The following is a 71,542-nucleotide window of genomic DNA, read 5'->3' as shown; positions in this document are numbered from 1 at the left end:
TTTGAAAGATTGTTGCTACGTTGTCCATGTCTCACCTTTTTTTGGTTTCAGGCACTTGTTCTTTCCACATTTTGTGCTGCAGCAGTTCCAACCTTTTGGACAGGGGCAACGCTTGTGGCAAGACCGAAGACGACTGCAAGACAGAGGATGGTTGTTGGGGCATCTCTCCCATCTTCGAACTGTAGGGAAAGAAATGTTATTGAATGTGTAGTCATGGATGAAAACGTTCAAATCTACACATGAATCTTTGACCTCCAGCAGTAACAGAAGAGACTTTTATCATCCGGGAAAGGGTGGTGGTAGAAGGGAGGTCATCATTCATGTTTTTGCTTGACAGAATTTGTATCTCACCGATTTTTGGCACCTTGCACACACGTCCACATTTGCTGGAACAGCATATCAGATGTTTGGGGCAGGGCTTCTGAGCAGAGCACCGATCACGGCAGCCTCCACCATGGCTTGGTGGTTTTGGTGGGCCCACTGAGCAGGAAGACAGGTTAGAAACTGATTGACAATCTTGTTCTAGAGCTGCAAAGTCATGTTTATTTTCCTCTGACAGAGAATTCAGGCATGGGAGGAACTCTGTTCACATCTTACCTGGGACCGGCTTCACACATTTTTTTCCACATCCGGAGCTGCAGCACTTGAGTTCAGGAGAACAGTCTTCGTCCGTCAAGCAAGACTCTCCGGGAATGAAGACACAAATGCCGACAAGTCCAGGCTCCTCACGAGGACAAACTCCAGGATTTTGAACTTCAAATAGAAATCAACAATGTTAAAAGACATTGTACGTTGTTAAATAAAAGACATAACGAACAGTAAACTAACAGGTCAAATGTTGAAATCATACCTCCTGGATTGAGAACTTTAAGAGTAGAAACTGGGCCAAAGTGCACAAAGGCAAAAACCAGGAGAGAAACAGTCAAGTCGATCCTCTCCATGCCGGTGTTGCACTCCAACTCTTCACTTCTCTCCGGACAGATATCCTGCTACATTTATACTTAAGGCCGAGCAAGTCATTTGAGTCAGGCTGAGTCATTGCGTCTCTCGATTTAAGTGTCTTTTGTTGCCAAGCTTTTTCTAATCGGAGCTCAATTAAAACTTGTTTTGGACTAAAGCTTGAGGAATGTTTGCTTTGTTCCTCCTCATTTAATGTTTCGTCACACCAACTGACATTTAATTCACTTCCTTGCACGTACAGAGTCAACCTTTTCCCAATAATCAAATGCAATCAGGTGGAAAGCCAAAAGCATTGTGTTACATAATAATAATGCATTGGTTTCATATAGCGCTTTTCTGGACACTCAAAGACGCTTTACATTGCGTTCACACCATACTGGGTGGTGGTAAGCTACTATTGTAGCCACCGCTACCCTGGGGCAGACTGACAGAAGCGAGGCTGCCAGTCTGCACCATCAGCCCCTCCGACCACCACCAACCATTCAGTCTCACAACTTTCATACTAGGCAAGGTGGGTGAAGTGTCTTGCCCAAGTACACAATGACAGTTTTTCACGTGCGGGAGCGGGGATCAAACCGCCAACCTTCAGGTTATAAGACGACCCGCTCTACCATCTGAGCTACTGTCGCCCCAAGGTCCATTTATTCACATGTCTCCATGATGGAGAATCAGATCAACAAAAACAATCATAGCTTTTCTGAGACTGCGGTTTCCATCATTTTCATGCCAACTCGGTAACACTGTGAAGACATGCTCACTGTGAAGAAGCTGCTTCCCCAAAACAGATTACAAAAAGTATCATCAGAAAAAGCTGTCAAGGACTTTCATGACGTGTCTGCACTCACTGCCTCCACACCACAGCGCACGGTCACTTCTACCCCACTTGTTGCCACACTAGTGGCAGACTACCCCACTAGTGGCAGAGGCAGACGGTGGCCAGGGGTGGTGTGACCACCCCGCACTGATTCTTGGCAACCCCACTCGGCATGCTGCTACAGCATCAGTGCCAGACACTTGACCTGCATCTATCTCAGGGGTCGGCAACCCTTGGCACGCCACTGGGCACGTTTACATGCCACCCATATAATGGCTTATAAGGCAGAGCGGATGTGTCATGTAGACGTCCGAGTGGATCTGCTTCACTCTGAGCGGATTGTATTTCGGAGCCGATTGTAAGAGGTGGTGTAGACCGATCGACAACCCGCTCCGTGTCTCATATAAAAGCTGCCTGACAGCGGAGCGGGAAAAATCGGGGGATTATTTGTTCCGCGCCCCCGTACGTAGTGACGTGACGACGTGCGCAGTAAACGAAACAGGACTGTCAAAAACAAGCAGAAAAACATTTTTTTTAATAAAAACCCCCGAGAGAAAAAACACTGGAGAGAAGAAATGGAAGCAAATCGCGCTACAACGAGTTGTTTAAAGAGCTCCATAGCAAAAAACGAGCGATCGCCCCGCCGGTGTTATGGATTAACTGGTTCCCGTGTTAACGAGTGACGGCGGACTTCTGTGTAAACACCTGCTGATAACAGCAGCTGTTAAAGTAAGACTCATAAAAGACTTTAAACTTATACATTCACTGTAACTGTAGAAAACCGACGTTCGCTAGATCGACTTCAAGTCTCATTCATCTATTGGTCACAAGTTAACACGGGCACCAGTTAATTCGAAACATGAGCATGCAGAGCACAAAACACAAAGTTTATGAAAGCACTTTTTGGAGTAACAGAAAAAATATCTTTAAAGATATGTTTGTATCTGCTTTATCTGAAAGGAATACATTTCCAGGTATGTTGGAAATCTTTTTGTATTTTGTGTTAACTTGCGTTTTAGTTGACAATGGCACACACATTGATGAGAAAATTTTAAACTGGCACTCCATGACAAAAAGGTTGCCGACCCCTGATCTATCTCAACTGTCACCTTCAGCACCAAGTTCATGTTCATGAAGTTAAAACAAAATAGTACTGCTGCAGGAAAACAGTTACTGGTGAGACATATCAGAGCACTTCCATAATTGTAATGATAAATATCCCATTGCTGTTTATATTTTTTTATGACTGATATTATATCACTACTTATATTACCAAATAGTGCATCTAACTTTTTCAGCAAACATTTTCTAAAGTGCCCTTGACGTTCTCAAACTATAAAATTGTAAATGTGTTAGTTCAAAAATGTAAATTGAATTCTTTATCCACTCATTCTGCTGCACTACAAACACATTTATACATGTTTGTATATATTGTAGTAATCCAGGAAACGGAGGCTCAGACGAATATCCAGTTTGTGGCTCGTTTATTGGCACAGTCGGTTCAGTTCAAGGCGTTTCAGAACACTCGCATCTCTCGCGCCCAAAAAGAGCTCCAGGGACAAACTTTTACCCCGGAACCCCCCCCCCCCCCCCCCCCCCCACTCCAGAGTCCCTCCACAAAATCCACAAAAGTTCCAGGGGAATCCGCCTCTCAGGCAGGCCCACTATATAAGTCCGCTGCAGCAGCCGCTACAATATTATAGTTCTTCTTACATTTTAAGATTTACGTTTTACATAAAGTTAGATCTTTTCTTTTTTTTAGATTTCTGTTATTTTTATTACAATTTGCACGATACTTATTCTTATTCTTTATTTGCACATTTCCTCAATTTTTGCACTTTCCTCTGTTTCCTATCAGCCTCCGTAACTGTAAATTTCTCCGCGTGAAATTAACAAAGTCTATTCTATTCATTCTTTTATTTTTAACAGATGTGTTCTAACAGAAACAAGGAAGGTTTTAAGATCCATAGACTGGTAATCAACCTCAAAGTTGCTGTTGTACCAATCAGAAACATCATAACTTAGGAAGCATGTTTGATGGTATCCAAGCGGCGGCAGAGGGATTCACAGAACCGGTCAAATCCAGTGGTTTCGAGCACACATTGTGCACGAGAGAGGCCTACCAGCTCCAACTCTTTATCAGTGCAAACTTGAACTTACATGCGTCCAGATAAGACAAAACATCAGCTTGGATTTTTTTTTTTTTTTTACATATCAAATCAGAATACACAAACACAAACATCTTTCTAGCATGTCATTATTCAAGAAAGCATTTTTGTTAGAGTCTGTTATTGATTCATTTGGTTTAAAGCAGTGGTTGCATTTCATATGTTGCACATGTTGACATGTGTTGTGTTGTGTTGTGTTGTGTTGTGTTGTGTTGTGTTGTGTTGTGTCGTGTTGTGTTGTGTTGTGTTGTGTCAGACATGAGGACAAACAGAGCACTGCACGGGTTCAGTACAGTGTGTACTGATGGGTAACCTGCAAAACAGCTTTGGAACCATGCAGTGAAAAATATCAAAGAATAAATTCACAATTACTGGCAAGGGTAAAAATAAAAAAAATACCAGTGGGTAACAGATGAGAGGAAGAAAAATTAAATCATTGCTAGTTTTAAAACATTAATGACCCAGCAATTTGAAGGTGATGAACTCTGATGTTGGACCCACACACACACACACACACACACACACACACACACACACACACACACACACACACACACACACACACACACACACACACACACACATACTGATCCCTGGGATTGTACTTTAACTTTGCAAAATACGATTCGGTGGAAAGACAGAACAGGCAGTCTGATAATTCATGAATATTTGTTTGTTTTCACACCACTTATCAGCTCAGACATCAGTGGTTTGAGGTCATTTGCCAACATTTGCATCTCCGTCCCAGGAGAGGCACAAATTTCATCCTGGCCACCCCGATTACTTTTTTCTGGCCCTGCCACTGTTCATCCTCAAACACAGTAGATACACACTGTCCCTTGTCTAAATGCGATTACGGATGAGGCATCTGATCTCACAAATTCTTGGCAGAGTTTCTCTCTGCTATTTCCTCATTTTTTTTAAAGTGACCTGATGTCAACACATTCAACTGTCTTAAAAGTTACACCTATTAATTACCTCCATTCATAAATAATCTTTTGAAGCACCACCCTATTATTTTTTTAAAAATTTCATTGTACTTGGATAAAAAGGCAGCTAGTTTGGGACCAGTGAGCTCATCATGAAGTGTTCCTGTTCCTGAGTCTTTTTGCGTCACCTTTGTGTTTGCCTTTTTGCTCCCTCCCCTCCCTGCAGATTACACTTGATTATAGTCTGGTGCGTCTCGTCCAGCCCTTCTGCCCAGCATTTGGGTTTCAGCCCTCAGTATTTCTGTGTCTTGTTGAGCCATCTTTAAATATTCCATATCACTTGGCAAAGTATGGGGGGGGGGGGGTTATTTTTTTATCCTTCATTTATTTTAAACAATAGGATGAGAGTAACTATGCTAAAATAGATGGCGTTATTACTTTTATTAATGAGTAATACAGAAAGAAAGAACATACATATCTACAGTTACAAATCAAATTTGATTGGTGTCTCATCTCATATTATCACAGCAGCATTTCCTCTTGGTATTTTATTCAATCAAGTCAATTTATTTCATTAATCATACGTTCAGTTGAATTATAAATAATTGAACATGCCTCTTAAAATTCCATGAAGAGGGGATCCAGATTCTTTGACCAACAGCAGACTCAGCAGGCTTGTCCACAGGTTGTTTCATCGTAAATGTGCTCTTAGTTCTCAGTAACCTGAGGGAAGCATCCAGACAATCAAGATACAGAAAACACACACACACACACACACACACACACACACACACACACACACACACACACACACAAAAGACAATTACAACTGTGGAGAAGTTTTGGCAAATGTTTTGATTTAGTCAAAATCTCACCTATGATGGGCACAATGCATTCAGATAAACATCCGTTATGGCAGCACTTCGTATTCCGTGGACAGTCACTGGCATTTTTGCCAGTTGTCATTTTTTGGACCAATGAACAGGAGACACCTTCCGACTTTTACGAATGTGAGAAAGAAAACAAAATGTATCAAACAATCTGGGAAATCCGTTTGTTTGTTTGTTTGTTTGTTTGTTTGTTTGTTTGTTTGCTTTTGGTTGTTTTTCCTGAAAAACCTGGGTCCTGACCAGGGTGGGGCAAATCATTCCGGCTCCAGTCCAGCAGTCCAGCTTGTAGGACAATTTCCTGACTTTTCTGCTGTAAAAACACAAATCAACATGAAAAGCTGAATCAGATCAAACAGGGCTGGCTTTTTCAAAGTTGTCAACTGTCTGGTAAAACACACAAATACACACATTTTCAAAAAGAAACACTTAATAAACAAGTCCATAAAGCACAACTGAGAGTTTACTTTACCATCATACTGAGAAGAAACTGGGTTGGAGTGCACAATGGCAAAAAAAAGAAATAAGCACTGCACAAACAGTCCAGTGGACTTTCTCCATGTTGACTGATTGTACATAAAATCTTCACTCCTGCCTGCAGAAAAATGCTGCTGTATCTGTACTGAAAGCAAGCGACAGGCCAGTCGGAGGAGTCTATGTCCTTGTGCCTGAAAAGACAAAGACAAGATAGATTAGAACCACAATGAATATTCTCAAAAGCCTCAGTGGAAAGCACAGTGCATGACTTCTGTCATTTATGAAATTTAATCTTTGTAAGGTTAACAAAATAATGCAATAGGTCAATGTTGAATAATTTTTAATATTCTTTACATCATGCTTATTATATTATGTTATTTACTATTATTCATATCATGCATGTCTCTGTTAGTTATAGTGTGCTGGTGGACACAGGCGTGGAAAAGACATGTATCCTTTTTCTGTTCTCCTGCCTGCCATTTTTCATTTTTACGGCAGCCTCTTGGCAGCTGGACAGTCTGTTTTTTTCTAAAGCTAAGACTACAGGTCAATTGCCTCTCTGTCTCCCTCTTGCGCAAATGAGGCTCATTGGACAAGGAATGTCACACTATGTGAACTGTTGCACAACATCTGGCATTTGGGAAGGATGGATGGAGACTTGGTGGAGAGTTGATGGAGGCTGATAAGGCCTCCGAAGGGGTCACGGACATTCACCTTTGTAGGGAGAGGGGAAGAGAGGCAATTGAGAGGCAAATGACAGGTTCACAATTGTGCCTCAATTGAGGGTTACGGAATGGTTTAGAGCAATTGTGTCTTGACAAAAAGTCATATGAGATGCAACGTACTCCCAGAAAATAGTTTTTTTGGTCTACTTGACTGCCGGGGGTTTTGGAAATAAAGTCCTCTTTTTGCATCCTGACTTCGACTCTGCCTGATTGTTCCGAGGAGAACTACGATTGAAGACTTCAAGAACCAAAAGTGGACATACTTAAAGATTTTGAGATTTTTCCGGAAAATATGTTTGGGGGTTTTTTTGCACCGTGACTGGCCTAGGATACTTTTTAAATAAAAGTCCACAACATCAAACAAACAGAAGCAATACCGAGCTGTATGTTATGGTTATTTATGTGTGACAACTATGGCCTGTTTATTGGCTCTATATGTGTTTTTGTTTTGGGACATGGTTTATGGTTATCTGTGTTTTAACTCTTAACAACTTGATCAGCATGGATAATATCGGTGCATTTATGTTTTTTATTCACTTAACAATGACTTTGGTTTACTTTTCTTTCTGTTGTGCCAAATATCAAAGTCAATTCAGGGAATTTTACAGTGAAACAAATCAACAATTCCACAAGAGTAAACATCAGAGACAGTGGAAAGGAAAACCCCTTTTTAATTAATAGGAAGAGACCTTTGCAGGACCAGAGTCAGATGGTGGACTTTTGCTGCTCTCTTCGTGGTGAGGGGTTAGAAGGAGAGAAGAGGATTGGACTGAGGCAGAGAGCAACAAGCAAACAGATTTAAATCTACTTGCTGCAGGTGTGATGGAGGCAGGAGACTCAGACCACGAACTTCCAGCTCCACTGTCAGAGATCCTGCAGGAATGTAGAGCGAGAGAGAGAGAGAGAGAGAGAGAGCGAGAGAGCGAGAGCACAGACGACAGTACAGAGGCAACCCACATAGCAGAGATACTTGGCCAACATTTGGCATTTTTTCATCGCAGCACCATTCAAACCTTTTTACTGTCCATCCCACTTGTCACATCACAGCACATCACACCACCTCTGCAACCATAGCACTTATTTATCGCCCCCCCCAAAAACCACATCCATCATTCCTCTCTGAAGTTCATGATTTTTCTATCTCACTTTGCACCTCACGCTCCAACATTCTAATTTTCGGGGATTTCACTATCCATATGGACTCACCCTCCTGCCGATTGGCTGTCGTTTTTAAATCAGGTCCTGGACCACCTCAATCTCCACCAATCTGTTGTTGGTTCCACCCACTCCAAAGGCCACACATTGGCTCTGGTCATCTCTGACTGCATCCACATCTCAGACCTTCAAATCCAGAACATCGACATTTTAGACCACCAAGCAGTCACCCTCAGGATCCCTCTCCCCTCCCCCCTCGCCAAACCACAAGGCCTCATCTCCTTCAGGAACCTCAGGAAAATTGACTCCACCTCCCTCAATCAACATCTGCAGCTCCTTTCTCCTCCTGCGAACACGTCAGTCACTGAACTACTACAATAATAACCTTCAGGCTTTACTTGACTTTCATGCACCACTAAAAACCAGGACAGTTACCTTCACCCGCTCTACCCTCTGGCTCACAGAGGAGCTGAAAAATTTAAAAATGACTGGCCGTGTCCGGGAGCGGGTCTGGGTCTCATCTGGGCTGACGGTGCATAGGTTGACCTACAGGGAACCAGGGATGTGCACGGCTAATCGTTTAATCGTTTAACCGCCGACTCATTTATTAAACGTTTAGTATTTTACTAGTCGGCTGAACGCTGCATGGCCCGTCCATGCTTCACATGTCCGCGCGGGTGTGCGTTACGCGTTGGTCACCACGCTGCACCGCTCCACAACTCTCCCCCCGTCCAACATCGCATGCAGGCACCACACGCTCTGCGCCGCTCCGTGCTGCTCTTATCCACCCCCCCCCCCCCCCTTCCCCCAGTCTGACACTGTGCCTGCGCAGCTCCGCTCACATTTTTAATTAAATATGGGTATTAAGTTGGAGGTTTTCTTGCTTATAGACGAGTTGATAGGTCCATTTCCAATCTCCCCTTCATCTCCAAAATCCTTGAAAGAATTGTCTCCATCTAACTCCACATTCATCTTAAATCTAACAATATATATGAGAAATTCCAATCCAGTTTCCGCCCTTCTCACAGCAGAGACAGCTCTCATCAGAGTCACAAATCACTCCGGCTCCACCTCCCTCCTCATCCGTCTCGACCTCTTTGCTGCATTTCATACTGTTGATCGCCACTTCCTCCTTCACCGCCCCCAGCACGACATTGGCGTCACACTGTTCTCCAATGGTTTCACTCATACTTCACAGGAAGGACTGAGTTCGTAGCCCTGGGGGACGTTAAATCCCGCCCCCACCTTGTCACCTGCGGGGTCCCCCAGGGCTCTGCCCTCGGTCCAACCCTCTTCAACATATACATGCTCCCCCTTGGTCGTGTCTTCAGCAGGCATAGAATACAATTCCACAGCTATGCTGATGACACTCAACTCTACATCTCCCCCTCCTCCACTCCACCACCTGGAGGAGAAAAAGGCTTGGATGAGTGAAAATTTCTTACAGCTGAACAGCTCCAAAATGGAAGCCATTCATATTGGTACTCCTCACAAGCTCCGTTCCTCTGTCATTTCCTCTGTTTCCTCTCTCGGTCACAACGTTCCCCTTTCTCCCTCCGTTACTAATTAAGGTGTCAGGTTTGACCCCCATCTTAGCTTTGATCATCATATGTCTCACATCTGCAAAACCTCCTTCTTTCACCTCCATAATATTGCCAAACTCCAGCCATCTCTCTCCGGTCCTGCTGCAGAGAGGCTCATTCCATGCCTTAGTCTCTAACAGACTGGACTACTGTAATACACTCCTCATCAGGATCCCTGGAAAAAGCCTCCAAAGGCTTCAGTATGTTCAGAACAGCGCTGCCCGGGTCCTGATGAGGGTGTGTAAACATGACCACATCACCCCCACCCTTCGCTCTCTGCACTGGCTTCCTGTTCACCTTCACATTCACTTCAAAATCCTTCTTCACACCCATCACTGTCTGCACGGTGCAGCCCCTACCTGCTGTATCTCACTGAACTCCTCCACCCACATACTTCAGCCAGAACCCGGTCAGGCCAACTGCACCGTCTGCACCCGCCCAGGACTCGGCTCAGGACCATGGGCGACAGGGCCTTTGAGGCTGCTGCTCCCCGTCTGTGGACCACCTCAGGGCTCCACAGACGGTGGACCCCTGCCACCACTGCAGGATGATATGGAGTATGTTGGACTGAGAGAGCAACAGGTTAGTTGCATTCACTCCGTTTGTTGACACACGAGAATGTGACAAAACTGCTTGATTGAATGACTATTAAATGAATTTAATATGCATGTAAAAAGTAGATTCGCACAAGAGATTTCTGAGGTTTTGAATCAAGTAACCCAATGGGGTACATATAAATAAACTACATCAGCCAGTTGAAGAGGACCCAGATGTGATCTGTTCAAGGATAAAGAATGACATAATGGTGGAACAATCAGAAATTTAACAGCAGAAATAAACTGAATACAATAACATATTTTTTTTATTGCGAAAAGCCTTGACATCACATGGCCACATTAATTTACAAAATGATATGCAAATAAAACTTGAGACACATTTCCAGGTAGTGGATATGATTTATTGCCCCTTAATCTGAAAACAGCAACCAGCACACAGACCATCTCTGCTTCTAATCAAGATAAAGAAAGTAATTCATGTGATGGAGAACAACGAATTTCCAGAAGATCTCTGAACCTCAAAAATCTATGGAACTGAATGATAAGCTTGATAATGTTTCCCTTTAAATTATTTTCTGGCCAAGCCAGTGCTCCGATGCAGCAGTGCTGATAAACAATGAACAGTTTCCCCAATATGAAGACAAAATGTAAGATAAAGAAATAAAGCAAGCAGTCACAATGTTTTGTGATTCAATGTAGATGGGGATTTTTTATCATTAGTCAGGATTTTCTGCAGGCTTGTACTATGGTATCTTCTTGTACCAGTCTTGTGATTTGTGCTCGTCCGATGGCAACAGGACCTAAATCAAAAACAAAAACTCAGAAACCTTACTGAGAAACTTTTTGTATGTAAAATCCTAAACTGTATTTATTTTTTATTTTTTATTTTTTTCATATATATGTTTTTTTGCATCGTGGCCTACCTCAAAAGGGGGCCCGGATCTGGATGGACACACTTTTTTCACCACTGAAGGGAAAGACAAGTTATAAATCAGCATATACTAATTACAGTGATTAAAAATATCACTTTTCACCTGAAGAGCCACATTTATTTCTCTTTAATTGAACAAACAGGCTTCATCTATGAAAGATTGTGTTCAACAGAGAAAAATGACTCAAACTTCACCAGCTTATTGTTTAATCACGACTTAAACATCGTGTTAAAAGAAACGCATCATGTTCAAAAAGAAACTATCCTGAAATCAGAGGAGATAATTTGAAAGATTTTTGCTACGTCGTCCATGTCTCACCTTTTTTTGGTTTCAGACACTTGTTCTTTCCACATTTTGTGCTGCAGCAGTTCCAACCTTTTGGACAGGGGCAATTCTTGTGGCAAGACCGAAGACGACTGCAAGACAGAGGATGGTTGTTGGGGCATCTCTCCCATCTTCGAACTGTAGGGAAAGAAATGTTATTGAATGTGTAGTCATGGATGAAAACGTTCAAATCTACACATGAATCTTTGACCTCCAGCAGTAACAGAAGAGAGGTTTATCCTCCTGGAAAGGGTGGTGGTAGAAGGGAGGTCATCATTCATGTTTTTGCTTGACAGAATTTGTATCTCACCGATTTTTGGCACCTTGCACACACGTCCACATTTGCTGGAACAGCATATCAGATGTTTGGGGCAGGGCTTCTGAGCAGAGCACCGATCACGGCATCCTCCACCATGGCTTGGTGGTTTTGGTGGGCCCACTGAGCAGGAAGACAGGTTAGAAACTGATTGACAATCTTGTTCTAGAGCTGCAAAGTCATGTTTATTTTCCACTGACAGAGAATTCAGGCATGGGAGGAACTCTGTTCATATCTTACCTGGGACTGGCTTCACACATTTTTTTCCACATCCAGAGCTGCAGCACTTGAGTTCACGAGAACAGTCTTCGTCTGTCAAGCAAGACTCTCCGGGAATGAAGACACAAATGCCGACAAGTCCAGGCTCCTCACGAGGACAAACTCCAGGATTTTGAACTTCAAATAGAAATCAACAATGTTAAAAGACATTGTACGTTATTCAATAAAAGACATAAGAAACAGTAAACTAACAGGTCAAATGTTGAAATCATACCTCCTGGATTGAGAACTGAAAGAGTAGAAACTGGGCCAAAGTGCACAAAGGCAAAAACCAGGAGAGAAACAGTCAAGTAGATCTTCTCCATGTCGGTGTTGCACTCCAACTCTTCACTTCTCTCCGGACAGATATCCTGCTACATTTATAATTAAGGCCGAGCAAGTCATTTGAATCAGGCTGAGTCATTGCGTCTCTAGATTAATGTGTCTTTTGTTGCTAAGTTTTTTCATAATCGGAGCTCAATTAGAACTTGTTTTAGACTAAAGCTTGAGGAATGTTTGCTTTGTTCCTCCTCATTTAATGTTTTTTCACACCAACTGACATTTAATTCACCTACTTACAAGCACAGAGGCAAGAATTTCCCAATAATCAAATACAGTCAAGTTGAAAGCAAAAAGCATTGTGTTACATAAGTTCCAGTGTATTTATTCACATGTCCCCATGATGGAGAGTAGAACAACAAAAACAATCATCACAAGGAACAGCTTCTTTTCTGTGGTTTCCATCATTTTCATGGCAACTCACTGACAAGGTGAAGACATTCTCACTGCTAAAACAGATTACAAAAACTATCAGCAGAAAAAGCTGTCAAGGACTTTCATGACGTGTCTGCACTCACTGCCTCCACACCACAGTACACGGTCACTTCTACCCCACTTGTTGCCACACAGAGGTGGAGCCACAGGGTGGCCAGGGGTGGTGTGACCACCCCACGCTGATTCTGGGCAACCTTATATTCTTATTACATAGAAAACCCCTGAGAAATGGTTTCCATTACATTTGACTTCTTGAGGTGGGGCCTCTTTATCGTTGACGTTATAGTATGTATTTGGTAGTCTTGACCTGTCGCTGTAAAGTTTTATGGTATCCAAGCCGCGGCAGAGCGATTCACAGAACTGGTCAAATCCTTTGGTTTGGAGCACACATCGCGCAAGAGAGAGGGCTTCCAGCTCCAACTCTTTTATCAGTGCAAACTTGAACTTACATGCATCCAGAAAAGACAAAATATCAGCTTCGATTGATTTTTTCCATATCAAACCAGAATGCACAAACACAAACATCTTTCCAGCATGTTGTGATTCAAGAAAGCATTTCTATTATTGTCTGCCTCGAAAACGCGTCTGAGGCGTCGCGTTACGTCGCCGGTTCAACGCGCGTTCCCCATTGTTTTCACTTGTATTTGGACGCAAAAACGCTGAAATCATTTGGCGGTGTGAACGCCGCTTTATGTGTATTTGTGACAGCCATATAAAACGAAGGACTCTTTACAGTATAAAAACAATCTTTTTTACAACCGTTTCTCACCTTTTTTTAATTCTTGTCTTCATCAAATCTGCATATTCTAAATCAACATTTGCTTTGCAGTCAGACAGTCCTTGTTTTCTTGATTTGTGGGCCATCCCAGGAGAGGCACATATTTCTTCCTGGCCTCCCCAATTACTTTTTTCTTCCTCTGCCACTGCTCATCCTCAAACACAGTAGATACACACTGTCGTTTTTCTAAATGTGATCAGACATGAGGCGTCTAGTCTCATGAATTCATGAATTCTATGTCCTCATTTTTTTAATCGACTTGATGTCAACACATTGAACTTCTGTCTTAAAAGCTACACCTATTAATTATCTCCAATTATAAATAACCTTTTGGTTAACCTTTGTATTTATTTTTTTAATTGTACCGTATTTTACGCACTGTAAGGCGCACGTAAAAGCCTGTAATTTTCTGTAATTCGATGCGCCTTTTTTGCGGCAATTACGGTAATCACCCTGATCACATGAGCAAACAACCCCTGCTTGCTAAGCTGATAAACTGGCTAGTTTAAACAGAGCAGCACACATGAAGCTTCAGGCACATTCTCCACCCTCCCAACCGCGGAGCACGGCACGCGGCTGCACAGCCGGCCGACGTGGGAAGTGGCTGGACACCCGGCGGCAGCCTGCATACTGCGACTCCGAGAACGGCCGGCCCCCGCCCGGCAGCCCACCCGCCGGGACGCCGGGCGCGGCTGGCCGGCTGCGGCTGAGCTGTCAGTGGGGCACTTCACTCAGAAGACCGCAGCTGGCTGAACCCTGGTGACCAAGCGAGTCAGACCAGTCTTGGCCGCGCTCTGAGCTGCATATCCGTGAAGAGGAGCGATCCTCAGTCAAACTCGCTCTGATATGTCGCTTTACTCACACATTTCAACTGAGAATGTAACCACCTGGACTGCCTATATGTATTTCGCTCATACTATTCTATACATCCTATTCGCCTTAAAATGTGGTGAAATTTTTTTTAATAAAAGCCATTCATTGACTGTGCGCCTATTAATCCAGTGAGCCTTATAGTGCTGAAAATACGGTATCTGGATCATGATGTTCCTGTTCCCTGAGTCTTTTTACTTGTGTTCTCCTTTTTGCGCCCTCCCCTCCCTGCAGATTACGCTGGATTATAGTCTGGTGTGTCTCGTCCAGTCCTGCCCAGCGTTTGGTTTTCAGCCCTCAGCATTTCTTTGTGTCTTGTTGACCCACCTGTAAATATTCCATATCACTTGGCAACCAGTGACGTGCAGTCAGGGTAGGCAGGGTAAGCACTGCCTACCCTGGGCTGATAGGAAAAAATGAAATCATTCCATTTTAATAATTAGTTTATCTAATTTTTTTTCAGTTGCTTTATTGTTATTATTTTATATATAATTTTTCAAATTTTAATTTCCGATATAATACTATATATAGTACCTTTCAGTTTGAAAGTGACGGCATTTAGTGCTTTTCACAGCCTAGTAAAAATGACTCAACACAGACTCCTCCTGGCCAAGCAGAGAAGCTGCACAAGTAACTTCCCCTTGCACTGTGTTACAGTGAAGGCCACACCCTCTCCTGAAGGCACAGTGCTGCTCTGCCTTTATCTGTCATATCGTCGCAATGATTTGTGTTCGCGCAGGCGCAGTCGGTTTCACCATCGTGTAACCGGCTGGTTAGTGGTGATGCCTCACAGCTGTGGCAGGAACCAACGACCAGCTGGGTTGTGTTGGGGGAGGGAATAAATTCGGTGAGCGCACGCTTCCTCCCCCTTGGCACTTCTTTGTGGGAGCAGGTATGTGGCACAGGCGTGTCCTCTGGCTCGGCGTTGGCATATATTAATATTTTTTATTTTGTTTCTTTTTAGGTTCCAGTGTGCGGGTCGGGGCAGCCGAGTTGCCTCTGTTGCCTTGTTTTGTCTTGTTTTATTTTGTTTTTCTTTTTGTTTATTGCCCTTTTTTCCTTTCTTCTGTTTTTTTCGACTCTGCCCCAGCTGGGTCAGTGTGTTAGCTGGTTGGATTGTTAGGTTGATTTAATTTGGTCTTGGTTGTCTTCTTTGTGTGATTTCTTGTAGGAAACACCAGGCAAGGCTCAGGAACAGACCTGGGGGGTGTGCGTTGCTCAGCCGCGTTTTAATCAAGTTGTGTGTCATTGCTTCTCACCGTATTTATCTTTAAGGTGGCAAATGTTGTCTGGTTCTGTGTCCACTGGAGTAAAAATAAAGTATGTACTTTTTACCCTCTACATAACTGCCTCGACTTCCATTTCTGAGCTGTTCTACATTTCTCTCGGTTACACTTTTGGCGTTGTCGGCAGGATCAGCTCAAAATTAGAGGCGTGTGGAGTTTTATTTAGTGTTTGTGGACGTGTGGTATTTTACGGTTGCACTGTTTGTGGTTACGAGCAGGCAGTTGCTGTAAGCAGAGCATAGTATAGGTAGTTTTTTTTTTTCTTTTCTCGTGTTTTTTTCTCTTTCTCTCTTTTTTTTCTTCATTTTTTTTTTTTTTTTTTTCAAACAAGGCAACAGTTGGCGCAGTGTGGGACTTGCTGCTGGTCCTGGGTGGCTGCTGACTGAAAACCTGGGTGGCTGCTGCTGAGTTGTTCCACGACCATGGCGGAGGAGCTGCAGGACCTCAGAGAGCAAGTGCGACAGCTGCGAGAGGATAAGAGGCGACTCCAGGAGGAGGTCGCGGCGCGGGCAGGAGCACAGCCGGGTCCGAGTGCCCCCAGGACAATGATGAACACTGCCCCCCCGAACGCATCATCTACCTCCCACGAGAGAGGAAGTGCCCTATGTTTCGGGGTACTCATGGTATTGGGGTAGATGAGTGGGTGGATGAGGTACAGGCCAGTATAAGGGCAAGACACCTGGGTCCTGATGATCAGGCCAGTTTCATTTTTGATCATTTGGAGAGTGAAGCCAGGGATGAAATCAAGTACAGGCCACGTGCAGACCGTGATGACCCAGAGCGAGTTTTAACTATTTTGAAGGATCTTTATGGGTGCCCGAAGTCTTACGTGTCTCTGCAGGAGGATTTCTTTTCCAGGAGGCAGTTGGAGGGGGAATCACTGCAAGAATTTTCTCATGCCTTACACTGCTTAATGGAGAAAGTTGTCGCTAGCGCCCCAAATAGAATGACTAACTCCGACATTCTGCTGCGTGATCAGTTTGTGGAGAATGTCAAAAATTCTGATCTTTGCAGGGAACTGAAGAGGTTGGTACGCAGCGATTCTTCATTGTCCCTACTGGATGTACGCGCTGAGGCCATTAGATGGGAACGTGAGGGCAGCCCAGTGAATAGTAAAAGTAGCTCTGTTTCCCCTTTTTGTGGTGTCCAAAGCTCTAGTGTTCAGCGTAACCGAGATGGCCCACCGAGCAGCTCCACTGCTGAACAACTTGCAGCTTTGACCATCTTGGTGCATAAGCAGCAGGAGCAACTTAACCAGCTCACCGAGGCCATTAAGGCAATGCAGGCACCCCTGGGCCCCAGGCAGAGTCGCTCGAGTAACATTATTTGTAGACGGTGTCAGCAAGCAGGCCATTATGCCCGTGAGTGTGATAATGCCCGTGTTTCATCTGGCCCTGCTAATCCCCTTCACATTGCCAGAACTCAAGCTGTTGCTGTGGCTTCTCAGTCAACGGAAAACTAGAGCCGCCTAGTGTGCAGAGCCAAACACTAGGTGGGGAATTGGCAGGCTCTGCAGACCCTAGCCAAGCAGATGAGGCGCTGGTGGCCCGGTTAATTGCCCCTTGCCCCCAAGTGGACATTAAATTGGCAGGGGTTGAGGTTAGGTGTGTGTTAGACACAGGGTCTATGGTATCCACCATTAGAGAGAGCTTCTTCCGAAAACACTTCAGGGATAAGTTGAAGTCTTGCCACTGGTTACAACTTCGAGCTGCTAATGGTTTGGGGATACCTTATGTAGGCTACATGGAACCTGATGTTGAGGTGTTCAGCAACTTGATTCCTAGACGAGGTGTATTAGTGGTGAGGGACCCCCCAGAGCAGGCCACCCCATCTGAGGCTCCAGGGATTTTGGGAATGAACATTATTAAAGCCTGTTATGATGTTCTCTTCGCGGAGCATGGTCCTGCATTGTTTAACGTTCCTGGTGCATCCGGCGTCCCAGAGGCATGGTTGAGAGCCCTCCAGTTCTGCCAGCAGGCAGATACCAAGACCCCTAGTCCCCAGGCAGGGTTAGCAAGGCTTAGAGGAAGGAGGTCAGTGTGGGTACCTGGGGGTACTACCAAGGTGGTTGCCGTTACTTGTTCAGCACAGTTGGGGTCTTCTGGGTCGGTCTTGGTGGAGCCCCTCACCTCGGAACATGGGCTCCCAGAGGGGCTGTTGGTTTCCCCGGCACTGGTCAAGGTTATCAGGGGCACTGTTTACATCCCGGTGGTTAATGTTGGTGTTACATCAGCGGTGCTTCACCCTCGTCAACCCGTAGGGCTTCTGTCGCAAACAGAGGTTGCAGGTCTGCCACAGGGGGTTAGTGAAGTCAGGCCTAGACTGCCACGGGGAGTTGCCACAGTGAACTCTCAGGTTCAGGGGAGTAGCTCAGTGCAGGAACAAATCAGGGCTCTGGATTTGTCTGTTCTTTCAGAGGTGGAGCAGCATAAAGTGAGGGCTCTGTTGCTGAGTCATGAGCCGGTGTTTTCTGCATACGATGGTGACCTCGGCTGTACCGACCTAATCACGCATGACATTCCGCTCCTTGATGATGTCCCGGTGCGGCAGAGTTATAGGCGTATTCCTCCGTCCGAGTATGACACCGTTAAAGCCCACATTCACCAGCTGTTAGAAACCCAGGTGATAAGGGAGAGCTGTAGTCCGTATGCTTCCCCTATTGTGCTGGTGAAGAAAAAGGATGGGACTCTGCGTCTTTGTGTGGACTATCGGCAGTTAAACCGGAAGACCAGGAAGGATGCCTTTCCACTCCCTCGCATTGAGGAGTCCTTGGATGCACTATCGGGGGCAAAATGGTTTTCTACAATGGACTTGGCCAGCGGCTACAACCAGGTACCAGTGACAGAGGGTGACAAAGCAAAGACTGCTTTTTGCACCCCATTTGGCTTGTTTGAATTTAACCGAATGCCATTTGGGTTGTGCAATGCACCAGGAACCTTTCAACGGCTGATGGAGAGGATGTTCGGGGTGCAGCACTGTCAGTCGTTACTGTTATACCTGGACGACATCATTGTCTTCTCCTCCTGTGTTGATGAGCACTTAAGCCGCTTGGACTCTGTTTTGAATCGCCTGCAGCAGGAAGGACTGAAAGTTAAGCTGCAGAAGTGTTTTTTCTTTCAGAAGCAGGTTCGGTACTTGGGCCATTTTATCTCCCAGGAGGGAGTTTGCACAGATCCAAGCAAGATCTCTGCTGTTGCTGACTGGCCGCATCCAACCAACGTTTCGGAGCTCAGATCTTTCCTTGGTTTCGCCAGCTACTACCGACGTCTTGTGGAGGGTTTTGCAACGCTGGCTGCTCCCCTGTATCGGTTGGTTTCTGAATCAGCTGGAACAAAGAAACGGAGGGGACAAGGCCAGGGTTTGGAGGCTGGCTGGACCAAGGGTTGTGAGGAAAGTTTCCAGAAGTTGAAGTCCTGCCTGGTAAGCGCCCCCACCTTGGCATTTGCTGACTTTTCTCTCCCCTTCATCCTTGAGGTCGATGCCAGCCATATGGGTCTAGGTGCGGTGCTGTCACAGGAGCAGGATGGCAAAGTGAGACCTGTCGCCTATGCCAGCCGAAGTTTGCACCCAGCCGAGAGGAACTATAGCTCCATGAAATTGGAATTCCTGGCCATGAAGTGGGCGATTACAGAGAAGTTCAGGGAATATCTGTGGGGCCAGACATGTGTAGTTTGGACAGATAACAATCCCTTGAGCCACCTAGAGACCGCCAAGTTGGGTGCCACGGAGCAGCGATGGGTTGCTGAGTTGTCTGCTTTCAACTACAGTGTCCGCTATCGTCCAGGCCGCATCAACAAGAATGCAGATGCCCTTTCCAGGCAGGCCATGGTTGACACCCCCGACAGGCTCGGGTGGGTCCTCCCGGGTACAGCGGTGCCTGACGTCCTGCGGAAGTGGACAAAGCGGGGGAAGCAGCAGGTTGCAGTGCAGTCTGAAGTGACCGTCCTTCCCTCTCGTACCCCAGCAGATCTGCAGGTTCTTCAGCAGTCAGACCCCACCATTGGAGCCTTCCTCCACTTCTGGCGCCAGCGGAGGGAGCCCAGCCAGTCCGAGAAGCAGGAACTGAGCCCTCAGGTGCGGGGGCTGGCCCGTCAGTGGGGTCGAATTGTGGAGGCTGGAGGTCTCCTGTATCGTCGGCTGTTTCGTCCGGATGGTGGGGAGGAGGTTCATCAGCTTCTTCTGCCGGAGAGCCTCAAAGAGGAAGTGTTGATGCAGCTTCATCAGAACCACGGGCATCAAGGCATTGAGTGGACCACCGAGTTGGTGAGGCAGAGGTGCTACTGGCCGGGGATGGGCCACGAGGTGAAGGAGTGGTGTCAGCGTTGTGAGCGGTGTGCCCTTGCTAAATGCACACAGCCGAGGGTCAGAGCACCCATGGGTCATCTACTAGCTGCTAAACCCAACCAAGTGCTGGCCATTGACTTCACTCTACTGGAGCCATCCCGAGATGGAAAAGAGCTTGTGCTGGTGATGACCGATGTCTTTTCCAAGTTCACTCAGGCGATACCAACTCGAGACCAGAGGGCAGCGACGGTGGGGGACGTTCTGGTGAAGGAATGGTTTTACCGTTACGGAGTTCCAGCCCGCATTCACTCTGACCAGGGGAGGAATTTTGAGAGTGCCTTGGTTGAGCAGCTGTGTGCGTTGTACGGAGTGAAGAAGACCCGAACTACACCCTATCATCCACAGGGAAATGGTCAGTGCGAAAAGTTTAACCGAACGTTGCATAACCTTTTGCGCACCCTCCCTCCAGATCAGAAGTGCCACTGGCCCAAGCATCTCCCCCAGCTGGTCTTCAACTACAACTGTACTGCTCACCAGTCGACGGGTGAGTCCCCACATTCCCTCATGTTTGGCCAGGAGCCTAACTTACCGGTGGACTTCTGCTTGGTCATCTTCCTGAGCCCTCTGAGGGAAGAGTGTGTGACTGGGTGGCGGAGCATCGCCAGCGGTTGGACGTGGCATTCAGGACTGCCAAGGACCAGATGCGGGCAGCAGCCAAGCGGCGAAAGGAGAGACACGACCAAAGGGTGTTGGATCAGCCATTGGCAGCAGGCCAAAGGGTGTATCTGCGGGACCATACAGCTCGTGACCGTAGCAAGATCCATGATGCTTGGGGGTCCACCGTCTTTGAGGTGGTGAAGCCGCCGGAGCCAGGCGGGGTGGTGTATTCGGTCGCCCCAGTTCAGGACCGGTCTCGGGTGAAGCAGGTGCACCGGACAATGTTGAAGCCGGCCCTGCCTTGTTCACCTGTGCAGATGCGGTCCAAGTTCCTGCAGTCACCGGAAGTGGCATCAAGGTCGCAAAGTGAGGAGGAGGATGATGTGGACGATGGAGTATGGGTGGTGTTACCGGCACCCACAGGTGATCAGTCCACCCCAGCTCACTCAGCACCCGCACGACAAGCGCTCCTGGAGCAGCAGCCTGAGGTGGGGACAGCCACATCCCGCCCTCACACCCTGAGGGACCCTTGTGCTAACCCAGTTGTGCCACGCAGAACGACCAGGACAACAGCAGGGCAGCATTCAAATGTGCATCGTCTTCCACGGACAGTGCTGGGGGAAGCATGTCGGGCTACGGCCTCCCAGGTAATGGGTTCTGGCAGTTTAGATGCAGGCATTTTTCGCCCCTGGACTTAGTGTTATTTTATCAGCGGGCCGCTGATAAAACTTGGGGGGGGTGAGTGTAACCGGCTGGTTAGTGGTGATGCCTCACAGCTGTGGCAGGAACCAACGACCAGCTGGGTTGTGTTGGGGGAGGGAATAAATTCGGTGAGCGCACGCTTCCTCCCCCTTGGCACTTCTCTGTGGGAGCAGGTATGTGGCACAGGCGTGTCCTCTGGCTCGGCATTGGCATATATTAATATTTTCTATTTTGTTTCTTTTTAGGTTCCAGTGTGCGGGTCGGGGCAGCCGAGTTGCCTCTGTTGCCTTGTTTTGTCTTGTTTTATTTTGTTTTTCTTTTTGTTTATTGCCCTTTTTTCCTTTCTTCTGTTTTTTTCGACTCTGCCCCAGCTGGGTCAGTGTGTTAGCTGGTTGGATTGTTAGGTTGATTTAATTTGGTCTTGGTTGTCTTCTTTGTGTGATTCCTTGTAGGAAACACCAGGCAAGGCTCAGGAACAGACCTGGGGGGTGTGCGTTGCTCAGCCGCGTTTTAATCAAGTTGTGTGTTGTTGCTTCTCACCGTATTTATCTTTAAGGTGGCAAATGTTGTCTGGTTCTGTGTCCACTGGAGTAACAATAAAGTATGTACTTTTTACCCTCTACATAACTGCCTCGACTTCCATTTCTGAGCTGTTCTACATTTCTCTCAGTTACAATCGAAAAATCATGTACGCAAAAAGGCAGATCTCTACGCTGCCTTTTTTACTTTGTTACTCTGCTATGCCAATGCAACGTATGGGTTCCTGCGTTCATTCGTGTTTAAACTTAAAATATGTATATTAAAGTGAGTAATCTGTTCAGGTCTAATGAGACTTAAATATAGTACTACACCCTGATGCTCTGACAGCTGATTTTGAATAATCTGGTATTTTGTCCACCAACCACTTTTTTTTTTTTTTTTTTTTTTGGTGGGGGGGATGTGCAGGTTATTATTTTTTTTATTCTTGGTTTATTTTAAAAAGTAGGATTGGTGTTAGAATAGTGACCAGCGACAAGAGTTACTATATAAAAATAGATGCGTTACAACTTTTATTAATGAGTAATGTCACTACAGAAAAAACAACCATATTGCAAAGTGTGTCATGTGATATGACAGAGATGCAGCCATAGAGACCTGATCATTCAAAGGCAGATTTTAAATGGAAGTATAGACATCAATTGACGTACATCTACCGTCTTTTATTATTCTTTTACAAATTCTATCTGCAGTTACAAATCAAATTTGATTGGTGTCTCATCTCTTAGTACCACCCAGCAGCATTTCCTGTATTTTGTTCAGTAAAGTGACCATTTATCTCATTCATCATAATTTAACATGCATTGCAAAATTCCATGAAGAGGGGATCCAAATTCTTTGACCAACAGTGGCCTCGGGAGGCTTGTCCACAGGTTGTTGCTTAGTTCTCAGTAACCTGAGGGAAGCATACAGACAGTCAAGATACATAACACACACACACACACACCAAAAAAACAAAAAACAATCACAACAGCGGATGTGAAGTTTTTGGCTGATGTTTTGATTTTGTCAAAATGGGCACAATGCATACAGATGCACATCCGTTATGGCAGCACTTCGTATTCCTTGGACCGACAGTCATTTCTTGCCAGTTGTCATTCTTTGGACCAGTGAACATGGGACACCTTCCAACTTTTACGACTGTGGGAAAGAAAACGACATTTATCAAACAAATTTTGTTTTTTGTTTTTGTTTTTTTTTTACTGAAAAACCTGGGTCATGACCAGGCTCGGGGCAAATCGTTCAGGCTCCAGTCCAGCTTGTAGAACAATTTCCTGACTTTTCTGCAGTAAAAAGAGAAAAGCTGAATCGGATCAAATAGGGCTAGCATTTTCAAAGTTGTCAACCGTACTGTGTGGTAAAACATACAAATACACACATTTTAAAAAAAGAAACACCGAATAAACAAGTACATAAAGCACAACTGGAAGTTTTCCACCATTCTTAGCAGAAACTGGGTTGGAGTGCACAATGGCAAAAAAATAAATAAATAAAAATAAGCACTGCACAAACAGTCCAGTGGACTTTCTCCATGTTGACTGATTGATAAAATCTTCACTCCTGCCTGCACAAAACATGCTGCTGTATCTGTACTGAAAGCAAAGCAACAGGCCAGTCAGAGGAGTCTATGTCCTTGTGCCTGAAAAGATAGAGACAACATAGATTAGATGGTAGACGCTGGAGTCTTTTTTATTTGCTGGTTGTAGGTTTTGCCCAAAGAGTGATATAGGACATGGTATTTGGAATTCCTACATACAGGTGAGGTCACTGCAGCACAGTTATGTTGGACCAGCAATTACACTTCATCATTACCTTCTGTTTCATACTGACCGAAAGTGAACACTGCAAACCACAATGAATATTCTCAAAAGTCTCAGTGGAAAGCACTGTGCATGACTTTTGTCATTTTTGAAATTTAATCTCTGCAAGGTTAACAAAATAATGCAATAGGTCAAACAAACAGAAGCAATACCGAGCTGTATGTTATGGTTATTTTATGCGTTAGTATGTGTTGTTCTGTGTGTGACAAATATGACCTGTTTATTGGCTCTATATGTGTTTTTGTTTTGGGACATGGTTTATGACTATCTGTGTTTTCACTCTTAACAACTTCATCAGCATGGATAATATCGGTGCGTTTATGTTTTTTATTCACTTAAAGGGACTCTAAGGAACTTTCAGTTTTCATTCATTTTGGCGGCGCCAGTGGACAAAAGCGGTAGCATTTTGCCTGAACGAATACTACAGTTCCCATGAGGACTAGCGCGTGGCGTCGTAAAATGCTGCTCCCGGTGGCATGCTGTCTCACTGAACTCGCCTACATTTGTTTCCAGTGGCTGTGTGAAGGATGGATAGCGACGAGGTAATGAATCTAATGGTGGCTAAGCAATGTTATATCATGATGCAGAAAATAGACGTTTAACTTTGGTAAACGTAACTTTGTTTTTGTACTGCTTTCCCCCCTCGGAGACCATGCCGTAAAGCAGTCCACACATTTGGAGTTTTTCAGTGTGCAGGGTTCCTACCACCCTCCTCACAGTTGCATAGTCTAAGTGAAAAAAATACTGACGCCCTCAGCCCGTGACAGAGGGGTCATTCAACTAGTTGTAAGTCCATGTATCATCACAAAAGATATTAAAATGTTTTATTAAGGTTGAAAAGTTCCTTAGTGTCGCTTTAAAGGGATACTGGAGGATCCTTAGAGCCAATCAGCGTTGTATGGTTCCTAATGGTAATTGGGCAGTCATAATGCCAATCAATGTGGGAACGCCTTTGCGTGATGACATATCATGTCGAGTCGCCGCCTTTGTGCGCCTTCTGGTTTCGAGCCACGCTTGTGCAGAGCATTGTTTCGGACGTGACATGCAGTGGGAGCGGCTATCATTCAGAAGCGGCTTGCTCCTCCCGTGAACACCTCTGAAGATGGCTTGCCACAAAGAAAGAACATTGTTTGAGATGGCAGAGGATAGAAGAAAGGCCATAGAAAAGAAAGGCAAAACACGTGTTTTACTCGGAGATTCCTTTACGAGATGGCGGACATTCGAAGCACAAAAGGGATTTGGGACTGATCACGACGTGGCGACGTTTCTGGCCAGGTAACATGCTTATTATCCCATTCAGATGTGTTTCTGTTGCATAAACACATAAGACACCACTTTACGAATCGTATTCTTATGTATGATTGGAAGAAGAGTCCGATATGATGACAAATGTGTTTTAATCCTATGCGGAAGGACGATGCTCCAGCTGCGCGGATATAAACAAACTGACATGCGGCTGCCGTGCGCGCTCCCACAGCCCAAATCGGCCGTGTTGTACGAAATCGGCGGAGAATCCTTGAATATGCCTTTAACAATGACTTCGGTTTACTTTACTTTTGGTTGTGTCAAATATCAAAGTCAATTCAGGGAAATTCTACAGAAAATCAAACCAACAATTCCACACGTGGAAAGATCAGAGACAGAGGAATGGAAAACCCCCCTTTTAACATGAAGAGACCTTTGCAGGACCAGACTCAAGTGGTGGATTTCTGCTGCTCTCTTCATGGTGAGGGGTTCGAAGTAGGGCTGAACGATATATCGTTATCATATCGATATCGGGATATGAACATTCAGGACATTAGTTTCTCAAAATCAGCAATATCAAGATTTCCCCTGCTTGCCCTGCATGTAAGCTCGACCATGCACAGGTAGGGCCAGCCAACCACAAACCTCCATTACTGGTTGACAGCTGATGGCAGAGGGCGGTTGCAGAATCTGCACAAACGAGTTTGGTGGTAGTGGCAGTGAGTTCTGATAAATAAAACTGCATTTTTTTTTACATCCTTTTGTATTATGATGTTTTTATTTTTCTAAAAAATGCTTAACTTTCACTGAATCCATTGTAATATATTGTATTGATATCGAGATATCTGGCATGGATATCGAGATATGAAATTTTGCCCATATCGTTCAGCCCTAGTTAGGAGAAAATACAATTGGACTGAGACAGAGCACAAAAAGCAAACAGATTTAAATCTACTTGCTGCAGATGTGATGCAGGCAGGAGACTTGGACCACGAACTTCCAGCTCCACTGTCAGAGATCCTGCAGGGATGTACGAGAGAGAGAGAGAGAAGAAAGAGAGAGAGAGAGAGAGAGAGACAGAGACAGAGACAGAGAGCACAGACTGCAGTGCAGAGGCAACCCACATAGCAGAGATATTTGGCCCACATTTGGCTGGAAGCTGGCACAGTTGGCATTCGGTCGGCACTGGCAGCATGTGAACCAAACATGGCCTAGATGTGGTGGAGGTGGTGCCTTCTTTAAGGTGGGCCAGATGTTCAGTTTAATATGTGGCCCACATGTCAAATAGGAGCGGTGGGCCACAGGTGGCTTTCAGTTGGTACCACTTTAAGGTGGAAAAAAAGATTTGGGCCAGATGCTCAGTTTTTAATTCTTTTTTAATGCATGTTGACATTTCAATAACATCTGCAGACAAATCAAAATCACACTTTTTCCTGGAGACGATTTTGGGCCCATTTACTATCATTAAAACCACTTATTTTCATTCTACTACCATTGTAATAGAGAAGTGTGCAATCCTGTTAATTCCTTTTTCTCATATTTGCAGAGAGACATTATGGGAAAAAATTCACTTATTGAACCACTGGGATAACAGTGTGAGTTGAATAAATTATTTCAACTAAAAAGAGTTTTGGGTGCTCTGCTCTGGTGGCAAGCCCTCGTCCTCCGACAGCCCATGCATGTCCAGACCGATGTCCAGCACGTCATCGTCGTCATGATGGGCCACCAGACCAAAGGGCTGGTCAGCCAGCTCGGAGGACCCAGGGTTGAACCTGGCTGCTTCCTCCACTTGCTCCATATGGTCTGCCCGGCTAGTAGCGGGGACTTCGACCTGGAGCTCCTCCCCCTGGTCATCTCTGACGACATCCACATCTTAGACCTTCAAATCCAGGACATAGGCATTTCAGACCACCACGCAGTCACCCTCAGGATCCCTCTCCCCTCCACCCTCGCCAAACCACAACGCCTCATCTCCTTCAGGAACCTCAGGAAAATTGACTCCACCTCCCTCAATCAACATCTGCAGCTCCTTTCTCCTCCTCCTGGACACGTCAGTCACTGAACTACTACAGTAAAAACCTTCAGGCTTTACTTGACTTTCATGCACCACTAACCAGCCTCAAAACAGCTATCATCAAACCCCTTCTCAAAAAACTCTCTCTCAATCCTGAACCTCTGTCAAATGACAGACCCATTTCCAGTCTCCCCTTCATCGCTACAATCTTTGAAAGAATTGTCTCCATCCAACTCCACATCCACCCCCTCCTCCACTCCACCACCTGGAGGAGATAAAGGCTTGGATGAGTGAAAATTTCTTACAGCTGAACATCTCCAAAATGGAAGCCATTCATATTGGCACTCCTCACCAGCTCTGTTCCTCCATCATTTCCTCTGTCTCCTTTCTTGGCCACAACTTTCCCCTTTCTCCTCCGTTACTAATTTAGGTGTCAGGTTTGACCACCATCTTAGCTTTGATCATCATGTGGCATTACGTGGTTGGAGGTGGGATTTCAATTGAGGGCCTGGGCCCTCATTGGCCACTCGCACCAGCTGGTGATCCATAAAAGTGCCGTTTCTTGGTCTGCCCCTTTGACGTCACGCATCTGCCCGCCTACCGGCGTTTCACTTCCATGTTCTTCGGTGCCTCACGGCAGGTAAGAGGAGCTCCGCTCTTCTTGGGAATTTGTAAAAATCTCTTTCTAATTAGAGCATCTATTTGTAGCACGGACAGTCACGCACACAGACGCGGACCTATGCCTCTCGCGGCACGATCGCTGGTAAGCGTGTTTTTCCATTTGTGGGGTGCAGGGCTCCTGCAGCTAAGTTAGCTTAGCTTTAGCCTAACTTAGCTTCTGTATTGTCATTAGGCAACTGGTGTAGCTCTCGGCTCGAGCCTCTCCCTTTTGAGGAGCTGCATTTCAGCTCAAAAGTGGTAAGGAATGTCTGTTATTGTGGTGGTTGAGCTCCAATATTCCAACCTAATATTTCTTCTCCACTTTTACTTCAGACGTGCTGCTGTTTTGCCCTGCCTCGATCCTCCGCGGCCAATTATCTGTTGCTTGTTGCCTTTGTACTCCGCTGTTGCTGCTTGCTGCTGTGCAGACCTGTCCTGTTGCAGCCTGAACTGCTCGTAACCTCTCCCTGCGCTCAGTGTGGCCGCCGCAAGGACAGCGCCTCGTTCAACTACAGGGAGGGTTTGATGTATGTTGCCGCAGTCTCGCCGAAGGAAGGCTGCGCAATCGGGACACTGTTTATCCCCCCCTTCATTGTGGGAAAACTGAAATTCATTTTTTTCTTTATATAAATTGTAATATTTGTTTTGTTCTTTTCTAGGAGCTGGTGGTGGAGTCAAGTGGTGGTGGTGGTGGATTCCCCCTGGTGGTGGTCGTCCCGTTTAGTTTGTGGTGCACTTCTTTTTTTTGGTTTGCTGTGTTGAGTTTTTGTGTTTTTTTCCCTTAGTTTAAGGTTTCTACCCCCCTTTGGTTCTCCCCCTCCCCAGTCACGGTTAAGCCCCAGCTCCTAGTCCCCTTTTTCACCGTAAGTGTGTGTGTGTGTGTGTGTGTGAGATAAGAAGCTTCATTATTTTAGATTCTTGGCCTTTTAAAAAGAGACTGTTATAATAAAGTATGGTCATAAATATTTTTTTTCTTTCTGTAAATAAAATTTCTTAAAACCAACTGACTAGCCTCCACCTCTCAGTAAAGTTCCGAACCTGTGTGCTTTAAGTTAATTCTCCAGGTGCAATTCCTGGGGTGGCGTTGTTGGCTTTGTTTAGATAGAGAAATTGACAAACTCCATTACCACTCCGCGTCACATTTGGCGTTGTCGGCAGGATTTACTGTGTCGAGGTGGAGGCTTGTTTTGTTGAGTGTGTGCATTGTATTGTTACTGTGTGTCCCAAGCAGCATTAATAATTTTCTTCTGTCTTTTGTTATTGGAAGGGCAAAACAGCAGCCATCACTCTGAGCATCTCATTGTAAAGAGCGTCTGTAGCCATGGAGGAGGAGCTACAGCAGCTAAGGGATTTGGTTGCTCAGCTTCAAGCCGACAATGAGAGGCTGCGCATGGATCGCGCCCCTGCTTCAGCCAGCTCCAGCGCCGGGACCTCGGCAGCCTCTGTTGCTCCTAACCCACCTGCCGCCCCAGTTACGGAAAGGTTAGTTTTTATACCTAGGGACCGTAAATGTCCCATGTTTAGGGGAAGGTCCGGGATCAGCATCGGCGAGTGGGTAGAGGAGGCACAGGCCTGCATGAGGGCTCGGCACCTGTCACCCGCAGAACAGGCATTCTTTTTATTCGATCACTTGGAGGGAGAGGCACGGGATGAGATTAAATACCGTTCTACTACAGAACGAGGGGACCCTGCCCAGATTGTTTCTATCCTCCAAGAGCTTTATGGCTGTACTGAGTCCTACGTTGCGTTGCAGGAGGCCTTCTTCTCCAGGAGACAGCAAGAAGGGGAGACTCTTGTGGAGTTTTCTCTCGCTTTGCTTGGTCTCATGGAGAGGGTTAAACAACAGGCCCCTGGGGATGTTCCAAACGCTGAAGCACTATTGCGCGATCAGTTCATTGAACATGTATTGGATGGTTCTTTGCGTCGCGAATTTAAAAAATATGCGCACCAACACCCGCGGGCAACGATGCTTGAGGTCAGGGGGGAGGCAATGAGATGGGAACTGGAAGGGTTACCAGCTGGTATGCGGGGCCGGAGTAACTCAGTGCCCTCAGCACTTGGCATACAGTACGCTATGCGTAGTGGCCACCAGATGGAGACTACTCCCACACGATCAGAGGTAAGCGAGATGAAAGAACTGCTGAAAAACCAACAGGAACAGTTGGACCTGTTAACTCGGAGCGTTGCGATCTTACAAACCTCTGCTCCGCAGCGCAGTCGCTCACCCCGTCAGGGTCCCATCATATGTCAGCGATGCCAGCAGCCTGGTCATTATGCCAGAGACTGTGATGGCCCTCGGGTTCCCCGCTCTGTGCAGGCCCGCCCCCAGCAGCCGCCGGAAAACTAGCACCCACCGCGCTTCAGAGCCAAAGCTCGGGTGGGGCACATTTGGGCTCAACCAACACCGTTCACGAACTAGTGGACGTCCCCAAATTGATTTCGTCGTGCCCACACGTTGATGTTGATATGGCAGGTGTAAAGGTGCAATGCCTGGTGGACACGGGATCAATGGTTTCCACTATTACGGAGAGTTTCTTTCATGCGCACTTTGAGCCTTGGGGAGAAGAACACTTGAAAGCCTGTCACTGGCTACAGCTAAGAGCGGCCAATGGCCTGGCAATTCCTTATATTGGTTATTTGGAGCTGACGATTGAGCTTTGTGGTTCGGTGATGCCCCACTGTGGAGTGTTAGTCGTTAAAGACCCTCCCAGTGGTACTCCGCAGGTTCCTGGTGTTTTGGGGATGAATGTTCTCCGTAAGTGTTATCTACAGCTCTTTGGACAGTATGGGGCTGCGTTGTTCGATACAGCCCCTGTCACTGAGTCCCCTACCCCGTTGTTGGATGCCTTCCAGAAATGTCATGCCGCTGACGTTCGACCTCTTCGAGAGGACCCAGGTAAAGTCAGGGTCAGAGGGAAAGGGGCAGTCCGGGTTCCAGCAGGTGCAATTAAAATAATACCAGCTACTTGCTCTGAACAGTACTCGGGGACTACTGTCCTGTTTGAACCGCTGGACTCGGGTTTGCCTGCTGGATTGTTGGCCTCGCCGGCCCTGGTTCAGGTGGTTCGAGGAACGGCTTTTGTTCCCGTAGTGAACGTCTGGGACAATGACGTCCTCCTTTATCCCCGTACCTTGGTGGGCACATTGGACACCGTGAATGTAGTTAGTCTCCCTGCCGGTGTAACTGAGCTCCCATCGGTCGCTGTCACGGTTGCTTCTCAGACATCGGCAGCTCCGGCACCTGATCCGATCGACACCTTAAACCTGTCTGCTCTATCCACCTGCGAACAGGAACAGGTGCGGTCCTTGTTGAGGAAGCATATTTCCGTGTTTGCTACTCATGATCAGGATTTAGGGTGTACCAACCTGATCACTCATGACATCCCCCTTCTTGATGAGGTGCCTGTGCGGCAGCGATACCGCCGCATCCCGCCTTCAGAGTATGAACTAGTGAAGGAACACATTAACCAGTTGCTCAGGGCACAGATCATCAGGGAGAGTTCAAGCCCGTACGCGTCCCCTATCGTGTTAGTCCGCAAGAAAGACGGCAGTTTGCGTCTCTGCGTTGACTATCGCCAGCTTAATGCCAAGACACGTAAGGACGCGTTTCCCCTTCCCCGAATCGAAGAGTCCCTTGATTCGCTGAGCGGAGCCTGCTGGTTTTCGACAATGGATTTGGCCAGTGGGTATAATCAAGTTCCAGTTACGGAGGCCGATCGTGCTAAGACAGCTTTTTGCACCCCATTCGGCCTTTTCGAATGGAATCGTATGCCATTTGGGTTATGCAATGCACCCAGCACCTTCCAAAGACTAATGCAAAGAATCTTTGGTGACCAACAGGGCCAGTCGTTGCTCCTTTACCTAGATGACATTGTGGTGTTTTCGTCTAGTATTGAACAGCATCTGGAGAGGCTAGATCAGGTGTTGGGTAGGCTACACAATGAAGGGCTGAAAGTTAAGCTTGCAAAGTGCAGCTTTTTCCAGCGTCAAGTTAGTTACTTGGGCCATGTAATTTCTTGCGAGGGCGTGGCCCCCGACCCTGGGAAAATTGAGGCGGTTGCAAACTGGCCAGTCCCCACCAATGTCTCTGAGCTTCGCTCGTTTCTGGGGTTTGCAAGCTATTACCGACGATTTGTTGATGGATTCGCGAAATTGGCTGCCCCGTTGCACCGCAGGGTTGCTGAACATTCTGGGAAGTCTAAAAAGAAATCCCCTCCGGGCAGTGTTGATTTCTGGGGTGATGACTGCCAGGAAAGCTTTGACGCCCTGAAGGCAAAGCTCATCAGCACCCCGGTCCTCGCGTATGCTGACTTTTCATTGCCCTTCATCTTGGAGGTAGACGCAAGTCACCTCGGCCTGGGGGCGGTGCTCTCTCAAGAGCAGGCAGGCAAGGTGAGACCCATTGCCTATGCGAGTCGTGGTCTCAGGCCCCCTGAGCGCAATATGTCCAACTATAGTTCTATGAAATTAGAACTGTTGGCGCTCAAGTGGGCCATGACAGACAAGTTTAGGGAATACTTGCTTGGTCAAAAGTGTGTTGTCTTCACCGATAATAATCCGTTAAGCCATCTGGCCACTGCAAAACTCGGGGCGGTTGAGCAACGCTGGGCGTCCCAGTTAGCTTGCTTTGATTTTGAGCTGAGATACAGATCAGGAAAGTCTAACAAAAATGCGGATGCCTTGTCCCGTCAACCCCGGCCCACCATCCAGGGTAGTACCCTCGATGTCCCAGGCACCCCTTTGCCCTTGTCGTTGCAGCAAGCGCTGCAAGCTACCAGGCTTCAGGTGACGCAGTCTGTGATGACTGTCTTCCCCGCACTTGCCCCAGCTGACCTTTATGCCTTACAGCAGGCTGATCCTGTTATTCAGGAGATCTGGGGCCTCACCTATAAAACCCTGCGGGAAAATCTGACAATAATGGTGCGTGGGAACGCAACGCAAACTTCTGTCCGCAAAAAAAATTCGGGAGCCAAAAAAAAGTGCGCCGCACAGCTGTTCGCAATTTCCAAGTCACGGTTTCAAATCCTGCGGAGAACGTGTCGGTGGCCGATCACACCCACAATCCCGCCCCAACTCCACCGCTTGGCACCATATATGGGTATGCAAATGAACTCATGAATGAAATTTGGGTATATTAGACGGTGAGGCGCACGCGCGGAGCCTGCAGATAACCGCGGATCAGGCGGATGAAGTGTCGAAAAATTAAGATTTTAATGACATTCGGGCGGGTTGTGTTGAAGCACTCAAATAAAAAAAAAGCAACATTTTAAATCTTATTCCAAACATAAAGAAACGAACGAAAACGATAGAAAACACTTTATGATCAGCCAAATGAGCAAAAGTGTGCATAATCATGGCATTTACAATTTAATCGCACATTCAGCAGAAAACAACGCAGCTTTTCCTTTTCAAGGCGATCAGCGTCTCGCTGCAGAACACAAGTGTGGCCGGCAGGTGAGACGCGCCGCATGCAGGCGGTGGATCTGCTGCTGTGGAGGGCTGAGGTGATGCTGCTGCCGTTATTGGTGAGGTGGAGAGCCGGTCTGCTGTCCTCTCTGGAGGACACAGCAGTGGAGGGACAGACGAAAAATATTGAGTGGGAGCAGGTGACCACAACGTGGTCAGAGCCATCGGGCCACTACTGCTGAAGTGAAAAAAGTGGTCCGACTTGAAGGTGAGTTGTCATAATTCATAGAGTCTCAACATTGCGGAAACACCTTTAAAAAAAAAGGAAAAAAAAAACTTAACATAAAAATGTAGTGGAAATGGTTGCACAATATGATTGTGCGTCCAGGCATTATCAAAATTGTTTTGCCTCTGGAGTCAGCAGGATTTAATGCGCTGCAGCATAGAGGCTGTGAACCCGGGATGATTCGGGGTTCGGACGTCAGATATGGCCATGGCTAAATAGCAAACATTTTTTGTGTCAATTTGCCATTTAATTGTGAACAATTTGAAGTGTGTATCATGAGAAAAATTGTCATACAAGGGACAGTCGGTATTTGTAAGTGCAGAGACAAAGACATTGTACATGTTTATATGTGATGTGTCTGATTGCTCCCTGTGAACTATTTATTTTGTGTTTATTTTAGAAGATGCAGAAAGGAGATGGTACAGGATGTAAACATTCCAAAGCCACTGAACATGACTTCCTCAAAGTGTCTCCCCTCATGTGCTCATCACCACTCACTGTCTGTCTTAAATGTATATTTAAATTATATCGAACTTATGTCTGTTATTTATTTCGTTATATCTGTCTTGGATCTTGGTGTAAATTATGTTTGATTTATATCTGTCGGCTTCTATCTATTATTTAATTAAATGTGTCTTCCGATTTATTTCCGTTATATTTAATTCAACTTAAATAATTAGTTGTGTCGGTCAGTATATTCCTGTTATGCAATTATATCTAATTTTACATACAAACTATATTTAACTTTTCCTTGTATGGTTGGGCTTTGTATTTTTCTACTTTTCTTTCTACGTTTCTTGCCGCTGCAGCCCTGCAGTTTCCCCGTGCGAGACAAATAAAGGCTTTTCAATTCCGTTTCCTTCTGCTTAGTCGTCTCCACGTAGTTTTTCTGAATTGTGCGGTCCCGTACGGCACCTATTTTGTTGGCGGTGAGGACCGCAAAGTCACGCGCATTTTTTCCCTTCGCAAAATGTATATAGGTACCTGCTTTGGCGCAGAGGGGCGGCACCGCAAGGTTTGGGGCTCGTTTTGTGCGCCGCAAGCTTTATAGGTAAGGCCCCTGGACCTTCTGGAAGCAGCAGCGGAAGCCCACTCCAGAGGAGCGGAAAACTCTTTCCCAACCCGCCCTTGTTTTGTTCAGTCAATGGGATCGGCTTGTCGAGTTTGGCCGGTTGTTGTATCGGCAGGTGTTTCGCCCTGATGGTGGTGGGGCCTTGTGTCAAGTGCTCCTGCCCAGGGCTCTGGTTGGGGAGGTCTTAAACCAGGTCCATCAGGAACACGGGCACCAAGGAGTGGAGAGGACTTTAGCTTTGTTGCGTTCCCGCTGTTATTGGCCGAGTATGACCCGTGAGGTCACCGAGTGGTGTAGGACTTGCGAACGGTGTCAGTTCAGTAAGGACAACAACCCCACTGCCCCTGCTTTTCTGGGCCATTTACTGGCTTCGAAGCCAAACGAGATCTTGGCGGTCGACTTTACCTTGCTGGAACCAACCCCAGCAGGCTTGGAGAATGTTCTGGTAATGACGGATGTCTTCAGCAAGTACACCTTGGCGGTCCCAACCCGCAACCAGCTGGCCTCCACCGTGGCACAGGTCCTGGTTACAGAGTGGTTCGCAAAGTTTGGCGTCCCTGCACGCCTCCATTCTGACCAGGGCCGTAACTTTGAGAGTGCACTCATCCAGCAGTTGTGCAACATGTATGGGATTGTGAAGTCTCGCACTACGCTGTATCATCCTGCTGGCAATGGCCAGTGCGAACGTTTCAACCGGACGCTTCATAATTTGCTGCATGCACTGCCCACGTCCCGTAAGAGGGACTGGTGTTCATGCCTGCCTCAGGTGCTCTACGCGTATAATACGACTCCTCACCAGTCAACAGGCGAGTCGCCATTTTTCCTAATGTTTGGGCAGGAACCACGTCTTCCGATTGACTTCCTGCTGGGTCAAGTGCCAGACCCGGTGGAGGGAAGCATTCATGAGTGGGTGCGGGAGCACCAAGCTCGCCTTCAAATGGCCTTTGACGGAGCACAAGAGAAGTTGCGTTTAGCTGCCGCCCGCAGAAAGGCCAACCATGATCAGCATGTGCGAGAAGCCCCTCTTAAGGAGGGCCAGCTTGTGCTGTTGCGCAACTACGGCATCAGAGGCCGTCAAAAGACCCATGACCTGTGGTGTCCGGAGACCCATGTGGTTGTTCAAATCCCATCTGAGGATGGGACCGTGTACGCTGTGGCCCCAGTGGGTCAAGAGAACAAAGTTAAAAAGGTGCATCGTTCTCTGCTGAAGGCCCTGGTTTGCGACAAAGCACCAGCTTCAGCTCCGGTCGTATGCCCCTCAATCTTGCCCGCAGTTCCCGTAGTGGAGGATGAACCCCCTCTTGAGGGTGATTTGTTTTTGAGATTGCAGGCTCCACAGCCAACAGCTTCGGGTCCATCATCCCCGCCGGTCACTGTTGCTCCACCACCTGTTCAGGTGAGGCCGGAACCATCAGAGGGTGGCCCGAGTACCTCCTCTGCAGCGCCACCACTGGTGGAAGATCCTGCTGACAATCCTGCTCCTTCTGGCGGATCATTGCGTAGGTCTACACGGCCAACTGCTGGTCAACACCAAAATCCCTTTAATCTCCCGAGGCCGGTCGTCCGACCACCATCACGTCAGGGCTTGTAAGCTCCTTTTCGTTGCTCGGAGGCATCGCCGGGCCGCCGATGCAAAATGGGGGGGATGGATGTGGCATTACGTGGTTGGAGGTGGGATTTCAATTGAGGGCCTGGGCCCTCATTGGCCACTCACACCAGCTGGTGATCCATAAAAGTGCCGTTTCTTGGTCTGCCCCTTTGACGTCACGCATCTGCCCGCCTACCGGCATTTCACTTCCGTGTTCTTCGGTGCCTCACGGCAGGTAAGAGGAGCTCCGCTCTTCTTGGGAATTTGTAAAAATCTCTTTCTAATTAGAGCATCTATTTGTAGCACGGACAGTCACGCACACAGACGCGGACCTATGCCTCTCGCGGCACGATCGCTGGTAAGCGTGTTTTTCCATTTGTGGGGTGCAGGGCTCCTGCAGCTAAGTTAGCTTAGCTTTAGCCTAACTTAGCTTCTGTATTGTCATTAGGCAACCGGTGTAGCTCTCGGCTCGAGCCTCTCCCTTTTGAGGAGCTGCATTTCAGCTCAAAAGTGGTAAGGAATGTCTGTTATTGTGGTGGTTGAGCTCCAATATTCCAACCTAATATTTCTTCTCCACTTTTACTTCAGACGTGCTGCTGTTTTGCCCTGCCTCGATCCTCCGCGGCCAATTATCTGTTGCTTGTTGCCTTTGTACTCCGCTGTTGCTGCTTGCTGCTGTGCAGACCTGTCCTGTCGCAGCCTGAACTGCTCGTAACCTCTCCCTGCGCTCAGTGTGGCCGCCGCAAGGACAGCGCCTCGTTCAACTACAGGGAGGGTTTGATGTATGTTGCCGCAGTCTCGCCGAAGGAAGGCTGCGCAATCGGGACACTGTTTATCCCCCCCTTCATTGTGGGAAAACTGAAATTCATTTTTTTCTTTATATAAATTGTAATATTTGTTTTGTTCTTTTCTAGGAGCTGGTGGTGGAGTCAAGTGGTGGTGGTGGTGGATTCCCCCTGGTGGTGGTCGTCCCGTTTAGTTTGTGGTGCACTTCTTTTTTTTGGTTTGCTGTGTTGAGTTTTTGTGTTTTTTTCCCTTAGTTTAAGGTTTCTACCCCCCTTTGGTTCTCCCCCTCCCCAGTCACGGTTAAGCCCCAGCTCCTAGTCCCCTTTTTCACCGTAAGTGTGTGTGTGTGTGTGTGTGTGAGATAAGAAGCTTCATTATTTTAGATTCTTGGCCTTTTAAAAAGAGACTGTTATAATAAAGTATGGTCATAAATATTTTTTTTCTTTCTGTAAATAAAATTTCTTAAAACCAACTGACTAGCCTCCGCCTCTCAGTAAAGTTCCGAACCTGTGTGCTTTAAGTTAATTCTCCAGGTGCAATTCCTGGGGTGGCGTTGTTGGCTTTGTTTAGACAGAGAAATTGACAAACTCCATTACCACTCCGCGTCACAATCATATATCTCACATCTGCAAAACCACCTCCTTTCACCTCCATAACATTGCCAAACTCCAGCCATCTCTCTCCCGTCCAGCTGCAGAGAGGCTCATCCATGTCTTTGTCTCCTCCAGACTGAACTCCTGTAACGCACTCCTCATCAGGATCCCTGGCAAGAGCCTCCAAAGCTTTCAGCATGTTCAGAACAGCGCTGCCCGGGTCCTGATGAGGGTGCATAAAGACATCATCCCCACCCTTCGCTCTCTGCACTGGCTTCCTGTTCACCTTCACATTCACTTCAAAATTCTTCTTCACACCCATCACTGTCTGCACGGTGCAGCCCCTACCTGCTGTATCTCACTCAGCCACTCAACAAAAATGTAAATGCGACACTTTTGTTTTTGCTCCCATTTTTCATGAGATGGACTTAAAGATCTAAAATCCATTCCAGATACACAATACTCCCATTTCTTTCAAACATTGTTCCAAAACTGTCTCAATGTATGATAGTAGGGATGTGCGAGTACCGATACCAGGTATCGGTATCGGGCCGATACTGGCCTTATTTCAAGGTATCGGGTACTCGTGAAGGCTACCGATCCCAGCCGCCGATACTCACGGCAAGAAAACCCCACGCGTAGTAAGCCCTCCTCACCAGCAGTTGGCGGTAGTGCAACCAAATGGGATGCAAGCTGCCGACAAACATGAAAGAGGAAGAGGCTCCTCTCTGGAGTCGCTGACAGGCGCAGGGCTACACTGCAGCGGGCTGACTTCTCCATGAGTCTCATCCAGAGCAGAGACAACACGAATGAATCCAGAACGGCTGCTCGTCTCACCAGAACTCCGCCGGTGTGGAAATTCTGTTATATAAGTGAAAACGAGCCGAGCTTTGCAGAATGCTAACTCTGCAATGCTAAAATTGCTAAAGGAGGTGCGCGATGTTGTTCATTTACCACTAGTAATTTGTTTAAACACCTCAGGGCGAAGCTTGTGGACGAGAGTCTGACGCTGTTGTGCTGGAAAAATGAAAACTCCGGCAGCAACTCGACGGCAAACTCTGCAGAGGACCGAGAAACTGAAGAGCAGAGATCCGAGAGCAGCACAAATAACACAAACTTTAAACTCAGGGGTTTTTCTATCTTTGACTTTAGTTCATAAAAAAAATCATTCAAATTAGTACATTTAAAAACCTTAGTTTATGTAAAGTGTAAAACTCAGAGAAATTGTTTTATCTTGCACTTAATTTTATTTAAATAAGTGCAAACTCAGTTGCTTGTTTTATTTTTCAGACTACTATTTTGGACTTAAACGTAGTGGCTGGGCTGCCTTTTTATTGGGAATAAAATTCATTTTCAAAAAAAATAATCTCATTGCATTATTTTAAATTTTATGTATATAAAGTATCGGTATGCAAGTATCGGTATCGGTGAGTACTGAAGATGAAGTACTCGTACTTGGTATCGGTCTGAAAAAAAGTGGTATCGCACATCCCTATATGATAGTGAGCACTTCTGCTTTGCTGAGATTATCCATCCCACCTCACAGGTGTGCCACATCAAGATGCTCATCAGACACCATGATTAGTGCACAGGTGTGCAAGACTGTCCACAATAAAAGGCCACCCTGTGACCACCATTTGCCTCATGCAGTGCAACACATCTTCTTCGCATAGAGTTTATCAGATTGGCAATTGTGGCCTGTGGAATGTTGGTCCACTCCTCTTCCGAGGCTGTGCAAAGTTGAAGCGAACACCTCTCCAACGTGCCAGATGCCATCGAATGTGATGCATTTGCCCACTCAAGTCTGTTACGGCGACGATCTGGAGTCAGGTTAAGACCCCGATGAAGACGACGAGCATGCAGTTGTCAATCAAACTCTGACACTCAGTGCCTTCATTTGGTGACTGTCAAAACCAGATGGCAGATGCTAACAGCTCCATGTTAGTGGATAAGACATGCTAACAACTCCATGTTAGTGGATGACAGATGCTAACAGCTCCATGTTAGTGGATTGGACATGCTGCCAAGTCCATGTTAGAAGATGAGAGATGCTAACAGCTACGTGTTGATGGATGAAGATGCTAACAGCTACATGTTAGTGGATGGGAGATGCTAACAGCTCCATGCTAGTGGATGGGAGATGCTAACAGCTCCATGTTAGTGGATGGGACATGCTAACAGCTCCATGTTAGTGGATGGGACATGCTAACAGCTATATGTTAGTGGATGGGAGATCAATCAATCAATCAATCAATCAGTTTATTTTTGTATAGCCCAATATCACAACAACAGTTGCCTCAGAGGGCTTCAAGATTTTACATTGGTCGGTAAAGTAAAAACAGTGAATAAGCATAATGGTAATATGTCAATATTTACAGTAACGAGACAGAACGAAGCAACCACCGCCTTCGACCCTCACATCCGGCAAGAAAAAACTCCAAAAACCCAGTGGGAAAAGAAGAAATCTTGGGGAGAACCACAGTATGGAGGGATCCCTCTCCCAGGGACGGACAGCTTTGGCAACAGCTAGCATGTGACAATAAGAAGTAAAGCCTAGGACAATGTTGAGTACAGTCCGTTGGACGGTCCAGCACAAGAACCACGTTTAGTTTGGTTTAGTTTAATTTAGTTTAGTTTAGTTTAGTTTAGTTTAGTTTAGTTTGGTTTGGTTTACTGTAGTTTGGTTTGGTTTACTTTAGTTTGGTTTGGTTTGGTTTGTTTTAGTTTAGTTTAGTTTAGTTTAGTTTAGAATCCCTAGCTGACCTGATCATAGGCTGCATCGAAGAGAAACGTCTTGAGCCTAACCTTAAATGTGGAGACTGTGTCTGCCTCTTTGACACCACTTGGAAGCTGGTTCCATAAAAATGGTGCCTGATAGCTAAAGGCTCTTCCACCTAGTGTCCATTTAGAGACTCTAGGAGTCACCAGTAACCCTGCATTTTGAGAGCGAAGTGCTCTGATTGGTTGATAAGGCGTTAAAGCATCTTGGAGATAGGTTGGAGCCATCCCATTTAGGATTTTGTAAGTGAGGAGAAGGATTTTCAATCTAACTCTAAACTCGACTGGAAGCCAGTGAAGAGATTTTAGAACGGGAGTAATGTGTTCACGTCTTCTAGTTCCAGTTAATAATCTGGCGGCCGCATTTTGAACCAACTGAAAGTTTTTTAATACATTTTTTTGGCAGGCTGCAAGAAGGGAGTTGCAGTAGTCTAATCTAGTAGAAACAAATGCATGGATGAGTTTTTCTGCATCGCTTCTAGGTAGAATGTTTCTTATTTTAGCTATGTTGCGCAAGTGGAAATATGCTGTTTTACAAGCCAGGTTGATGTGTGCTTTAAATGAGATATCCTGATCAAATAAGACCCCGAGGTTCCTCACAGTAGAGGAGGAGGATAACCTGACGTTATCTAAGGTGATAATCTGTTTGGATAGACACTCTCTCAGTTTATGGGGGCCTAGTATAATGACCTCTGTTTTGCCAGGATTCAGACGGAGATAGTTCGTAGTCATCCAGGTTTTAATTTCTCTGATGCAGTCACTGAGTCTGTCTATTTGATTAGTTTGATCAGGTTTCATAGATAAATACAGTTGTGTGTCATCTGCATAGCAATGAAAATTGATATCGTGACTTCTAATTATGTTCCCGAAAGGAAGCATATATAACAGAAATAAAATTGGCCCGAGCACGGACCCTTGAGGAACCCCATAACTGACCTGGGAGCACGGTGAGGACTGTTGGTTAACGTGAACAAATTGGTACCTATTAGATAAATAGGATTTGAACCAGCAGGGGGCTTTTCCTCTGATGCCAACCTCACATTCTAACCTCTGCAGGAGAATATTGTGGTCGATTGTATCAAAAGCTGCACTGAGGTCTAGGAGAACCAGGATTGAGACTAGACCTGCGTCAGCCGCCAACAGCAAGTCATTAGTGACTTTAACTAACACAGTCTCAGTGCTGTGATAAGCTCTATATCCTGACTGAAATTTCTCAAATAAACTATTGTCCTGTAGGTGGCAGTAAAGCTGTTTAACCACAACTTTTTCCAGGACTTTTGAAATAAAAGGCAGATTTGATATTGGTCTGTAGTTAGCTAGAATATCAGGATCGAGATTAGGTTTTTTCAGCAGTGGTTTGATTACTGCGAATTTAAATGACTGTGGCACATAGCCAATTTCTAGAGACGTATTTATTATAGTTATGATCGTATTTAAGATAACTGGAAGAATATCTTTGAAAAGCTTAGTTGGAATTGGATCCAGGAGACAGGTCGAGGTTTTAGAAGACATTACAATCGAAGTAATCTCAGCCCCATTTACTGATGAGAAACTATCTAGTATTTCAGGTATTTCTGGTGGAGGCAGTGGCTGGATTCCCTGAGCTTGATCTGAGGAAAGCGCTTCACTGATTTTACCTCTAATGGTTATGATTTTATCATTAAAGAATTTCAGAAAGTCATGGCAGTTTAAAGATTCTGGGATTACTGGTTCCACTACAGTATGACTGTTTGTCAGTCTGGCTACAGTGTTGAATAGAAACCGAGGTTTATCTTTGTTTATTTCTATTAAACGAGAGTAATATAATGTCTTGGCTTTAAAAAGAATTTGTTTATAGCTTAGCAAGCTACATTTCCAGGCCTTCAGAGATTGTTCTGATTTAGATTTACACCACAGTCTTTCTAATTGCCGAGTTTTTTGTTTGAGAACACGGGTTTCAGAATTAAACCATGGAGCAACGTGCCTGGGTCGATTGGTTTTCAGCTGCAACGGGGCCACTACGTCAAAGGCAGATTTTAGTGAGTGCATAGCACTGTCAACAAACTGATCACTATTATCACCACTGGTCAATAAGCTCATTTCTGTGAGTTCACAAGATAATGCAGCAAATGCAGGCTGGATCGATTCTTTGTACCGAGCCACAGATTTTTCAGATAATGTCCGTATCAGCGGAATTTTATCTTTTTGAGCACAGTCGTCTTCAATCAAAACCTGAAAAGTTATTTTACTAGTAAAATGGTCTGAGAGTATAGGGTTCTGAGGGAGAACATTTAGGTCACTGACTTCTATCCCATATGTTAAGACCAGATTCAGGGTGTGCTTGTGACTATGAGTGGATTCATCAACATTTTGAGTGAAACCGATACTATCTAATACTGCAATAAACGCATTACTCAAACTGTCACCAGAATCATCCACATGGATGTTAAAGTCACCTATTATAAGGATCTTGTTATGAGTCAATACTATATTGCTAAAAAACTCTGAGAACTCAGTTAAAAAGTCAGAGTAAAGACCAGGAGGTCGATACACAATAATTAATAGCACAGCTTTTTGATTCTTCCAATTTGGACAAGTAAGCGTTAATATTAAGCTTCCAAAAGAGTTGAATTTAACATTAGTTTTGGGTTTAAGAAGAAGACTAGAGTGGGAAATCACTGCCACACCTCCACCTCGACCTGTTGATCTAGCTGTTTGGAAATTAACATAGGTTGGAGGGGTACATTCATTGAGCCTCACATAATCATCTTGCTGGAGCCAAGTTTCTGTTAGAGCAAGGAGATCAATGTTATTGTCACCGATAAGGTCATTAACTAACAGAGATTTAGTGGAGATTGCTCTAATGTTTAGTAGACCACATTTTATGTATATCCTACTGGAAAAGTTATTCTGTCTTGTACAGGTGTTAAGCTTGGTGTTAGCAGATGCTAACAACTCCCATGTTAGTGGGTGGACGTCTCCTTCGCGGGCCGGCAAGGAGGCTCGGTCTCGACCAATGCCGCTTGCGGCTTTAATTATTATTATTATTATTATTATTATTATTATTATTATTATCCATCCATCCATCCATCCATCCATCCATCCATCCATTTTCTACCACTTATCCGGGGCCGGGTCGCGGGGGCAGCAGTCTCAGCAGGGATGCCCAGACTTCCCTGTCCCCAGACACTTCCTCCAGCTCCTCTGGGAGGATCCCAAGGCGTTCCCAGGCCAGCCGAGAGACATAGTCTCTCCAGCGTGTCCTGGGTCTTCCCCGGGGTCTCCTCCCAGTGGGACATGCCCGGAACACCTCCCTAGGGAGGCGTCCAGGAGGCATCCTAAACAGATGTCCGAGCCACCTCAGCTGGTTCCTCTCGATGTGGAGGAGTAGCGGCTCTACTCCGAGCTCCTCCCTGGTGACTGAGCTCCTCACCCTATCTCTAAGGGAGCGCCCAGCCACCCTACGGAGGAAGCTCATTTCGGCCGCTTGTATCCGGGATCTTGTCCTTTCGGTCATGACCCAAAGCTCATGACCATAGGTGAGGGTGGGAATGTAGATTGACCGGTAAATCGAGAGCTTCGCCTTTCGGCTCAGCTCCTTCTTCACCACGACGGACCGATACAACGACTGCATCACTGCAGCCGCTGCACCGATCCGCCTGTCAATCTCACGCTCCATCCGTCCCCCACTCGTGAACAAGACCCCAAGATACTTGAACTCCTCCACTTGGGCTAGGGTCTCTCCACCAACCTGGAGGGGGCAAGCCACCTTCCTCCGGTCGAGGACCATGGCCTCGGATTTGGAGGTGCTGATCCTCATCCCTGCCGCTTCACACTCGGCTGCGAACCGCCCCAGTGCATGCTGTAGGTCCGGGTTCGATGAAGCCAACAGGACAACATCATCTGCAAAAAGCAGAGATGAAATCCTGTGGTTCCCGAACCGGACCCCCTCCGGCCCCTGGCTGCACCTAGAAATTCTGTCCATGAAGATTATGAACAGAACCGGTGACAAAGGGCAGCCCTGCCGGAGTCCAACATGCACCGGGAACAGGTCCGACTTACTGCCGGCAATGCGGACCAGACTCCTACTCCGGTCATACAGAGACCGGACGGCCCTTAACAAGGGGCCCCGGACTCCGTATTCCCGGAGCACCCCCCACAAGACACCACGAGGGACACGGTCGAATGCCTTCTCCAAATCCACAAAACACATGTGGACTGGTTGGGCAAACTCCCACGAACCCTCGAGCACCCTATGGAGGGTATAGAGCTGGTCCACTGTTCCACGACCAGGACGAAAACCGCATTGTTCCTCCTGGATCCGAGGTTCGACTATCGGTCGGATCCTCCTCTCCAGTACCCTGGTATAGACTTTCCCGGGGAGGCTGAGGAGTGTAATCCCCCTATAGTTGGAGCACACCCTCCGGTCCCCCTTTTTAAACAGGGGGACCACCACCCCGGTCTGCCAATCCAGAGGCACCGTCCCCGACCGCCACGCGATGTTGCAGAGACGTGTCAACCAAGACAGTCCCTGCACATCCAGAGACTTAAGGTACTCAGGGCGAATCTCGTCCACCCCCGGTGCCTTGCCACCGAGGAGCTTGCCAACCACCTCAGTGACTTCGGCTGACCCTTAAACTAAACTAAACCAAACTAAACTAAACTAAACTAAACTAAACCAGTGACTTTGGGTGATGGACGAGTCCACCTCTGAGACCTCAGCCTCTGCTTCCTCCACGGAAGACGTGGCGATGGGATTGAGGAGGTCCTCGAAGTATTCCTTCCACCGTCCAACAATATCCCCAGTTGAGGTCAGCAGCTCCCCACCTCCCCTGTAAACAGTGTTGGCGGAGACCTGCTTTCCCCTCCTGAGGCGCCGGACGGTTTGCCAGAATTTCTTCGAGGCCGACCGATAGTCCTCCTCCATGGCCTCCCCGAACTCCTCCCAGACCCGAGTTTTTGCCTCCACAACTGCTCGGGCTGCAGTTCGCTTGGCCTGCCGGTACCCGTCAGCTGCTTCGGGAGTCCCATGAGCCAGCAAGGCTCGATAGGACTCCTTCTTCAGCTTGACAGCAGCCCTTACTTCCGGTGTCCACCACCGGGTTCGGGGGTTGCCGCCACGACAGGCACCGGAGACCTTACGACCACAGCTCCGAGCAGCTGCTTCGACAATGGAGGTGGAGAACATGGTCCACTCGGACTCAATGTCCCCAGCCTCCCTCGGGACATGAGAGAAGCTCTCCCGGAGGTGGGAGTTGAAAGCCATGCTGACAGAGGGTTCCGCCAGACGTTCCCAGCAGACCCTCACAACACGTTTGGGTCTGCCAAGTCTGTCTGGTTTCCTCCTCCGCCAGCGAATCCAACTCACCACCAGGTGGTGATCGGTCGACAGCTCTGCCCCTCTCTTCACCCGAGTGTCCAAAACACGCGGCCGGAGGTCAGATGACACGACAACAAAGTCGATCATCGACCTCCGACCTAGGGTGTCCTGGTGCCAAGTGCACTTATGGACACCCCTGTGCTCGAACATGGTGTTCGTTATGGACAAACTGTGACCAGCACAGAAGTCCAATAACAGAACACCACTCGGGTTCAGATCGGGGAGGCCGTGCGTCCAATCACCCCCTTCCAGGTCTCACTGTCGCTGCCCACGTGGGCGTTGAAGTCCCCCAGTAGAACAATGGAGTCCCCAGTCGGAGCACTGTCCAGCACCCCTCCCAGGGACTCCAAGAAGGCCGGGTACTCTGCACTGCTGTTCGGCCCGTAAGCCGAGACAACAGTGAGGCACCTATCCCCGACCCGAAGGCGCAGGGATGCAACCCTCTCGTTCACTGGGGTGAACTCCAACACATGGCGGCTGAGCTGTGGGGCTATAAGCAAACCCACACCAGCCCGCCGCCTCTCACCGCGGGCAACGCCAGAAAAGTGGAGAGTCCAGCCCTTCTCGAGAGGTTGGGTTCCAGAGCCCAGGCTATGTGTGGAGGTGAGCCCGACTATATCTAGCCCGTACCTCTCAACCTCCCTCACAAGCTCAGGCTCCTTCCCCGCCAACGAGGTGACATTCCATGTCCCTAGAGCCAGTCTCTGTGTCCGGGGATCGGGTCGTCGGGCACCCTGCCGTCGGCTGCCACCCAATCAACACTGCACCCGGCCCCTACGGTTCCCTCGGTGGGTGGTGAGCCCACCGGAGGTCAGGCCCACGTCGTCCCTTCGGGCTGAGCCCGGCCGGGCCCCGTGGGCAACGACCCGGCCACCAGGCGCTCGCTTACGAGCCCCAACCCCAGGCCTGGCTCCAGGGTGGGGCCCCGGCTGCGCCATACTGGGCGACGTAACGACCTTTGTTCTTTTTCTCATCATAGGGGGTTTCGAACTGCTATTTATTATTATTATTATTATTATTAGTAGAAACACCCAGAAAGGATTATGAGAGAAATCATGAAGTCAGATATAAAATCAGAAATAAAATGGAGAATCTTTTATGTCTTTACTGAGCTCTAACAGGGCGATGAGGACCAATGAAGCAGTGAAAAAGTTGTTGTGAAAGAGGTGGTTTCTCAGTGTTCTGTTTCAATAATAAGGGTTTGGGCAAGGCACTGTACTAATGCGATAATATAATGTGTTGTGGAATTGATGAAAACCCATGAGAGTAAATACAAGATTTTTTTTAGCGACTTCTTTTATTGAAAGTAAGCACAAACAATAATAAAATTCAGCTTTGATGTAGATTGTTCTCAAATCAGCAGGACTCTCAGCAGGCACATCCACCAGTTGTGTCACAGTTAATGTGCTCTCATGGATATCAATGCTCTTTCAAGGAGTTGTCACTATCCTGAGGGAAGCATGCAGACATATGATTTAATCATGGTACAGAACAAAAAGGTCAAACACATCAGTGGATGTGGAGTTTCTGGTAGATTTTGTCAAAATCTTACCTCTCAAGGGTGCCGTGCATACATGTCCACATCCAGTGCTGCAGCACTTCTGGTTTCTTTCACATTCATAGTCATGATTGCACGCTTGAATACAGAGACCAACACTACTAAACTGGGGACACACTCCCGGTTTTACTTCTGTAGTAAAGAAGACAAAGGTTGCGATGCAGTTTGGAAAATGCATGTATGACAGAAATAGTGCCTGAGATGGTTAATGGCACAGTTTTCTTCCATTCACTCAAAATATGAACGTGCCAATGTCAGATTATCCAAAAAAGGGGTACAGTTGTCTGTCGAAACTTTGGAACACGCAGAGCATCTCAGTAATATGAGAGGTACTTTGTTCATGTCTTACCCAGGATTGGCGCCACTGCCACACATTTTCTTCCACATCCGGAACTGCAGCACTTGAGTCCACCAGAACAGTCATTGTCCGTCAAGCAAGACTTTCCGGGAATTAAGGCACAAATGCCGACAAGTCCATGCTCCTCACGAGGACAACCTCCAGGATTTTGAACTTCAAATAGAAATCAACAATGTTAAAAGACATTGTACGTTGTTCAATAAAAGACATAACAAACAGTAAACTAACAGGTCAAATGTTGAAATCATACCTCCTGGATTGAGACCCGAAAGAGCAGAAACTGGGCCAAAGTGCACAAAGGCAAAAACCAGGAGGGAAACGGTCAAGTAGATCTTCTCCATGTCGATGTTGCACTCCAAATCTTCACTTCTCTCCGGACAGATATCCTGCTACATTTATACTTAAGGCCGAGCAAGTCATTTGAATCAGGCTGAGTCATTGAGCATATAGATTTAAGTGTCTTTTGATGCCAAGTTTTTTTTGTAATCGGAGCTCAATTAAAACTTGTTTGTGGACTAAGGCTTGAGTAATGTTTGCTTTGTTCCTCCTCATTTAATAATTTTTCACACCCACTGACATTTAATTCACCTCCTTACATGCACAGTGGCAAGAATTTCCCAATAATCAAATGCAATCAAGTTGAAAGCAAAAAGCATTGTGTTACAAAAGGTCGAGTTTATTTATTCACATGTCCCCATGATAGAGAGTAGAACAACAAAAACAATCGTCACGAGGAACAGCTTCTTTTCTGTGGTTTCCATCATTTTCATGGCAACTCACTAACAAGGTGAAGACATTCTCACTGCTAAAACAGATTACAAAAACTATCAGCAGAAAAAGCTGTCAAGGACTTTCATGACGTGTCTGCACTCACTGCCTCCACAAGCGTTTCGTCGCCGGTTCAACACGCGTTCCCCATTGTTTTCAATTATATTTGGACGCAAAAACGCAGAAATCATTTGGCGGTGTGAACACCGCTTTATGTGTATTTGTGACAGCCACATAAAACGAAGTACTCTTTACAGTCTAAAAACAAGCTGTTTTTACAACCGTTTCTCACCTTTTTTTAATTCTTGTCTTCATCAAATCTGCATATTCTAAATCAACATTTGCTTTGCAGTCAGACAGTCCTTGTTTTCTTGATTTGTGGGCCATCCCAGGAGAGGCACATATTTCTTCCTGGCCTCCCCAATGACTTTTTTCTTCCTCTGCCACTGCTCATCCTCAAACACAGTAGATACACACTGTCGTTTTTCTAAATGTGATCAGGCATGAGGCGTCTATTCTCATGAATTCATGAATTCTATGTCCTCTTTCTTTTTTTGATCGACTTGATATCAACACATTGAACTTCTGTCTTAAAAACTACACCTATTAATTACCTCCAATTATAAATAACCTTTTGGAGCACCATCCTATTATTTTTTTTTTTTTTTAATTGCATCTGGATCATAATGCGTTCCTGTTCCCTGAGTCGTTTTACTTGTGTTCTCCTTTTTGCTCCCTCCCCTCCCTGCAGATTACGCTGGATTATAGTCTGGTGTGTCTCGTCCCGTCCTTCTGCCCAGCGTTTGGGTTTCAGCCCTCAGTATTTCTTTGTGTCTTGTTGATCCATCTGTAAATATTCCATATCACTTGGCAACGTATGGGTTCCTGCGTTCATTCGTGTTTAAACTTAAAATATGTATATTAAAGTGAGTAATCTGTTCAGGTCTCATGAGACATAAATATAGTACTACACCCTGATGCTCTGACAGCTGATTTTGAATGATCTGGTATTTTGTCCACCACTTTTTTTTTTTTTTTTTTTTTTGGCGGTGCGGGTTATTTTTTCTATTCTTGGTTTATTTTAAAAAGTAGGATTGGTGTTAGAGTAGTGACCAGCGACAAGAGTAACTATATTACAATAGATTTGTTACAACTTTTATTCATGAGTAATGTCACTACAGAAAAAAAAACCATATTGCAAAGTGTGTCATGTGATATGACAGAGATGCAGCCATAGAGCTCTGATCATTCAAAGGCAGATTTTAAATGGAAGTATAGACATCAATTGACGTACATCTACCGTCTTTTATTATTCTTTTACAAATTCTATCTGCAGTTACAAATCAAATTTGATTGGTGTCTCATCTCATAGTACCACACAGCAGCATTTCCTGTATTTTGTACAGTCAAGTGACCATTTATCTCATTAATCATAATTTAACATGCATTGCAAAATTCCATGACATGGGGATCCAAATTCTTTGACCAACAGTGGCCTCAGCAGGCTTGTCCACAGGTTGTTACTGAGTTCTCAGTAACCTGAGGGAAGCATACAGACACTCAAGATACATAAGTACATAATCTTGCTGCAGATGTGATGGAGGCAGGAGACTTGGACCACGAACTTCCAGCTCCACTGTGAGAGATCCTGCAGGGATGCAGAGCAAGAGGGAGAGAGAGGGAGAGAGAGGGAGAGAGGGAGAGAGAGAGAGAGAGAGAGAGAGAGAGAGAGAGAGATTTTTTAAAACACTTTTATTTGCACAGTTTACAGTGATCCAGTGTGTGTCAGACTATTAAAAACCATTCATGCTTTCAAATTAAAAAATGTGCAAAATGAAGTTGATTGTTGTCCATACAGCACAGAATGTCCTTAAAACACCAGACCTCTTTAAAAGCATTTAAATCTTTGTTTTGTTTAAAAAACCGATATTCGAGCCAGAGTCTGGATTTGACGTTGACCTGCCACACTTCTTTGACGTCCTGTCGTTCTCTGCCCTCAACCTTGTTCCTCCTGCTGATGTAAATCGCCATCTTGGCTTCTCCTGAGATAAAATTGAGGAGCTGCCACTTGTTTTTTTCTTTTTGTCTGTAGCCAGCTCCCATGATAAAAGTTCTCTCAGTAAAAGCAACACTAAAATGACTAAAAACCGCCGTTAAAAGAGTGAAGAAGCTTGTGAGCCTCTTACACTCAGTAAAAACGTGGTAAACAGTCTCTCGCTGATGGCAGAAGGGGCATGTGTTTAAAACAGCAGGGTTGAGGACAGAGATAAAAGCATTGGAGGCGATGGCACCGTGTAAAATCCTCCACTGGAGGTCTCCAGTCCGTTTTCTCAAGCAGGGCTTGTATAAAATCCTCCACTGTGGGCCAGGTCCAGGTCCAGCCTGTCCCAGTCTCTGTGACCACACAGTTGGGGGCCTGTTGCTCAGTCCACCCTTGTGGATGCTCTTCACACAGTTCCTGTAAAATATTTTTTTGTCTGCCTTGTGTAAGGATAGTCTCTCAGGCTGTGTGGCCTTCAGGAGGGGGCTGGACAGATCCCCCAGCTCCAGGCTCAGCAGGACCTCGGGGAAGGGGTCGTCAGCATCTGGGGAGAGTTCTCCTTGGCTGTACCTCCTCAGCAGGCTCCTGTCCCTGGGCGTCAGCGCACTCCTCCACTTCTCCAGGAGCCCCTGGGACACCCGGATGGACAGCATCCCCAGCAGCGAGCCCAGAGCCTGGGCGTCGCTCAGGTCCGGCCCCACAGCATCCACAAGCTGATCCACGGTGAGGGTCCCAGACTGGATCAGCCTTCCGGTAAGGCCGGGGGTCGAGGCTCCGCTGATGTCCAGTCTGGATCCGTGGATCAGGGGTTCTTTCAACAGCCAGTGCAAAGAGTCGGCTTTCAGGCACCTTCTGCGTGAAAATAAGGCCCAGCATTTAAATAAACTCTGGTAAAACGGAGGCAGCCCCTTGAGGTTTAGAAATTTGGGATCAGTCAAAAACAGAACATTATCCAACCCCAACTTATTGGCACGCCTCAGGATGCAGCTGGCCACGCCTCTCCACACCAGATCCGCCGGTCCTGCGAGGTACCTCTGCAGGAACTGGAGTCTAAAAGTGGCGGTCCGGCTGGCCAAGTGGACCAGGCCCTGGCCCCCCTCCTCTCTGTCTAAAAACAGCACCCCCTGTGGCACCCAGTGCAGACCATCCCAGAAGAAATCTATCATTTTCCTTTGAATTTGAGCCAGGAGACCTGGAGGAGGGTCTGCACTGGTGAGCCGATGCCACAGCTGGGATGCAACCAGATTATTTAAAACCAAGACTCTGGCCCGAAGTGAGATTTTCGGGAGGAGCCACCTCCACTTGGAGAGCTTAGCCTCCACCTTTTCCAGGACGGTCTCCCAGTTCTTCTGAACAAAATGTTCCTTACCAACATATATTCCCAGATATTTGAGGCCCTCCCTCCTCCATGTTAGATTTTGGGGAAGAACTGGGAGACCGCCATGCCACCTTCCGACAGCAAGGGCCTCACTCCTCCCCCAGTTGACCCTTGCTGCGGATGCCACTTTAAAATCTTTAATAATATTGACTAAAATGTCTACGTCCCCCTGATTCCGTATAAAAACAATAAGATCGTCTGCATAGGCCGATAAAATCATGCTTTCACTAAGACCCGGTAAAAGCAGACCCTGCAGACTGGAACGTAGCTTCGAGAGGAGGGGCTCCAGGGAGAGCGCATAGAGCATCCCAGACAGAGCACAGCCCTGCCTGACACCTCTACACACCCTAAAAGGAGCACACAGGCTGCCGTTGATCTTCAGCACACTCTCAATGTCCCTGTACAGCACCTGAATCTTAGCTATGAAACCAGCGCTGAACCCAAAACTTTCCATGACCCTCCAAAGGAAGCTGTGTTCAACTCAGTCAAAAGCCTTTTCCTGGTCTACTGAAATCAGACCAGCATCGATGTCCAAAGAACTAGAGACTTCCAAAACGTCCCGAATCAGGTGGACGTTGTCCACCATGGACCTGCCGGGGACACAGTAGGTCTGATCCCGGTGGATGACCTGCTCCATAGCCCTCCCCAGCCTGGAGGCCAAGACCTTGGACAGGAGTTTGTAATCCACACAGAGCAAGGACACGGGGCGCCAGTTCTTGATGTCCTGCAGGTTTCCCTTCTTGGGGAGCAGCGTGAGAACGGCTCTCCTGCAGGACACTGGCAAGGAACCAGAGGCCAGACACTCGTTGTGGACGTCCAGGACATCCGTACCCAGGATGTCCCAGAACGCCTTGTAGAACTCGGCGGTGAGCCCGTCGATCCCAGGAGACCTGCCCGTTGGCATCGCCTGCAGCGCTGCCCGCAGCTCCTGCATGTCCAGGCAGGCCTCCAGTTCAGTGTTGGTCTCCTCGGAGACACGAGGCAGTCCCCTCAGGAACCCCTCCAGGAGCTCCTGCTCCTCCGTGAACTCAGTCCCGTACAGGGAGGAGTAGAAGCCAACCGCCGTCCTCCGTATCTGGCATGGTTCGGTGATCTCCTCCCCCGTGTCTGAGAGCAGTGCGTGGATCACTCTCCCCTGTCCGGCCTTTTTCTCCAGGCCAAAGAAGAAGCTAGAGGGAGCATCCATCCCTGTGATGGTCTGGTACCAGGACCGAACCAGTGCGCCCTGCACTTTAACGTTCAGCAGGTCGGCTAAAGCCATTTTTTTCCTTTTGAGGTTTTCAAAGTCACCTCGATTTCCTGTGGACTCACTTAAATGCTCCAGTTCCACTATCTCGGTCTCCAGATCCTTCATAGATCTGGTGATATCACTTGTGACATTGAGGGTGTGCTGCTGACACAGGAGTTTGATCTGCGTCTTACCGTGGTCCCACCACTGCCTAAGACTGCTAAAATCTCCCTTCCTCTGTCTAAAACCCTGCCAAAAAAACATTAAAGCCTCCCTAAAACTTCTATCAAAGGTTAAAACAGAGTTAAAATGCCAGTAGGCGCTCCCTGGCCTCACATCTCTAATAAAAATACTGCTTAAAAGTAAACAATGATCAGTAAAACCAACAGGTAAAATATCACACCTCCTAAAAACATTAAAATGATGCTTAAAACAATAAATACGATGCAGCCTGGCTGAGGAGACCCTGCTCTCTCTACAGTGGGACCAGGTGTACTGCCGACAGTCAGGATGCATCCTTCTCCAAACGTCCACAACACCCTGAGAGTGGACCAGCTGCTTCAAGACGTGCTGAGAGGCTGGATGAGGCTCTGCATGGTTGCGATCTAAAGTCGCGTCTTCCGTGCAGTTAAAATCCCCCCCCACAAACAAATAGTCCTCCGACCCACACCCACTTATCACCTCAGACAGTTTGAGGAAAAACTGCTTCCTCTCTGCACCGGCTGTTGGAGCATAAATGTTAATAAATACAAGTTTAAAATGGTGGAACTGAGCTTTGACTAAAAGTAGCCTCCCCTGTACACAATGCTGAACCTCCAGGGAGTTGGGGTTAAAAGCCCTGGAGAAGAGGAGGCCCACTCCTCCACTGAGAGGAGTAAGGTGGCTGAAGATGGCCTCCCCCCTCCATTCCCTCCTCCATTCAGCCTCAATGTTAAAATCACTATGAGTTTCCTGAAGGAACAGGACGTCGATCTTCTTAAATGTGGCTGTCTCATAAACTGACTGTCTCTTTCTCAGATCTCTGGCTCCATTTATGTTTAAAACACCCAGCTTAAAAACATCCATGGTAAATGAGATGTCTAAAACCAGGATAAGAACAAATAAATTAATTAAAAACCACCTGGCTGCCATCTTCATCATTTAGTTGTTTTTTTGCTTTCGGCACCAGTTTTTTCAGCCTATAACATTCCTGGTCAGTGAGGCCGGACTCATGTCTATTCCTCATGTGTACCCTGGCTGAGAAAATAAAACCATTTAGATCCGGGAAATGATCCCCCACCTTCACCCTGTGCTGATTTTTGGTCTGGTGTAAAAATGTCTTGATTTTGTCTGCACTGTATGGTGACCTGTTTTTCTGTGAACTGTTAAAAGAAATATCGCTGCTGTCTGACACACACTCACTGTCACTGTCTGACACTCGCCCCTCCACACAGCTTTTCTTTGCATCTGCATTCTTACCCTCTTTCTTTCTTTTACCTGGTTTAATTCTGTCCATTCTATCTGCCTCCATCTCCTCCTCCTCCACCTGTTCAGCCCAAGAGGCGCCCCTGCCTGCCTCTCCTTCCTCCTCCACCACTTTCCCTCCCTGCTCCTTTTCCACCTGCTCCTCCATCACTGTCTCTCCCCTTTCCTCCTCCACCACTGTCTCACCCTGATCCCGCTCCACCTGTCCCTCCACCTCACCTTGCTTCTCCTCCCCTCCCTCACCCACTTTTTTTTTCTTGTTTTTTCTCTTTTTTTTTTTCTCTCCACCTCCGCAGTGTTATTTACATTATTGTCGGTGTCCCTCCACCCGGCAGACTCGCTCTCCTCTCCCTTGCCGCCACCCGCAGCTTCACCCGGTGTATTTACATTACTCACCCCGTGCTCGGTGCTCTCCTGTGGGGCCACGACAGATCGCCTCCTCGGGAAGGTCCGAGGAGCCGCAGTCGGCCGCTCGGACTGAGCCGGGGCCGCCGCGTCCCCCGGGAGCCCGGAGCGCGGAGCCGGCGCCGGGGGGGGGGGATCCCCCAGGCGTTGGCCCGCGGCGCCGGGGCGGCCGCGGCGGCAGCGCCGGGCTCCGCGGAATCCGGTCCCGCCAGGCCCGCCTCCGCCGAGCCGGACTCAGCAGAGCTGGATCCTGCTGAAGGATGGAGCAGACGCGGCCGGGCAGGCCCTGATGGTGTATCCCTCCTGTCCACAGCCGAAGCACTTCATGCCAGCTGAGCTCGCGAAAACAACGTAATCTTAATCATTTACTCTCACGCGGAATCGGAGGTTCAGCTCCTCGCTCCGGTTATTGAGTATCATAAATACGTGTCTTCTGTGGCACACGGCGTTCTTCAGCAGCTGAGACTTACATCCAGACAGGATGTCCTTCACCGAGGACACCACCTTTCCAAATCTGGACAGCTCGCGGATCAGAAGCTCATCTGGCACGAAGGGAGGGACGTTGGACAGGACGACCCGGACAGCAGGCTGAGACAGCGGCGGGACCGGGACGAACCTGTCCACGACGGTAATGCCCGACTCCACCACAGCGTTAGCCTGCTCCACCTGGTCCAGGAAGATCACCACGGCGCTGTTCATCCTCGCGACCGACCTAACATTGTGGTAGCCCACTTTCTCCCCCACAGCCAGGGCCACGTCCTCCACGCTGCAGGGGAACTGGGCCACCACCCGGACCCCGTGTTTGCGGGTTGGTCATGGCAGCAGCCAGACCTCCCCCAAACAGACCGCAAAACCCACCAAGAACCCAAATAAACGATATAAACTAATAAATGTGCTCTGTGATTAATAAACTACGGTGAATGTGAACATTAACAATTTAAACAAACAGAAAAAACAAGCTAAACGCCACACAACACACACCACGCTCTCACACACTCCAGCCGCCGCCCACTCCCAGCATGCACCGAGAGAGAGAGAGAGAGAGAGAGAGAGAGAGAGAGAGGAGAGAGAGAGAGAGAGAGAGAGAGAGAGAGAGAGAGAGAGAGAGAGAGAGAGAGAGAGAGAGAGAGAGAGAGAGAGCATAGACGACAGTACAGAGGCAACCCACATAGCAGAGATATTTGGCCCACATTTGGCTGGAAGCTATCACAGTTGGCATTCGGTCGGCACTGGCAGCATGTGAACCAAACATGGCCTAGATGTGGTGGAGGTGGTGCCTTCTTTCAGGTGGCAAACCCAATGTGGGCCAGATGTTCAGTTTAATATGTGGCTCACATGTCAAATAAGAGCAGTGGGCCACAGGTGGCTTTCAGTTGGTACCACTTTAAGGTGGAAAAAAAGATTTGGGCCAGATGCTCAGTTTTTAATTATTTTTTAATGTATGTTGACATTTCAACAACATCTGCAGACAAATCAAAATCACACTTTTTCCTGGAGACGATTTTGGGCCCATTTACTGTCATTAAAACCACTTATTTTCATTCTACCCATTGTAATAGAGAAGTGTGCAATCGTGTTAATTCCAGTGAAAAGGATGTTGTGAAAGAGGTGGTTTCTCAGTGTTCTGTTTCAATAATCAGGGTTTGGGCAAGCCGCTGTTCTAATGCTATAATGTAATGTTTTGTGGAATTGATGAAAACCCATGAGAGTAAACACAAGATTTTTTTTTTGTGACTTGTTTTATTGAAAGTAAGCACAATCAATAATAAAATTCAGCTTTGATGGAGATTGTTCTCAAATCAGCAGGACTCTCAGCAGGCACGTCCACCAGTTGTGTCACAGTTAATGTGCTCTCATGGATATCAATGCTCTTTCAAGGAGTTGTCACTATCCTGAGGGAAGCATGCAGACATATGATTTAATCATGGTACAGAACAAAAAGGTCAAACACATCAGTGGATGTGGAGTTTCTGGTAGATTTTGTCAAAATCTTACCTCTCAAGGGTCCCATGCATACATTTCCACATCCAGTGCTGCAGCACTTCTGGTTTCTTTCACATTCATAGTCATGATTGCACTCATGAATACAGATACCAGGACCACTAAACTGGGGACACACTCCCGGTTTTACCTCTGTAGTAAAGAAGACAAAGGTTGTGATGCAGTTTGGAAAATGCATGTATGACAGAAATAAAGAGTGCCTGAGATGGTTAATGGCACAGCTTTCTTCCATTCACTCAAAATATGAACGTGCCAATGTCAGATTATCCAAAAAAGGGGTACAGTTGTCTGTCGAAACTTTGGAACACACAGAGCATCTTAGTAATATGAGAGGTACTTTGTTCATGTCTTACCCAGGATTGGCGCCACTGCCACACATTTTCTTCCACATCCGGAACTGCAGCACTTGAGTCCACCAGAACAGTCATCGTCCGTAAAGCAAGACTTTCTGGGAATTAAGGCACAAATGCCGACAACTCCATTCTCCTCACGAGGACAACCTCCAGGATTTTGAATTTCACATAGAAATCAACAATGTTAAAAGACATTGTACGTTGTTCAATAAAAGACATAACAAACAGTAAATTAACAAAGTCAGATGTTGAAATCATACCTCCTGGATTGAGACCTGAAAGAGCAGAAACTGGGCCAAAGTGCACAAAGGCAAAAACCAGGAGGGAAACGGTCAAGTAGATCTTCTCCATGTCGGTGTTGCACTCCAAATCTTCACTTCTCTCCGGACAGATATCCTGCTACATTTGTACTTAAGGCCGAGCAAGTCATTTGAATCAGGCTGAGTCATTGAGTATATAGATTTAAGTGTCTTTTGATGCCAAGTTGTTTTTGTAATCGGAGCTCAATTAAAACTTGTTTTGGACTAAGGCTTGAGTAATGTTTGCTTTGTTCCTCCTCATTTAATAATTTTTCACACCCACTGACATTTAATTCACCTCCTTACACGCACAGAGGCAAGAATTTCCCAATAATCAAATGCAATCAAGTTGAAAGCAAAAAGCATTGTGTTACAAAAGGTCGAGTTTATTTATTCACATGTCCCCATGATGGAGAGTAAAACAACAAAAACAATCATCACGTGGAACAGCTTCTTTTCTGTGGTTTCCATCATTTTCATGGCAACTCACTAACAAGGTGAAGACATTCTCACTGCTAAAACAGATTACAAAAACTATCAGCAGAAAAAGCTGTCAAGGACTTTCATGACGTGTCTGCACTCACTGCCTCCACACCACAGCACACGGTCACTTCTACCCCACTTGTTGCCACACAGTGGTGGAGCCACAGGGTGACCAGGGGTGGTGTGACCACCCCACACTCATTCTGGGCAACCTTATATTCTTATTACGTAGAACGCCCTGAGAAATGGTTTCCATTACATTTGACTTCTTGAGGTGGGGCCTCTTTATCGTGGACGTTATAGTATGTATTTGGTAGTCTTGACCTGTCGCTGTGAAGTTTTATGGTATCCAAGCCGCAGCAGAGCGATTCACAGAACTGGTCAAATCCTCTGGTTTGGAGCACACATGGCGCAAGAGAGAGGGCTTCCAGCTCCAACTCTTTTATCAGTGCAAACTTGAACTTACATGCATCCAGATAAGACAAAATATCAGCTTAGATTTTTTTTCCATATCAAACCAGAATGCACAAACACAAACATCTTTCCAGCATGTTATGATTCAAGAAAGCATTTTTATTATTGTCTGCCTCGAAAACGCGTCTGAGGCGTCGCGTTACGTCGCCGGTTGAACACGCGTTCCCCATTGTTTTCAATTATATTTGGACGCAAAAACGCAGAAATCATTTGGCGGTGTGAACACCGCTTTATGTGTATTTGTGACAGCCACATAAAACAAAGTACTCTTTACAGTATAAAAACAATCTTTTTTACAACCGTTTCTCACCTTTTTTTAATTCTTGTCTTCATCAAATCTACATATTCTAAATCAACATTTGCTTTGCAGTCAGACAGTCCTTGTTTTCTTGATTTGTGGGCCATCCCAGGAGAGGCACATATTTCTTCCTGGCCTCCCCAATGACTTTTTTCTTCCTCTGCCACTGCTCATCCTCAAACACAGTAGATACACACTGTCGTTTTTCTAAATGTGATCAGACATGAGGCGTCTATTCTCATGAATTCATGAATTCTATGTCCTCATTTTTTTTTATCAAATTGATGTCAACACATTGAACTTCTGTCTTGAAAGCTACACCTATTAATTACCTCCTATTATAAATAACCTTTTGAAGCACCATCCTATTATTTCTTTATTTATGTTTTTAATTGTATCTGGATCATAATGCGTTCCTGTTCCCTGAGTCTTTTTACTTGTGTTCTCCTTTTTGCTCCCTCCCCTCCCTGCAGATTACGCTGGATTATAGTCTGGTGTGTCTGGTCCAGTCCTTCTGCTCAGCGTTTGGTTTTCAGCCCTCAGTATTTCTTTGTGTCTTGTTGATCCATCTGTAAATATTCCATATCACTTGGCAACGTATGGGTTCCTGCGTTCATTCGTGTTTGAACTTAAAATATGTATATTAAAGTGAGTAATCTGTTCAGGTCTAATGAGACTTAAATATAGTACTACACCCTGATGCTCTGACAGCTGATTTTGAATAATCTATTATTTTGTCCACCAACCACTTTTTTTTTCTTTTTTTTTTTTTGGGGGGGGGGGGTTGCGGATTATTTTTTTTATTCTTGGTTTATTTTAAAAAGTAGGATTGGTGTTAGAGTAGTGACCAGCGACAAGAGTAACTATGTTAAAATAGATTTGTTACAACTTTTATTAATGAGTAATGTCACTACAGTAAAAACAACCATATTGCAAAGTGTGTCATGTGATATGACAGAGATGCAGCCATAGAGCCCTGATCATTCAAAGGCAGATTTTAAATGGAAGTACAGACATCAATTGACGTACATCTACCGTCTTTTATTATTCTTTTACAAATTCTATCTGCAGTTACAAATCAAATTTGATTGGTGTCTCATCTCTTAGTACCACCCAGCAGCATTTCCTGTATTTTGTTCAGTAAAGTGACCATTTATCTCATTAATCATAATTTAACATGCATTGCAAAATTCCATGAAGAGGGGATCCAAATTCTTTGACCAACAGTGGCCTCGGGAGGCTTGTCCACAGGTTGTTGCTTAGTTCTCAGTAACCTGAGGGAAGCATACAGACAGTCAAGATACATAACTACATAATCTTGCTGCAGATGTGATGGAGGCAGGAGACTTGGACCATGAACTTCCAGCTCCACTGTCAGAGATCCTGCAGGGATGTAGAGCAAGATGGAGAGAGAGAGAGAGAGAGAGAGAGAGAGAGAGAGAGAGAGAGAGAGAGAGAGAGAGAGAGAGAGAGAGAGAGAGAGAGAGAGAGAGAGAGAGAGAGAGAGAGCAAGAGCACAGACTGCAGTGCAGAGGCAACCCACATAGCAGAGATATTTGGCCCACATTTGGCTGGAAGCCCAGTTGGCATTTGGTTGGCACTGGCAGCATGTGAACCAGACATGGCCTAGATGTGGTGGAGGTGGTGCCTTTTTTAAGGTGGCAAACCCAATGTGGGCCATATGTTGAGTTTAATATGTGACCCACATGTCAAATAAGAACAGTGGGCCACAGGTGGCTTTCAGTTGGTACCACTTTAAGGCGAAAAAAAAAAAAAGATTTGGGCCAGATGCTCAGTTTTTAATTCTTTTTTAATGTATGTTGACGTTTCAATAACATCTGCAGACAAATCAAAATCACACTTTTTCCTGGAGACGATTTTGGGCCCATTTACTATCATTAAAACCACTTATTTTCATTCTACCCATGTAATGGAGAAGTGTGCAATCCTGTTAATTCCACTGTAGAAAAGGTTGTTGTGAAAGAGGTGGTTTCTCAGTGTTCTGTTTCAATAATCAGGGTTTGGGCAAGCCGCTGTTCCAATGCTATAATGTAATGTGTTGAGGAATTGATGAAAACCCATGAGAGTAAACACAAGATTTTTTTTAGTGACTTCTTTTATTGAAAGTAAGCACAATCAATAATAAAATTCAGCTTTGATGTAGATTGTTCTCAAATCAGCAGGACTCTCAGCCGGCATGTCCACCAGTTGTGTCACAGTTAATGTGCTCTCATGGATATCAATGCTCTTTCAAGGAGTTGTCAGTATCCTGAGGGAAGCATGCAGACATATGATTTGATAATGGACCAGAACAAAAAGGTCCAACACATCTGTGGATGTGGAGTTTCTGGTAGATTTTGTCAAAATCTTACCTTAAAGGGTGTCGTGCATACATTTCCACATCCATTGCTGCAGCACTTCTGGTCTGCTTCACAGTCATAGTCATGATCGCACTCGTGTTCACAGAAAGCCATATCATCGAAATCGGGACACAGTCCCGGTTTTACGTCTGTAGTAAAGAAGACAAAGGTTGTGATGCAGTTTGGAAAATGCATGTATGACAGAAATAAAGAGTGCCTGAGATGGTTAATGGCACAGCTTTCTTCCATTCACTCAAAATATGAACGTGCCAATGTCAGATTATCCAAAAAAGGGGTACAGTTGTCTGTCGAAACTTTGGAACACACAGAGCATCTTAGTAATATGAGAGGTACTTTGTTCATGTCTTACCCGGAATTGGCACCAGTGCCACACATTTTCTTCCACATCTGTAGCTGCAGCAATTGAGTCCACGAGAACAGTCATCGTCCGTCAAGCAAGACGAATATCCGGGAAATAAGGTACACATGCCGTAACGTCTATTCTTCTCATGAGGACAACCTCAGGATTTTGAATTTCAAATAGAAATCAACAATGTTAAAAGACATTGTACGTTGTTCAATAAAAGACATAACAAACAGTAAACTAGCAGGTCAAAAGCTGAAATCATACCTCTTGGATTGAGACCTGAAAGAGTAGAAACTGGGCCAAAGTGCACAAAGGCAAAAACCAGGAGGGAAACGGTCAAGTAGATCTTCTCCATGTCGGTGTTGCACTCCAAATCTTCACTTCTCTCCGGACAGATATCCTGCTACATTTATACTTAAGGCCGAGCAAGTCATTTGAGTCAGGCTGAGTCATTGTGTATATAGATTTAAGTGTCTTTTGGTGCCAAGTTTTTTTTGTAATCGGAGCTCAATTAAAACTTGTTTTTGAACTAAAGCTTGAGGAATGTTTGCTTTGTTCCTCCTCATTTAATAATTTTTCACACCCACTGACATTTAATTCACCTCCTTACACGCACAGAGGCAAGAATTTCCCAATAATCAAATGCAATCAAGTTGAAAGCAAAAAGCATTGTGTTAAAAAAGGTCGAGTTTATTTATTCACATGTCCCCATGATGGAGAGTAGAACAACAAAAACAATCATCACAAGGAACAGCTTCTTTTCTGTGGTTTCCATCATTTTCATGGCAACTCACTGACAAGGTGAAGACATTCTCACTGCTAAAACAGATTTCAAAAACTATTAGCAGAAAAAGCTGTCAAGGACTTTCATGACGTGTCTGCACTCACTGCCTCCACACCACAGCACACGGTCACTTCTACCCCACTTGTTGCCACACAGTGGTGGAGCCACAGGGTGGCCAGGGGTGGTGTGACCACCCCACGCTGAGTCTGGGCAACCTTATATTCTTATTACGTAGAAAGCCCTGAGAAATTGTTTCCATTACATTTGACTTCTTGAGGTGGGGCCTCTTTATCGTGGACGTTATAGTATGTCTTTGGTAGTCTTGACCTGTCGCTGTAAAGTTTTATGCTATCCAAGCCGCGGCAGAGCGATTCACAGAACTGGTCAAATCCTTTGGTTTGGAGCACACATCGCGCAAGAGAGAGGGCTTCCAGCTCCAACTCTTTTATCAGTGCAAACTTGAACTTACATGCATCCAGAAAAGACAAAATATCAGCTTAGATTTTTTTTCCATATCAAACCAGAATGCACAAACACAAACATCTTTCCAGCATGTTATGATTCAAGAAAGCATTTTTATTATTGTCTGCCTCGAAAACGCGTCTGAGGCGTCGCGTTACGTCGCCGGTTCAACACGCGTTCCCCATTGCTTTCAATTATATTTGGACGCAAAAAGGCAGAAATCATTTGGCGGTGTGAACGCCGCTTTATGTGTATTTGTGACAGCCACATAAAACAAAGTACTCTTTACAGTATAAAAACAATCTTTTTTACAACCGTTTCTCACCTTTTTTTAATTCTTGTCTTCATCACATCTGCATATTCTAAATCAACATTTGCTTTGCAGTCAGACAGTCCTTGTTTTCTTGATTTGTGGGCCATCCCAGGAGAGGCACATATTTCATCCTGGCCTCCCCAATGACTTTTTTCTTCCTCTGCCACTGCTCATCCTCAAACACAGTCGATACACATTGTCATTTTTCTAAATGTGATCAGACATGAGGCGTCTATTCTCATGAATTCTTGGCAGAGTTTCTCTCCATGTCCTACATTTTTTTAATTGACTTGATGTCAACACATTGAACTGGTTTCATGTCTTAAAAGCTACAACTATTAATTACCTCGAATTATAAATAACCTTTTGAAGCACCACCCTATTATTTCTTTAATTATTTTTTTCATTGTATCCGGATCATAATGCGTTCCTGTTCCCCGAGTCTTTTTACTTGTGTTCTCCTTTTTGCTCCCTCCCCTCCCTGCAGATCACGCTGGATTATCGTCTGGTGTGTCTCGTCCAGTCCTTCTGCCCAGCGTTTGGGTTTCAGCCCTCAGTGTTTCTGTGTCTTGTTGATCCATCTGTAAATATTCCAGATCACTTGACAATGTATGGGTTCCTGCCTTCATTCATGTTTAAACTTAAAGTATGTATATTATAGTGAGTAATCTGTCCAGGTCTAATGAGACTTAAATATAGTACTACACCCTGATGCTCTGACAGCTGATTTCGAATAATCTGGTATTTTGTCCACCAACCACTTTTTTTTTTTTTTTTTGGCGGGGGGCCGTTATTTGTTAGTCTTGATTTATTTTAAAAGGTAGGATTGGTGTTAGAATAGTGACCAGCGACGAGAGTAGCTATATTAAAATAGATTGAAATAGATAGCCATAGAGCTCTGATCATTCAAAGGCAGCTTTCAAATGAAAGCACAGACATTTATTAACATGCATCTACTGTCTTTTCTTTTACAAATGGAGAAATTCTATCTACAGTCACAAATCAAATTTGATTGGTGTCTCATCTCATAGTACCACACAGCAGCAATTCCTGTTTGCATTTTGTTCAGTCAAGTGTCCATTTATTTCATTAATCGTGATTGAATATGCGTCTTAAAATTCCATAAAGAGGGGATCCAAATTCTTTGACCAACAGAGGCCTCAGCAGGCTCATCCACAGGTTATGTCACAGTAAATGTGCTCTTAGTTCTCAGTACCCTGAGGGAAGCATACAGACAGTCAAGATACATAGCGCGCTATGTACACACACACACACACACCAAAAAAACAAAACAAACACTTTCCAACTTTTACGACTGTGGGAAAGAAAACTACATTTATCAAACAATCTGGGAAATCAGGGGTTTTTTTTAATGAAAAACCTGGGTCATGACCAGGCTCGGGGCAAATCATTCAGGCTCTGGCAGTCCAGCTTGTAGAACAATTTCCTGACTTTTCTGCAGTAAGAAGAGAAAAGCTGAATCGGATCAAACAGGGCTAGCATTTTCAAAGTTGTCAACCGTACTGTGTGGTAAAACACACAAATACACACATTTTAAAAAAGAAACACTTAAGAAAAAAAAGTACATAAAGGACAACTGAAAGTTTTCCACCATTCTTAGCAGAAAGTGGGTTGGAGTGCACAATGGCAAAAATAAATAAATAAATAAAAATAAGCACTGCACGAACAGTCCAGTGGACTTTCTCCACGTTGACTGATTGATAAAATCTTCACTCCTGCCTGCACAAAAAATGCTGCTGTATCTGTACTGAAAGCAAAGCGACAGGCCAGTCAGAGGAGTCTATGTCCTTGTGCCTGAAAAGATAGAGACAACATAGATTAGATGGTAGACGCTGGAGTCTTTTTTATTTGCTGGTTGTTGGTTTTGCCCAAAGAGTGATATAGGACATGGTATTTGGAATTCCTACATACAGGTGAGGTAACTACAGCACAGTTATGTTGGACCAGCAATTAAACTTCATCATTACCTTCTGTTTCATGTTGACCTGAAACCCTGCGAACCACAATGAATACTCTCAAAAGCCTCAGTGGAAAGCACCGTGCATGACTTCTGCCATTTATGAAATCTCGTCTCTGCAAAGTTAACAAAAAAATGCAATAGGTCAAACAAACAGAAACGATACCAAGCTGTATGTTATGGTTATTTATGTGTGACAACTATGGCCTGTTTATTGGCTCCACTGTCAGGGATCCTGGATGCAGAGCAAGAGAGAGAGAGAGAGAGAGAGAGAGAGAGAGAGCAAGAGCACAGACTACAGTACAGAGGCAACCCACATAGCAGAGATATTTGGGCCACATTTGCTGGCACAGTTGGCATTTGGTTGGCACTGGCAGCATGTGAACCAAACATGGCCTAGATGTGGTGGAGGTGGTGCCTTCTTTAAGGTGGCAAACCCAATGTGGGCCAGATGTTGAGTTTAATATGTGGCCCACGTGTCAAATAAGAGCAGTGGGCCACAGGTGTGGAAAAAATGTTAGAAACAGTCAATAGTTTTTTAGACTATTTCTGATGACTAAAATAGTTCACTGTGTTTAGAAAGAATCTTCTCTGCCATAAGCCAGGTTTACACTTGCACGATTCTGTGGCACGCATTGCCACGAATCGAGTCGCAAACAGTCGCAAACCACTCGTAAAGTGGCGTGAAGTGTACGTAAACCCGTCGGGACTGCGTGCCATGTCGGGACGCTGCAGCATCAAGTGTAGCGTCTTAAATTTGTCATTGAAATTGACTGATCTCAGTCGTCCGTCGGGGCCCCCTTCAGCTCGGGGCCCTCGGCAGCGCCTTTTCTGCTGCTCTTCAACACAGAGCAGCTGTGGGGACAGGATCTTCTCTTCTCCGCAGTGATGGTGTCTCTGACATTCAGCATGTTGTCTGTTCCACAGCAAATCCAAAAAGGACCCGGGGTTGGGGAAGCCCCCTTTTTACTTGTTTTTGACGTGTGTAATTGCGCGCGCAACCACGTCGTGCCAATGCGGGAAGCTCGTAAACTATGCGCAAACTATGCGTGAATGCGTCATGAATGCGTCGTGCCAGTTCGCGACACTGACGGCCGCGTTCGTGAACTGTCCGTGAACTGGTCATGAACTGGTCATGAACTGTGCGTGAACTAGTCGTGAACAGTGCGGGAACCTGCCGGTTCGTGACTCCAGATTGGCACACCTTGCCACGACAACATCGTGGCTAAAAGTCGTGCAAGTGTAAACCTAGCTATACTCAAGAGGAAAGCTCTCAGTAGTTCCTGGCTCTTTTCACTTCAAGCCTCCCCCTCCCCCTCAGAGGTATGCATGAACCAACAAGCTGGAAGGTATCGGCTGCATTTACAAATGAAAAGAAGGGCCAACAGTGGCCACTGAGCTGCGCATTTAAAATCAGGGGCCATTTCTCTAGAATGTATAGGTAGTCAAGAAAAACCTGGAAGTTCTAGTGTTAAATCAGTGTCACAAAGCAGGTCATTACATTAAGTACAATTTACATAGACTCTTCCATAGAATATGAGCAATAACCCTGGACATACTGTCTTGCAATCATGGTCACTTTTTAACTCCCATATTAAATCATAGCCACTTCATCATACACACATTCTGTTGCACTAAAACATACTGTACATATTAGTATATATATTGAAGCTCCTGTTATATTTTAGATTTATGCTGTATTTAAAGTTAGGTCTTTCCTCCTTTTAGATCTATATTATTATTATTATTATTATTATTATTATTATTATTATATTAACCTATTATTATTCTTTAGGTTTGCACTATTACTTATTCTTATTCCTTATTTACACATTCCCTCACTGTTTTGCACCCCCCTGTGTGTTCTTTGAGCCTCTGTAATGGTAAATTTCTCCATGGTGAGATAAAGGCTATTCTATTTTATACACATCCACACACTCTCACATAATTACTCTAAACCTTGAAGACTAAGGAATGCTGAATGCTGAATTCTTTCCTGAGAATACCAAAGAATTTATATGGTGCATTGGAAGTTGATTTGTTATTTTGGGACACATTTACTTTCGGGGTCCGGTGTGGCTGCTCTCAAGTATCAGTTGCTCTGATTCGAAATTGTTTCTAAAGCAGCACTAACCCTAAATAATAGTCAATTCTAACTCCAGCACCAAAACGTATGCTATAATTTTAGACAGTAGTCTGAAGTAAGTTTGGTTGCGCCACAGCGCAGAACACAGGGATCCCACAAAAGTCACTGACATTCTACCCAAATGCTGCATAAAATCATCAAGTAATGACGCTGATCTTACCGGATACAAAGTGGAGATCACAGACTCTCATGTTCTTTATGCTTGATTCCTGTACATCAGCTCTTGAAATCCTCGTTAGCCAGCTGGCCTCTTCTTTGTGAGACTTGTCGAGTCTGCTCTCCTTGGTGCGTGAAAACAGCCGGTATCCGAAAAAAAAATCCCACAACAGCACAAAAGTTCACCATTGTCAGTCTGGACTACTCTAGTCATGCACGGACGATGATTTGTACCCCGGATAATCTGTTCAGTCCACCTGAAACCGCTGTGTGACCACACCGTGTGTGCCCTCCAACATGGCAATTGTTGTGGAAGGTCACGTGACCGTGACGTCAATTAGGAACACCCTATTCCACAGCTATGCTGACGACACTCAACTTCACCTCAATGTCACCCCCTCCTCCACTTCACCGCCTGGAGGAGATAAAGGTTTGGATGAGTGAAAATTTCTCACAGCTGAACATCTCCAAAATGGAAGCCATTCATATTGACACTCCTCACCAGCTCCATTCCTTCGTCATTTCCTCTGTCTCCTTTCTCGGCCACAACTTTCCCCTTTCTCCCTCTGTTACTAGTTTAGGTATCAGGTTTGACCCCCATCTCATCTTTGATCATCATATATCTCACATCTGCAAAACCACCTCCTTTCACCTCCATAACATTGCCAAACTCCAGCCATCTCTCTCCCGTCCAGCTGCAGAGATGCTCATCCATGTCTTTGTCTCCTCCAGACTGGACTACTGTAACACACTCCTCATCAGGATCCCTGGCAAGAGCCTCCAAAGGCTTCAGCATGTTCAGAACAGCGCTGCCCGGGTCCTGATGAGGGTGCGTAAACATGACCACATCACCCCCACCCTTATGCTCTCTGCACTGGCTTCCTATTCACCTTCACATTCACTTCAAAATCCTTTTTCACACCCATCACTGTCTGCACGGTGCAGCCCCTACCTGCTGTATCTCACTGAACTCCTCCACCCACATACTTCAGCCAGAACCCGGTCAGGCGAGCTGCACCGATTGTGCAGTTTGAGATTTGCCTACAAATGTAAAGTTCGTTAAAAATTATTATTATTGTTGTTATTATAATAATAATAATAATAATAATAATTATTATTATTATTATTATTATTATTATTATTATTATTATTATTATTATTATTATTAGAAACACCCAGAAAGGATTATGAGAGTAATCATAAAGTCAGAAATAAAATCAGAACTAAAATGGAAAATCTTTAATGTCTTTACCGAGCTCCAACAGGGCGATGAGAACCAATGAAGCAGTGAAAAGGTTGAGGTGAAAGGAGTCAGTGTTCTGTTTCAATAATCAGGGTTTGGGCAAGCCACTATTCTAATGCTATAATATAATGTGTTGTGGAATTGATGAAAACCCATGAAAATCAACAAAGGATTCTTTTTATCACTTCTATTATTGAAAGTAAGCACGAACAATACAACAATAAAATTCAGCTTTGATGTAGATTGTTCTCAAATCAGCAGGACTCTCAGCCGGCATGTCCACCAGTTGTGTCACAGTTAATGTGCTCTCATGGATATCAATGCTCTTTCAAGGAGTTGTCAGTATCCTGAGGGAAGCATGCAGACATGTGCTTTAATCATGGTACAGAACAAAAAGATCAAACACATCAGTGGATGTGGAGTTTCTGGTAGATTTTGTCAAAATCTTACCTCTCAAGGGTCCCATGTATTCTTTTCCACATCCATGCATGCATGCATGGCTGTAGCAAATGCGTCGTGACAAGATGCAAGATCAATAAAACACACTAAGAGCCTTCCCAAGACTGTCCGAACTGTGTTTTGATCCCATGGTGTGAAATAACTTCTGACATCGTGTGGGTTTCCTCCTCAAAATCACAGTTAGAAATGATGATTCACCTGCTTTTTACGCTGTTCAACGCATGCATATGCGGCCGTGCGGGATCCACATAGTTCCGCGCCTGCAATATGTTCATTTTATTTTTTAAATCAGATCAGTCAACTGAATGAAGCCGCTGTCACTGCGTGGAGTGTGTTGGTCAGCTCTAGTGACAAACGGACTGGTTGTCCATATGAAGGATTTCCTTTAAGCCGGTTCAAAATGACCTGAGAGATCTTCCGAGCACAGGGTCTGGCCGAATTGTGCATTGACCCACTTGAAACCATTTTCTCGTGTGGTTTGTTTTTCTTTTGTCTTTTCTTTCTTTCTCTTTTTTTTTTGTGTTTTTTTTTTTTGTTGGTTCTTTGCCTGAGGAAGATCGACAGCGGTGGAAACCTAGCGCGAAAATAAGATAAATAAACAAAATATTAAGTCAAGAGGATCAGCAAACCTTTTAATGCCTCATGTCTGCTTTATCAATGCCTCAAATCAGGTTTCAAAATTTAACTTTTTACAGTGCGCATTTGCGCAGCGTTACCTCTCACTCACACTCCGCGCACTAGTGTCCCTGATAAACACGCAGACACACACCAACACACATAAAAAACTTGTATTATTAACCGTCAATAATAATCAAAAGCATATTAAAATAAGTAAAATAAGTCTCCCCGGCTGCGCACCAGGACGGACAACTTCCCACACGGTACCGTCCTCACTCTGCTCATTTGATTCTGGGACTACAGGCTCGACAGGACAAAGGTTTTTATTTAGAAAATATGTTTGTTCTAAAATTAATTTTTGGAAACGTTTGCATGGTTTGCTGTACTTTGATGGAGGATATAATATTTTACCTGAATCTGTAATTGGCACCTCTGGAGTCGCTGGGCCAGTGCTCCTGCTGTCAACTACCGTGTTCACTGTTGTGTTTAATTTTATTACATTAGTTTTTTTTTTTTTTTACACTATTTTATGTTATAATTATTTAGTTGTAAACTGACAGCAGCCTACAGTAATTCTCTATACCTGGAGGTGACGCGTGAGCGCTTCCTTGCGCCACTGCAGGTTCTGCGCTGGACTGTACAGCAGCCGGAGGTCGATCGGGCATTTTTGGGGCAGCAGTTTCGCTGTTTGGCGCGTGCCTGTTCTGACTCTGATTCAGAACGTTCCTCCTCTTCACTCCAGTCAAGATCGCTGATGTCCGACACGTCTCCGCCATCCGATTCCCCCTCACTGACCTCCTGTATCATTGCTAAAGCTTCTTCCACCTTATATCTCTTATTTATGCCTGTTTTTATTGTCTTTCTTTTGGGATTTGCTTGATATTTTTGACCCTCTGTCTGATTGTCTGCTGTCAGAGCTAGCTCCCTGTTCAGACGCGTGCATGAACCAAAACAAATCAATAACAGAAAAAAAAAAAAAAAGCCCGTGAAGTGCGTCTTTTTTTATCAGCAGTCTGTGAGACGCTGATGGCCTTTGGAGGTATAAATGCTTTGTAATATTATTTGTGTCATTGTTAGGACCTTATTTGCTTCAGAAAAACATACAAGACACATATTTAGGAAAAGTCAATCCTTGAAAGAATTTGTCTCCATCCAACTCCACATCCACCCCCTCCTCCACTCCACTGCCTGGAGGAGTGAAAATTTCTTACAGCTGAACATCTCCAAAATGGAAGCCATTCATATTGGCACTCCTCACCAGCTCTGTTCCTCCGTCATTTCCTCTGTCTCCTTTCTTGGCCACAACTTTCCCCTTTCTCCCTCCGTTACTAATGTAGCTATCAGGTTTGAACCCCATCTTAGCTTTGATCATCATATAACTCACATCTGCAAAACCACCTCCTTTCACCTCCATAATATTGCCAAACTCCAGCCATCTCTCTCCCGTCCTGCTGCAGAGATGCTCATCCATGTCTTTGTCTCCTCCAGACTGAACTACTGTAATGCACTCTGTAAGAGCCATTGTAATAAGATGCTGGAGTCTTTTTTATTTGCTGGTTGTAGGTTTTGCCCAAAGAGTGATATAGGACATGGAATTTGGAATTCCTACATACAGGTGAGGTAACTACAGCACAGTTATGTTGGACCAGCAATTACACTTCATCATTACCTTCTGTTTCATACTGACCTGAAGTGAACACTGCAAACCACAATGAATATTCTCAAAAGCCTCGGTGGAAAGCACAGTGCATGACTTTTGTCATTTTTGAAATTTAATCTCTCAAGTGGTGGATTTCTGCTGCTCTCTTTGTGATGAGGGGTTAGAAGGAGAAAATACAATTGGACTTAGACAGAGAGCAAAAAGCAAACAGATTTAAATCTACTTGCTGCAGATGTGATGGAGGCAGGAGACTTGGACCGCGAACTTCCAGCGAGAGAGAGAGAGAGAGAGAGCGAGAGAGAGATTTT

At 45.7% G+C, this 71,542-nt stretch overlaps 3 protein-coding genes across 3 annotated transcripts; 1 reads left to right on the top strand and 2 right to left on the bottom strand.

The window, feature by feature from the left end:
* The first annotated feature begins 16,215 nt into the window (after positions 1-16,215).
* LOC115408654 (uncharacterized) lies at positions 16,216-37,168 on the top strand. Its single transcript, XM_030119506.1, is given in 12 exon segments — positions 16,216-16,318; positions 17,880-20,675; positions 20,678-21,222; positions 26,711-27,088; positions 28,190-28,239; positions 30,566-30,608; positions 31,127-31,307; positions 31,578-32,332; positions 35,057-35,692; positions 35,807-35,872; positions 36,797-36,846; positions 37,105-37,168. Coding segments are annotated over 12 exon segments (5,667 nt in total).
* Positions 37,169-56,433: 19,265 nt separating this feature from the next.
* Positions 56,434-57,526, bottom strand: LOC115408151 (WAP four-disulfide core domain protein 3-like). The gene is made up of 4 exons (XM_030118744.1): positions 57,395-57,526; positions 57,135-57,281; positions 56,776-56,913; positions 56,434-56,672 (listed from the first exon to the last, which is right to left on the bottom strand). The coding sequence occupies exons 1-4, from the start codon at positions 57,483-57,485 to the stop codon at positions 56,668-56,670; spliced, it is 381 nt and encodes a 126-aa protein (XP_029974604.1). The 5' UTR covers positions 57,486-57,526; the 3' UTR covers positions 56,434-56,667.
* Positions 57,527-60,793: 3,267 nt separating this feature from the next.
* LOC115408150 (WAP four-disulfide core domain protein 2-like) lies at positions 60,794-61,804 on the bottom strand. The gene is made up of 4 exons (XM_030118743.1): positions 61,680-61,804; positions 61,419-61,568; positions 61,061-61,197; positions 60,794-60,957 (listed from the first exon to the last, which is right to left on the bottom strand). The coding sequence occupies exons 1-4, from the start codon at positions 61,768-61,770 to the stop codon at positions 60,928-60,930; spliced, it is 408 nt and encodes a 135-aa protein (XP_029974603.1). The 5' UTR covers positions 61,771-61,804; the 3' UTR covers positions 60,794-60,927.
* Positions 61,805-71,542: the final 9,738 nt, after the last annotated feature.

The sequence above is a fragment of the Salarias fasciatus genome, chromosome 20, assembly GCF_902148845.1.
Source record: "Salarias fasciatus chromosome 20, fSalaFa1.1, whole genome shotgun sequence".
Classification (NCBI taxonomy): domain Eukaryota; kingdom Metazoa; phylum Chordata; class Actinopteri; order Blenniiformes; family Blenniidae; genus Salarias; species Salarias fasciatus.
The sequence above is the reverse complement of the archived record's forward strand: the minus strand, read 5'-3'. Positions and strand labels throughout refer to the sequence as shown.

What these genes read in the sequence shown, in the direction of transcription:
- LOC115408151 (XM_030118744.1), bottom strand. Translation starts at nt 57,485, where the DNA reads ATGGAGAAGATCTACTTGACCGTTTCCCTCCTGGTTTTTGCCTTTGTG. An exon ending in TTCAGGTCTCAATCCAGGAG is followed by an intron (nt 57,282 to 57,394) that starts GTATGATTTCAA and finishes AAAATCCTGGAG; the next exon opens with GTTGTCCTCGTGAGGAGAAT. An exon ending in GGCAGTGGCGCCAATCCTGG is followed by an intron (nt 56,914 to 57,134) that starts GTAAGACATGAA and finishes TCTTTACTACAG; the next exon opens with AGGTAAAACCGGGAGTGTGT.
- LOC115408150 (XM_030118743.1), bottom strand. Translation starts at nt 61,770, where the DNA reads ATGGAGAAGATCTACTTGACCGTTTCCCTCCTGGTTTTTGCCTTTGTG. An exon ending in TTCAGGTCTCAATCCAAGAG is followed by an intron (nt 61,569 to 61,679) that starts GTATGATTTCAG and finishes CAAAATCCTGAG; the next exon opens with GTTGTCCTCATGAGAAGAAT. An exon ending in TATGCACGACACCCTTTAAG is followed by an intron (nt 60,958 to 61,060) that starts GTAAGATTTTGA and finishes TGCTTCCCTCAG; the next exon opens with GATACTGACAACTCCTTGAA.